The sequence below is a fragment of the Rhinolophus hipposideros genome (assembly GCF_964194185.1).
Source record: "Rhinolophus hipposideros genome assembly, chromosome: 8".
In the NCBI taxonomy this organism is placed as follows: Eukaryota; Metazoa; Chordata; class Mammalia; order Chiroptera; family Rhinolophidae; genus Rhinolophus; species Rhinolophus hipposideros.
In genome coordinates, this window is record NC_138054.1 from 30,846,654 (window position 1) to 30,918,742 (window position 72,089).

General features: G+C 39.3%; 1 protein-coding gene across 1 annotated transcript; it reads right to left on the minus strand.

The window, feature by feature from the left end:
- Window positions 1-11,162: 11,162 nt before the first annotated feature.
- On the minus strand, window positions 11,163-38,437 carry LOC308500810 (calcium-activated chloride channel regulator 4-like; the record flags this gene model as incomplete). The annotated part of the gene is made up of 14 exons (XM_081056172.1): window positions 11,163-11,584; window positions 12,135-12,365; window positions 13,281-13,451; window positions 15,326-15,593; window positions 16,205-16,420; window positions 18,822-18,928; window positions 20,259-20,436; window positions 23,956-24,183; window positions 26,207-26,425; window positions 26,749-26,926; window positions 28,480-28,588; window positions 32,470-32,617; window positions 32,803-32,943; window positions 38,279-38,437. The coding sequence occupies 14 exons, from the start codon at window positions 38,435-38,437 to the stop codon at window positions 11,163-11,165; spliced, it is 2,775 nt and encodes a 924-aa protein (XP_080912298.1).
- Between the last annotated feature and the right edge of the window lie 33,652 nt (window positions 38,438-72,089).

Here is a 72,089-nt window from a genome sequence, read left to right on the forward strand (position 1 = left end):
TGACTAAAAAGAAGTCAGTCACAAAAAATATGTACTGTATGATTCCACTTGTATAGAGTACGTGAACAGGTAAAAACAATCTATGCTCTTAGAAATCAAGATAATGTATACCTTTCAGGGATATAATGAGTGAAAGAGCAGAAAGGGAGCATCAGGGATGCTGGTAATGTTCTTTTCTTGATATTGGTCCTGACTACGTGGGTGTGTTTGTGAAAATTCATCGAGCAAATGACAAACCAAGCTTTGCATGTGTTAAACTTTAGAGGGCAGTAGGAAAAAATATACACAAGATTTTATATCACATACATATTGTAACCCTGCTTGGCCTGATTCTGTGTTTTCATATGAGAGAACATACATAAAATAACTATTCCATTCTTCCCTTATCTCTTCATTCTCTTCAGCTAAATTTTGAGAATTTACTATGTGCCAGGTCCAGTTCTTAAAGTGAGCAAAACCAACAGGTCACTGCCCTCCCAGAATTTATAATTCCAGTGGGGAAGATAAACAATAAACCTTCTAACATTCTATTAACAATTAAAATATATCAGGTAGTGTTAAAAGCTGTAAGAGAATTTTGCAAAGAAAGATATGATGGTTACTCGGTTGCTGTTTAAGACTGGCTTGACAAGATGAACTAGCTGCAGAGACATTTAAACAAAGATCTCAGAAGGAGTCAGCCACGAAAAGCCACGAAGAGGAAACAGAAATTTCAAAGAAAAGGTGACTCTGGCTTTGAATGTAGGCAGCTGGGTGGATCAGTATTGCTGTTTATGCAGGAGTACAGGAAGAGTGGTCAGCTGATACAGGAAGGGCTTCATTTCTCACGCGTGAAATAAGTTTTTAGCTGCTTTTGAGTGTGGCCCTGTTATTTTGAAACTGATATGAAGGATAAAAGTAAAGTCCTGGGCAAGTGTAAACAGGATCATAGAAAGAATTGGGATTCAAGAAATATACTAGACAGAAGTAAAGTCACATACAATTTGAATGAGCCTAAAAGATGGTGAAGGCTAGTTGGGAGCTTAACTAAGAGGAAATGTTAAACCAAAGTTTATTCTTGCAATAACAATGAGAATATAATTCAAGATACTTTTTTCCTCATCTGGTGGGGTGACTCAGCATTCCTGTCTAAAGGCGTAATATCTTCTCATGGCTTGAAACCCAGAGTAAGCTGTTACTGGTTTTTATTTGTGGTCCTTTTGTCAGCTCTGTTTTCATTTAACAAATGCCATGTTTTCAATTAATAAATGTTTATTGAACAATGTGGCAGGCATTGGGGATATAATGATAATAAGAGATTGTCTCCTGCCCTCTTGAAGCTCAGGCCATCTGGAGGGAGGAGATAAGTATAAGGAAATTGTCAATTAAAACACAGAGGGTTAAGAGTTAGCCCAGAGGTGAAACCCTGTGAGAGGGGACCTGGAAGAGTTCGGGAATGCCTCCTAGGGGAGTTACATCTATCCTGAGAACTGAAGGATGAGCATGACCCAACCATGTTACTGTAAGATGTGGAAGTGGAGAGGTGGTGGCAGGGTCTTTCCTAGAAAGACCCACAGGCTGGTGATGAGAGATCCTTGCCATAGTGTGCGAGGGTGGATAAAGCCCGGTATCTACAATGTGAGACCTGAGGTGGGTGTGGTTAGGTTGAGGTGGAACATGGAAAACATAAATCATATCATGGGGCTTGAACTTCACACTTAGTGCAAAGGAGAGTCATTAGAATAGAGTAGCAGGATGAGATTTGTAATTTAGAAAGACTGGCTGTGGGGAGAAGGCTGATTGGAAGCAGGTCTGCGTTGCTGGCACATGTCTTGTGTGAATTAGAGAAACAACCCGTGAATTTGAAAAATGTACCATCTGTGGGCAGACAAATGACCCAATGGTGCCCCTTCAATCTTTGTCTTGGGAGAGTTTGGATTCTATTTTGCCCCTATTCTCCTTACCCCTGACATGGTTAGGTACCTATGGGTAGGGCATGGCCTGCACAGTGGTTCACAATGGGGCATGAACTAAGGGTAGACACAAGTGGAGGGCTTTTTGAGATATTCAGAATTGACAGGACTTGGCAACTGGCTGGATGTAGAAGGTAAGAAGAGGGAATGGAAATTTTTCTGTGTTTATATGTGTGTTAGAACATTCAACACTTCATCCTTTCATCTCTCCTTTTTTATTTCCTCTCCACAGTACAGTCTTATTCTCTAAAGAGCTCACCATATGGTTGAGGGGGGATAGAGAGGGTTTATGTCAGATATATAAACAAATAAGTACATTTGATAGTTAGAATACTGTATGAAGAGTAGACAGTGGGACACAAAAGAAGGAGTGGCCGTTTGCCTGAGAGTGGGGGAGACAACCAGGAGAGGCAGTAGAAGTGGAATTTTAAAAGAGGGGCTTGTGGTCAGAAGGCAGACGAGGGAGACTGAAGATGGTGGAGCAAGAAGTGAGGGAAGATGAAGGGAGTATGTTGTTCCTGACAAAAGCCCATATATAAAACAGGTGTATGAGATATACAGCCGTGTAGACTCTGGGGGAATCTGAAAGTCTTTGTGAGATTGATTGAAGTTGTGGGACCCGTGCGTATTGTGCTATAAGAGATGGCAGAGTGGAGGCAAGAGCCAAAGGACAGCAAGTGTAGTGCTCATTCATTTGACAAATATTTGGATAACTAATGTGCTAGCTGCCTCGTAAACTGTGTTAAATAAGACAGGTAAAGTATCTGCCTTTGTGGCATTCTGAGGCATTTAGATTTTATCTCTAAAGCAGTTGGGGAGTTTTTGAGTGGTTTTCTTCCCATTACTTTGGGGCAATGTTGTGAAGGGTAGGCTGTCATGCAGAGTGTCATGCGGGGCGACCTGCGGGAGACCCTGCTCACTGTGGCATGTGTTGTGCGGGAGACCCTGCGGGATCTCTGCTCCCGCTCCCCACATAAGAACACAGGACATGGTGAGGCCAAAAAGGAACACCCACGGAGCCATAGGTAGGGGACTCATACACTATAGACTCTCTGGCAGCGGGGTTGGAGACACAGGGAGCAAACATCCGCCAGTACCCCAACAGGGGGTCTTCCTGCACCCCAGTCTCTCTGGCGGCCAGGTGAGACAGAGGAAGTAGGATCCACACGATCCACAATCCATCGTCCACTTTTCTGCCTGCCAACCAACCAACCAACCAATGCAGCCACGGCAGTTATATTAGTGGCTAATGGCTAACTGGTTACAGCTGATGGCCAACTCGTCACAGCTGATGGCCATCTAATAAACAAGCCAGCACCTTACCACATGAGGCCAAGGGCCTGGAAACTGCTCTCTGGGACTCTGTCCCCACAGGGCTTACTTATTGATTGGATATAAAAGGTGGGGAAAACAGCCTCCTGGACTTTGTTTTGAATGACTTAGTGATGAGATATTTTTCTTTCACTGAGATAGGAAATTCAGAAGGGAGTGTGAGTGAAAAGAATGAATTCAGTGTTTTCTTCCCCACCTAAATTGACAAACTGCTTCCCCACCTAAATCGACAAACTGACATCCAAACAGCTCTTGAAACCATATTTCTAAATCTATATTTGCAGGTTTGGTTAAAAAAAATTGTGTGTGTTGTTCATGAGAATGGAGCAGAGGATGGGGATGGAATGGGTACTCAATATCAAGCTTTCCTCAGCTGGCATTATCCTTTGACATTCGACTCTGGAATATGGAGAGCCCTGTTTTGCTTTTAGGAAGGAATTTGAATCAAGGGTCCAAATATATTTGATAAATTGTACATGGAAAATTGTACATTCTCCAAATACACATTTGGAGAAAGGCACAAGATTTTGTTAGTTGCTACTTCCAAGTCCAGTCAGAGCTTCAAATTATAGAGTAAGTGACGGCCCTATTTTCATAGTGCCAAACTCTTTTCAGTTTTCCCCATACACCTCTAAAACAATTTCATGTAAAAGCCACTCCTTATTTTCTGAAAACCTTGTGACAACAGATAACAGAACATACAATGCATAGCACTTTACTTGCATTCCTCCTGGGGTCAAACATACAAGGAACTAACATTCTGATCATCATATAGATTATTAAAGAAAACAGGGCATTGGGACCCTAAATCAGATCGTTAATTTGCAACAAATATTACTTGCATAGGTGTATAATAGGCTGCTAAGACTTTAGGGCAACTTTCATGAAACAATCTAAAACCATTTCCAAAGAATACTGTGGGGACAGAGTCCCAGAGAGCAGTCCCTCTCGGCGTCACATGGAAAGGTGCTGGCTCGGGTAGTGGATGGCCATCAGCTATATCCAGTTAGCCATTGGCCACTGATATAACTGCCGTGGCTACGCTAGGGAGTTAGTTGGTTGGTTGGTTGGCAGAGAAGCGGACGGCAGATTGCTGATCGTGTGGCTCCTGCTTCCTGTGTCTCCCACCCAGCCGCCAGTGAGAATATAGTGGTATGAACCCCTATCCAAGGCTCCATGGGTGTTCCTTTTTGGCCTCGCCATATCTTCCATTCTCGTGCGGGGAGGGGAGCTGAGAACCTGCAGGACAACATAGTTTTCCATATGTCCGTTCTATGTGGTGGGTTGGGCTGCCACATAAGGACACAGAGACTGCACTTTGTGGCACTCCAAGGGTGCCATTAATATGATATGATTTAATTGGATCCCTTTAGAGTAGTATATATGATGGTCCTAAAGAAGATTTACGATTTATGGGAACATAAGATAGAAATAGAGGGGCATGAAGCCAATCCAAGTGAAGATCCATGCTGGGCACCATTAGTGGAGCGTAGTGGTAGGAGGGGCTGAAGATGAAGCCGTGGTCTTGCCAAGAAGCTCAGCATGGAGAATGACTGGACCTTTGCTTGAAGAAGGAAGAACAATGGTGTGGGGACAGAGCCAGGAGTGCAGTTTCCAGGCTCTCGGCCTCACATGGAAAGGTGCTGGCTCAGGTAGTAAATGGCCATCAACTGTGATCGGATGGCCGTCAGCTGTGGCTAGTTGGCCGTCAGCTGTAACCAGTGAGCCATTGGCCACTAATGTAACTGCTGTGGCTACACTAGCAGAAAAATGGGGACTAGCAAGAAGATGGTGGCTGAGCTAGCAAGCGGCAGAGTGTGGATTGCGGATTGCAGAGAGGCGGATTGCAGTTAACAAGTGAGGTTGGTTGGCAGAGACAAGTGGATGGCAGGTTGCGGATCATGTGGCTCCTGCTTCCTGTGTCTCCAACCCAGCCGCCAGTGAGACTATAGTGGTCTGACTCCCCTATCTATGGCTCCGTGGGTGTTCCTTTTTGGCCTCACAGTGTCCTGCATTCTTATGTGGGGAGCGGGAGCTGAGACTCCGCTTAACACCCTGCATGATAAATGGATGTGGGGAGGGGAACACAAGTGTTCTCTAAGAGGGAAGGCAGTAGAAAGACAAGTAGGAGTTTGGTGCCTAAGGAGTGGATCTATCTATCAATGGGTCTGTCACCTTACATTTGTGCAGTGATGTTGATTGTGATTGCGGTGAGACCAGCTTATTAAGCATTCTAAACTTATTGTGATATAAGCATGAGAAAACAATGTTTTCCAGTAGCTGTAATGAGCTGTGTTCTGTTGAGTTCCCGTATCTTACTGGGTAATATTTTTTCTCAATAATATTCCAACCATTTCCTTTAGTATTGTCACTTTTGTGTATTCGAATTGTTTGATGGTTAAGACCCAAGTCCTGTTCATTTGAAAACTTGTATTTTTTACTTGAACTGAAGCTCTCTTCTTTCTCTTCCTCTTACTCAGGCCAGACCTATATCTCCAGTGGCTTGAAATAGTGGGGGAGGGAGTGAATAGCCTCAGTCTCAAATAATTGCCTTTGTCTTTTCCTAGGAGTTTCTGCTTGGAGTTGGCGATGAAGAAAATTGGAGGTCAGTGTCTCCTTATGAACCTGTTCTGTTGTGGTGTGGTTTCAGACCTCTCTCAGAGTGGAGGTGTCCAAAAGCTGGTTTTCTATTGGGGTTTTAGGTGGTCCTCTAAGACTGTTGTCTCTGCACAGTCTTTTGGCATGGGAGAACCTACATGGATTTATGCCCAGCCACCTTCTACAATTCCACTCAATCAATTAGAAACTGCACTTATTGTATCAAATATGTATGATATCTTTAATATGCAAAAGTAGTCTCACTGGTAAATCTTTCTTCCCACCTTCTTTCTTTTGCCCATCTCTTCAATTTCAGCAGCAGCAAGAACTGCTCATCCAGTGGTTTGGAAATGTTGGTGCAAGAGGATTATCATCTCATGACTTATGTGGCTTCCTGAGATTTAGGCTTTACTTGGGGAGCGGAGGTGTCCTTTCAGAACACTGGACTGCCCCCAAAGCCCTTCTCCTTTCCTTCAACTCTTCTTATATGGGGAGGTGGTCAGGGTAGTGAAATTAGTGCGTGGTGGTAGCATAGGTTTGGATGACCCAATAACTCTCATTTACTTTAAGGAGATGTGTCTGGCAATGTTCTAAGCTTAGAATCTGAGATATAGTTCTAAGCTGTGGGCTTGCACACTCGATTTTAGGAAAATGGGATTACTTCTTCCAGTTTCTAATCTTTCCTTGTGTTGTACTTTGCAGTGAAGATTCTTGAAAGAATTGTGTGTACACATGTTTTCTATTTACTCACATCCCGTTCTTTAGCAAAATGGCTCTTATTAAGGTCAGTGATAGATCTGTGTTGTTAAATTCAATGGCCACATTAAAGCATTAATCAAAATGGTTGACTGTTCCTTCCTTTTTGAATCATTCTTTCCTTTTCCTCCCTTGACCTCACACTCTTGAGGTTTCTTATTTCTCTTCAGTCTCCTTCTAAGCATTTTTATTTATTTATTTTTTTTGGCAGCTCCTCCTCCTTTATTCAATATGTGTATCATTCGGAAGATTGGTGAGAATGACAACGTACATTCAGCTTAAATTGTTTTCACTTGGGTTCATTACTGAACCAGCAAACAAGCCATGTAAAAGGCTTACAAGATGCAGATTTAAGTACTAGGTGGGCATAGGGACGTGTGCCTCCATAGTTCCTGATGAGGGTGGGTCAGAGGTTTCTTAGTCAATGTAGCTAATGTGGAGGGAGTCAGTGTCCAGGTAACAGAAGTTCATAGCTTCCCGCTTGCTGCGTTTTTTATTTTTAGGTTAGGGATGGGGTCTCCTTACTACCACATGAGGAAATTCCTCGTTATACCACAATAAATCATTATTGCGTACTTCCGTGGTTGTGGTGGATTTGCTGAGGCAATTTGGGAAAACTGGAATAACATGTCCCAGAAACTGTATGACTTTGGGTTAGAGTTGATCAAAAGAGACAATTGCTTGAAATTTGGAAGGCAGGAGCAAAACGGCCTCCATAACTGTCTGAAGGTGAGGCGAAAGGAGGCAGTAAGAAACAGAAGCTTATGGACTGACATCCTCACTCTTTCCTCCTCGTGTTCAACTCTCTCTCCTGAATGCTCACCTTGCTGACCTGTAACTATTCCAGACTCACCACAAGACGCTCGGAAACAAACCCACAGAGGTGGTAGCTACGCGGAGGTAACAGCCTTCCACAGGTTCCTACACCAGTCCACTTCACCATCCCACTCCAGTTCGTGGTCTTGCTTAGCTTCCAACATCCAACACAAAACACCAACGCCAGTGATTTAGGGAAGCTTGTTAGTATTTTCTGATCCTCCAGCTTTTTTCTTCAGCTCTTTACTTCCCAGATTAACTCCTATAGTAAATTCCCTACTCTCTAATATTCATAGCAGTTCTGTTTCCATGGTGAAACTGACTAATACTTTTATTGGTTATTTTGGTTATCTGTTACTATGGACAGAACTATCCCAAAACTTGTTGGCTTGAAGCAACCATTTTATTATTTTTATAATTCTGTGGATTGATTGGGCTATGGTAGGCAGCTCTTCACTGTTTTTATTTAAAGTTTGGTGACAATGAATGGAATCATCTAGAGGCTTAATAATCTACTGCTGTGGGTCAAACTATTTGAAAACTTCGTGGCTTTAAACAGCAACCATTTTATTTTCTCCATGAATCTGTTGGTTGACTGGGCTTAAATGGGAGTTTCCTTTGTTGTCATGCTTAGCATCTGGTGACTGCAAATGGGAATATCTTGAAGCTTGACTGGGAAGTAGAGGTAGTTTGGCCTCTATTCTCCATATAGTCTCAGAACCTCTCCGGTGGTCTCTATCTTCATAGCTGAGTTTTGTACATGGAAGCTCAGGGTCCCCAAGAACACAAAACGGAAGCTTTCTGCTACATTCCATTAATTCAAGTAAGTCATTGGGCCAGCCCAGATTCAGAGTGGAAGGTGACTACACAAAGCCATGTTGTGTGGTAGTAGTAGTAGTAGTCGTAGAAATAATAATAATAATCATCATCATAATAATAATCATAATAATAGGAGTTGTGGATCTTTAGAAATCATTGTGGAGACTGGCTACATACTTGTTTGCTTCGTCTGCGGAGAGGCCTGGTTCATTTCACTGTTACTTTGAGCTGTACTCTTACTAGTCCCATTTTATACTGATATCATAATGTGTGTATACCAGGCACTGTGATTTACACATCCTCCAGTAACTCACTCTGGCCTGCAACACCAGCCATGACAAGTAACATGAGTAGGAGCATAGGAAGGTAGTTTTCTTGGTCTTGGCTGAGCAGCTGGGATTGTGACTGTATACCACCTCTCAGTGCACAGCTTAAACAAACCCCTGGGGCAGGGGTTTGGCTGTGACACTGCCAACTCCCCACCTTCAGGGACAGCAGCCAGTTGGATGGCTGCTAATGTGGGCTTTTTTCCATTCAGGAATCTTGCAGTTATTTGAATCCCTGGGCTTGATAAGGGGCTGTCCTTCCTGAATAGGGCTGCCTCTCTTCGTTTACTGGGATAGCTTGGATTTGTTTTCTATAGCTAGATTCCCTGCCACAGATAGTAGCTCCAAGGTTCCATTTCCAAACCTGGTACTTTTTGTGACTAGATCAACTATTAGACCATGAATAGAGCTATATGGCTATAATGGAAAGCCCATACTGCACATACTATCGCTAGTTTATCCTGGACTATAGCCAGGGCTGGCTTAGTGGGCCTGAGACCTATGCATTTGCACAGAGCCCCGTGCTTAGGAGGTCCATGTTCTAGGTTTAATACTTGGCCATTGCCATCTTCAAATTATTATTAATTTTTGAACAGGACTCCTCATTTTCATTTTACACTGGGTCTCATAAATTTTGTAGCTTGTTCTGACTGCAACAGTGGTAATCATTCACTTATTTTTCTGATTTTTACTAATTCACAATTAGCTACTGGATGCAGTCCTGGAAATATATGTAAACTAAAGCCTAATCTGTGAGGGGAGAGCGTAGTACTGAGACCCCGCTGAGCATAGCTGTTGCCCTAGAGCATCTGGGAGGGTAATAACCAGGCTGGTAGTCTTTGCTTCTAGAGCTGAGGAGTCGGTGGGCGGGAAGGACACAGCAGAAGTCTGGCTCTTGTGTGTTATTCCTGTTGAGAACACAGAATTTCAGGCTTTTGTTCCCTTCTCAGTAAAAGGCCAGATGTCCTATTCTTACCCCTTCCCTACATTTTTTTCATGTTCACCTGTAAATCCATAGCTATTACCATTAGCTGAGAAGGTGCCAGCCTACTAGTGGAACTTAAGTGTTATAGACTTTCTGCTTCAACAGCATAGTATCCACAAGCTCCACTGCACAGCTCATTTTCCAATGAAAGCTATGAGAGTAAGTCAAACTTTCCCAGTAACTAGGGGTTTCTCCCTTATTTCCTCTTTCCTTGCTTCTTTACTACTTCTAAGTTAAACCACAAGGCCCTTTGTGTCAACCCTGTAATCATACCCAATTAACTACGTCGGGTCAAAAAGTCTGGTCTGTTTAAAGATTGTTGAAAGTGACTCAGTTTATATGGCTTTCATTTTGGTTTACTTCCAAACCAGCAAATACTTCCTGCCAAGGCTATATAATAGATAAGCATGCAAATGATGATACTGATCCTCGTGCCTCTCCAGTTCCTCAGGGAACTGAACTATGGTGGTAAAACTGTGCGAAGTGAGACAACCAACAAGGTAACCCTGTGCTTGTGAACTTGGACTTAGAAGTCCACCTACTCCATGAACAGAAATTCTGTTGGCACTATGGGAGGCCCATAGTTACATGCTCTGTGTTCCATTTTGTGTGCATCATTACTATCTCTGGTAGGCCTGGCCATGGCCTACCTACCATGTGAACCCGCTTTTCCCAACCTACATTCTCTCTTCAAGTGATCTCATTACTATGGTTGTAACTCTTAGGCTATGACTCTCAGTGATAATTAAAATATTATGTTTTTAAAATTTGTTTTCTTTATCTGAAATATATGATTATTTTGAATTGAAATAAGGGAGCCTATGGTTTGACAGGTGGTAACTGACTTTTTATCTCCCATTTCAATGAATTGCAGTAAACATGACCTTATGCATGTTGTAGATAGTAGTATGTAATTGGAGACTTTGGGTCCAATAACATCAACTGGTATGCTTAAAACTTCTAAAACCAAATTCGTTTTTTCTTGAACATGCTTTATTTTCTTACACTTATATTTGGCTACTCAACTAGATAATTTTTTTAAATTTTTGTTTATTTATTTATTTATTTATTTATTTTTATTTATTGGGGTGACAATTGTTAGTGAAATTGCATAGAATTCAGGTGTACAATTCTGTATTACATCATACATAAATCCCATTGTGTGTTCACCACCCAGAGTCAGTTCTCCTTCCATCACCATATATTTGATCCCCCTTGCCCTCATCTCCCTCCCCCCACCCTGCTTATCCTCTGGTAACCACTAAACTATTGTCTGTGTCTATGAGTTTTTTCAACTAGATAATTTTAACTTTTTGATAAAATTTGAAGTATCATTCTAGACAACTTTTGTATCAAATCATATACAACCTGGTATCAGTATAACAAAAGATCTTTTTCATCAGTTTTTCTGGTAAACAAAATAATGAATAAATAAAATTATAAAGCTTTTTCAAATGCCCCTGGAGGTTTATACTTAAAGTAACCCTTCTAGAACTCGTAAAATTTTTATGAGTTCATGATCACACAGGATGATTTTAAAAATTCAGAAATATTCTTCACTTTTGTTGTTGATGTTATTTAAAACCCTGTTGCAGGTCTGCTTGAATTTCTTTTCTTTTTTAAGATACAAATTGTGGTACTTAAAATAATGCTAACAATTACCACAGACCCAACCACTATCAACACCAGAGAAGAAATGCTAACTCCAGAATTAGGATTATTTTCATCCTCACTTTCATCAGAATCTGCTTGAGGAATAAACAAAGCTACTTGTGCAATGTTGGATACTTTTGATGTCAAATTGCTTTTATCCACACTTTGAATGGCAATGAATATGTGGGTTGCATTTTCTTCTGGGATCCTTCCTGGTTTAAACGCAAAGCTCTCCTTGGAGCTGGCCTCCTTTGGTAACAGATCAGTGGTGTTTATTTGCTGAGCATCATCAAAATTGTCTCTTAGATCCAAGATACTTCCACTTGTTCTGATGATATACTGTTTTACTAAGAAAAAAAGTTACAAGTAGTTTAGAAACTAGAGTATACCACATCATGTTCCTGTTTATTCATTCTCCTCAAAAATATTGTTTAGTTATGCCAAGCTTATACTCACATCCAAAGCCTTACTAATTCTTCAATGTAAACTGAATTTTTATTTTTATTTTTTAAAAACTTTTATTTATCTTAAGTGTGTTTTTCCAGGACCCATCAGCTCCAAGTCAAGTAGTTGTTTCAATCTGGTTGTGGAGGGCGCAGCTCACAGTGGCCCATGTGGGGACTGAACTGGCAACCTTGTTGTTAAGAGCCGCGTTCTCTAACCAACTGAGCTAACTGGCTGCGCCTGAATTTTTGTTTTTAAACTGCCAAATACTACCTTCTTTGTTTGAAAGTGGGACCAGTTAAAATGTGTCATAGTTGATTGATTCAAAAATATCAAACTATAAAATGAATACTGAGTTATCAATTAAAAATTATTCTCCTCCCACCCACCCTTAGGCCCTTTCGTTTTTACATGAGCATCTTTCACTTAATTAATACCCCATTGCATCCTTACCTTTTCCAACATCAAAGTCATCTCCCGGTGCTGTCCATGTTAGACTGATCATATCCTCATCAGGTGTGGCCTCGAGGTCTGTGATTTGACTTGGTGGGTACAGGTCAGGCAAGGGAAGTGAAATGTTTGAAACCACAAATGCACCTCCCGTTGCTGTTCTGGTGAAACTCTCCAGGTTTGTCTGAATATCCTCATCAATTTCAGGTCTTGGTGGATTTGCTTCAACTTTCCCTGCATTGAAAATTTCCTTGTTTATAATGAGCACAATGGCATTTTCAATTGAAATCCCCATCTCACTTGTCTTTGTTGTTGTTATGTACACACAGTCACATTTTACTAAGTTTGGTGACAAAGTCATAAGCATCTAATTGGTGGGAGCAGTTTTTTCTTTAGCATCCTGACCAGGATGTTGTAGGATATAATTGGATAATAAATTGCTTTGGAATTAAGGCTACCCTGAAAGGGAATAATGTTATGTAATTCTATATATGCTTTTTTTAAAAAAGGAATTTCTTTATTTCCCAAATTATCTTTAAGCTGGGAATAAACCTGGGGAAATTGCTACTGGTTCCCTTCCAGCCATTGTGCCAGATTCTTCCCATCCTCCCTGCTGCAAGTGCTATGGAATAATACTTCAGTTTATATTCCAATTGTCAACAGAAAACCCCTAAAAGTCATAAGAGATAAGACAAAGGAAAGTTAACAAGGAATGCATTCTTAATCCTTATCATCACCTTGTTCAATACACTTTTTCTTTTAACTTAATAAAAATAGTTGAAATAAATTTATGTATCTTTTATAGTATATGGATTCTAAAGGATAAAATCTGTCACTGGCTTATACTTAGGTACATAACATATTAGCCTGTTTCCTTCATCTTGAGCTGAAAATCTTCCATATCATTGTTGATATAGGTAAAGTGCTCCAAGTTAATATAATAATGGCTGACATTTATTGAAAGCTTACTAGATGCCAGACACTGCACCAAAGCTTACATTCTTTGGGGGCAAACCCCAGTATGACTGAGAACTTCATTATAGAAATGGGAAAAGCTGTACTTTGACTTCTAAATGTTTGAAACTTTAATCATATCAATTCACGATTATTTCAGTCAGCATTGGGTTTCAGATAACATGAATTACTCACCATCCACTACCCAGCCTGGTATATATGCAGCTCTATTCGGTGGATACCTCAAGTTTCGTGTGACAGTGTTTGCTCCTCCATGGGCCCGTACTTTTAAGCTGTATCTTCCATTTTCTGAATATGCTGTAAAATATCTGGAGTAGACCCCATCATCCTTGAAAGTATCAGCACCTTGTTATAGAAATTAAGGAATAAATTATCATTATAAAGAAAAAGATAAATGTATGCATTTTCTAAGCCAAACATGTGGCCTTTATAGGTATATCCCTTGGACTGGGCTCCCTATTTTGTGATTTACGCTTTGGGGAATATTTCCATTATGTTCTATCAACCAGTATCTTGTTAAATTGGTTTCCTTGATATATATATACATAAATATTATATATAACATGTATAATATATATTATATATAATATGTGTATTATATACTATTTTATAATATATATGATATTACATTTATACCTGTGTGTATAATAAATCCCTTCACCTTGTCAATTTATATACAGATTATTATAGTACTCTTCTTACCATTTCTCAGCCAAATGGTTTGGTTGAAGCTCTTAGTTTATCTAAACACATAATTGTGTCATCTCTCTCTTCAAATCAGAAGAATACCCACTAAAGAAAAAGTATCTTTGCATAGGATTTAATTCTCACTATAGTCACTTACTTATTTTGACTTATCTTCATGCACCCCTTTTTATTTAATCCTCACCTCTTGCTCTGTGATCCATTCACTCCTTAATCTGATAGTGGAAAGACCCATCTATTATTAGAATAAACAATTGGGGGAGTTCAGGAATACTGTATCATAAGTATATTTCTTGATATCACAGATACTGCAGTTATTTGTTAAATTGCAAACATATTTCTCAGGGCAGTTAATATTCTAAGACAGAGGTTCTTAAAATAAGGTCCTTGGACAAGCAGCATCTGCACGTGTCTCGATTGTATTAGGAATGTGTTATAACAAGCCCTCCGGGTGATTCTTTTGCGTGCTAATGTATAAGAACCTCTGCTCCAAGTCATTGATAATCACCAATGCAGTCTCAGGTAAAGGCATTCCAAATTAGCTAGGTAGGAACCTGGGTTACCAGGTATTTATCCTTGAGAAATGATGCAGGTAAGTTTTAATGGAGGATGGAAAGGGTTGGGAGGAAAGGAAGAGTGAGGAGATAGTTGAGAAAAATATTTTCACATCAGGTGAAGGCATTGAGGTACACCAAAGAATAATTTCACCTTCTAAATTTTTCACAGGGCCAACACTTGTTGATGAGAGGATTATAAATTGACTGAATTAATTACATTGCAAAAGATACTGATAGAAATCTGTGACAATTCAGATGTCTATCAAACTGGTTTTTTCCTTGCTCACTGAGCTCTCAAAAGAAGGTTTAGTTCCCAGAATAATCCAGAGTCGGGGAAAAAGCTCTTTAAGTACTACTCACTCGTACAGACCAGGGAGACAGCATGTTTAACACAGTGTCTGTTCCCTGCCAGAATGACCTGGTATCTGATGCCCTGGTGATATCCCCTCCTCTCTCGCCGCAGTTCTGCTTGCCTTTGGGCCTCAGTTCCCAGGACTATCTTTGCACTTTATTCCAGCTGTTGGGAATTACTCTTGCCTGTCTCTGTTTCCCTGTCGGGGGCCCCAATTTCTACTATTTAACCCCATATGGCTGCTGTGCTTCACTGTCTCTGTCCAGATTATCTTCATGATGTGCCCCTAAGAAACACTTGTTCAGAATTCTTAATGCTGTCCTCAGTCCCTGAAAGAGACCTTCCTATCTGGTGATAGACATTGCTTGTTCAGATGGCAAACAATAATAACAGTAAATAACATTTATTTAGTGCTGCCATGTGCAAGATACTTGCTAATCACTTTGAAGGTTTTACCTGGTTAGAATTGCCTGCTGATCCTGCTATCCATTTATACTGGGCATCAATTCTTCTGATGTCTTTCACTGCCCCACACTGCCACAGGGACCCATAACATGTTCCGAGTCATGAAACTATAGGCTTATTCATTAAAAACTGTGAATTACCTGCACCATTATCCAAAAGTTCCAGAACTTCTGTTTTTCCACTACTTGATTCAATGAATGCAGTCACGTTGGCTCCAAGAATGGGTATATACCCTTGTAGAATTTCTGCATAAACAATCATTGGGCTGGGGAAGCTGTTTGTGTCTTTATTCATTTTAGCATTCACTGTGATTGGAGGTACAGAAGAATTTGCTGCCCGAGAATTAACCGTTATAGTTAATGTTTCTGGGTTTCTTTGGGCTTGAAGACTGTAAGTCCAAACACCCACCTAAAAATTCAATGGAAATATAGTAAGTATCCAAGACCAAGGTATTTTCTGTGTTTCCATTACATAACTTTAAAACAAATCTTACAAATGTGTTACAGAATAAATAGGGTTTTGAGATTTTTGAGGTTTTTTTTAAGATAAAAGGATGAGAGTAAAGGCAGTTTGGACAGGGTATCCTGGCTATTGTCATGCATGGTGTCCACATTTTGTGCCATCTCAGCTGGGAAAAATAAGTTCTGGAAAGTTTGCCTTGGTCTTGGCCTTATTCTTTGACCTTGGAGTTCACAGATTCTAGAATATGATCTGTTAATGCTAATGATGAATGACTAGCTACACATCAAGTTGCAAAGAGTGTCTCTACATATTGCCTCCTTAAATCATTCTTAGCCTACCTATTTTTTTCCCTTTTCTTCCTTCCTCCACTGCATAAGTCCTTTTATCCTTTTTCCTGCCACCATAATTTCCAAGACCATATAGGCATAGAAAGTACATTGTATTTTATCTTAATTTTGAAGATGATACAAGTATTGACACTCACATTTATGAGGTTAAACAATGTATTTTCAGCTATGAAACATATTTGCTAGGAAATCAAAAAGCTGATTGCTTACCTTTGCAGTTCCTGGAATACTGAGATAGGCCATTTTGGAAACTGAGTCCACTGTGAAACTTCCCATTAGTGTTCCACTAGGATCCCAGAGAGAAATGATGGGAAGGTATGTGCTCCATGTGACGAGAAAGAATGTGTCCTTTCCCACGGTGCTGTCAATGATTACAGTGCCGTTCAGCCAGGGATTATTGGTGAGGATTGATCCCTTACTTTCAAGCTGTTTAAATATATTTTTGAAATTAATAATGGGAGGAAAGTGTAACTTTATTCTTAATTCTTTTTTTCTTTTTTTTTAACATGGTTCTTAATTTCTGGCCTGAGAACAAGCTTATATAGGGCATACCACCTTAGGTTTATGATCTCTCTGAAAGCTAATTGGGATGCGACAGTTAGTCATAAAGTGTGGAGATCCAGGGTCTGAGGAAAGGACAGAGTATAATAAAACACCAAAGCAGGTGAATGTGTTTTATAGTTGGAGACATGGCCCTATTATTTTACCCCCTGTTGTTTTGGTGAACACCCACCTGCTAATGCTTTAGCATTAAAAGGTACTACAACCTCAAAGAAGAAATAACTGTAGGGTGTGTGTGTGTGTCCCTCAGTTTACCCATCTTCATGGTGATCTAAAAGAAAATACCTATTGCTAGTGGCTAGGGTATTTGAGCAGAGACACAGTAAGGTGAGGCCTCGAGAGAAAATTAGGACTAGCAAATAATGAGACAAGCACTCATGGATATTTTCTGATGTGAAATCTTCAAATAATTTTTCACACATGATTGAGTTAGTAGCACTCACTCAATAAACATGTCCAACAAGAGTGTAAAGTGAACAAAACGATGTTTATGAAGGTTGGAATCCTGAGAAGACAAGTGAAAGTTAGGACCTTTCTCTAGAAAGTTTTTCAAGTTTTTGTGGATGTCTCTTAGTCAAGGAGAGCCAACTTTATCCACTGACCAGGAAGGTGCTTTCTACAGATATGTCATTTGAAGAAAGGATGGGAAATCCCTCTTCTACTCAACCCAGTCCTAAGCCAAAAATACCTTCATATCAGTGCTGAGAGAAGGGAGTGAATTCTATCATTGAAACATCATTGCCATGACAAAAATCTTAGTTATATGTTAAGTGGACATGTCTTTGAGTGGACAAAATATTATTATCAAGTTAAATGTGAATGTGAGTGACTTTTTTAGACTCCACATCAGGAAAGTGTAAGACAATTAGGAGGCTTTGGCTACGTAGTACTAGGAGGGGAAAATAACTGAGTGAAGAATGGGACGCAATTTTTCCTCTGCATTCTGTCTGCCATTTTAAGTGAGGGGAGCAAAACCTTCTTTCTCCCCCTTCCGTACCATTTAAAAAGTCCATTCTCAAAATTCTGAGCACTTCCTGCATGCAAATATCTCTTTTCTGGCTGATTCTCCACATTCTGCTCTTACATTTCAAAATTCCTTTGGAATATTCCATTTTAATGTCCCACCATCCACTAAAGATTACTAAGGTTAAAACAACACAAAATAATATTCTCAAAATCACTTCTCCCTCCTTACTTGTCAATTTTAGACAATAGTATCATCATTTTCTAAGTCAACCGGATTGAAACCCTCACAAATTAGCTTTATTCTCCTTTAGTTTATTCTTTAAATGCTGCCAAACTAGATCCCAGACCAATTTGTAATCTGTTTGTGGGGTGAAGCTACAAACCAGATCTTTAAATCAATCGACACATAGATTCCTAACCCTGCATCCTGTAACTTATATGCTCTTAATTGTTGGAGAGTTGAGGAAAATAGGTTTGTTTAAATGATCATGTCAGTTTTAATGTAGGCAGTGACTTGATGATCTGGAAGATGAAAGACACATATTCACATAAAGTGGCATGGTGAGAATGAATAAAGTCTTAGTGGGAATGGATGTGGATAGAATGTTGTAAAAAGTATTTTGAAGGAAACGGTGTTGACATTTTACATGGGCCATGAATGAAGAATCAAAGTTTAGTCAAAGTTTTAGAATCTAACAGAAAATGGGAGTGTTATTTAAACATGGATGAAAACAGGAGTTGAGTTGAAAAGACGTGAATAAAATAGACAACCAGTGAAAAGAGTGGTTGAAGAGGTAAAGGAAACCCTAAATTTTTGGATATGCATGATTATTCACTCTGTTCAGGAAATTTATTTCCAAGATATTTTCCTTCCATTTTCAAGCCAGGTTCTTGAGTTTGTTCATCTAATTTAAATTTATTTCACAGCAGATAAGGGTGGGGGAAATCTTGGAAGCATGAGGTTTTTTCATGCATTCATAGAAAAATGGATGCTACACCATTGAACAAAGTTTATTTTTTATGGAAAATTTAACATTATTAGGTTTTAATCTTATCCCTTAACCAAACTCTATGGGAAAAGAAAACGAAAAAACAAAGTCTCCTATTACTTACTTCACTATTTTATTACTTAATTTGGTCATAGCTAAGCAATAATTTCTATCTCACGCTGAAGTTTTGATTTTAATTAAAAATTTACTTTGAGAAAAACATAGAATTCAAAACTTATATAACGATCAAATTACTTTTCTTGATTATGATCAAATGCAAACACAAAAACCTGAGGAGTGGGAACTCTGACCTGAAGAGACTGCTGGGAAATGTCGGTGTTTCCTGATGCCAGGGCCCCAAAAGCATCAATGAGGCCATTGTTCTGGGCTGCATCTGAGGAAAAAAGATGGCTTCCTCCTAAAATGTAAAAACATAAACTAGGTTACTTTCTAGAAAATAAGTACTTATCACATTTTAGTGATTTTAAGGTAACAAATAATCAAAATAATAGTTTCAGTATATCTTATTTAAATAGACCCAAACCTAATAGGTGTAAAGATAAACTCTGAAATGTTAACTTAAAAATGTCAGAACCAGGAAGTGTAAGCTACCTTTGTACTTCTCTTGTAGAAATCTCAGCTGGCTGAAATGTATTAAATAATCACAGAATACAAAAACAAAACAAAATAAAAACCCAAGATGTTACAATTCCATGTATTAAAGCTCACAGATTTCACATAGCCCTTTCGGGGAATCATTCAGTTTTATTTAATATACTGTTCTAATAATATTGGCCTTCAGATTTTCCAGCCAGAGTAGATCAGAATCAGAAAATTAGAATGGTTAAAGTGCTGCTATATTGAGGTATCCTGACAATGGCGAGACAGAAAAACTGTAAGCAATGGAGACAAGTCCGAAAAAGCATTACTTTTGGGGGGCTACTTGGGATAGAAATGAATTTTACAATGGACATGAAAGCACTTTGAAACAATGGGAGTTTGCACAACTAATCACTGAAATAGCAAGTATATATTTGGTAACAGAAGCCAAGTTAATATAAGAACTGATATTAAAAATGTTATAAATTATATATTCTCTACTATGTTTAAGAAGGCATTGAAAACATGTGGTCCTTTTTAATCACATGTCTCGTATCTAAGATAACAACTACCAAAGTAAATGTTTATCTAGAAACTTCTTTAGATTTTCTATTATTTAGATTTATTTAGATTTATTCAGCCTCAGTTTCTGTTAATCCCATTCAGTCCCTATCCTTGCAGCCTAAGTAAACTGTCCTGGATTTCACACTATCCCTCTGGGTACCTTGCATTGTCATTTCAACCTGAATTTTTTTATTCAGGGTTTGACCATCTTTTCTTCCCTTTTCCCCTTCAAAGAAATTCAACATCTTATTCAAGGCCCAGCTTAGAATTCACCTTGTCTCTCATGCCTTCTTTCCCCGACTACACAACCCTGGGAGAATTACAGGCTTCCACTGCTCACACAGTGCTTGACTCCTATATATTCCTCTTGTCATGAAGGAATGTTATCTGATTATGCTGTCTGATTAGTAGTTTTGTCTCTCCAGCCAGCTGGACTCTGAGCACCTTGAGAAAAGAGATCAGCCTGGTTTACCTGGTCCCTAGCTCCTGGCACAACAACAGAGCTCGAAAGAAGTTGATGAGTTGTCACCCTCTAAACTTATGCATTGCTATTAAAGAATTCGAGTATATGGGTCATATGTTACCTGTTATAGTGGTCATTTGTATGACTGCTTTATCAGCAGCTGGTCCCAAAGCAATAAAATGAATGACAGCCCCACTCTTCTCCACTTCAGCAAGACAGTTCTTTGCAGTATTGTCTTCCCCATCACTCAGCAGCACTATTTCAGATCCATTCAGTTGGGCGTTTCGTTCTTTCATTACCTGCAAACATAATCAGAGCATAATTACCAGATAATCCTAGATCAAATGGATTTATAGAAGATTAGAAAAAAAATGTACAGGGAAAATAAAATTGTGCAGAAAGAAGTGATGGCTTCTGTTTAAAAAAGATAGAATCTGCAATCACCAATCCCCAGGGGAACTCAAACACATCTGTATTTTCTGTCAATCTGCTGTACAGAATGTTTGCTCCAGGGAAGTAGTGTGGGAGCAGGGTTTTGGAACATCCTACTTCAGTTAAATGACAATGACTTCTCAGTCAGGGGAAGACAATGACTTCCCGGACAGGGGAAGTCAGGTCAACCGGACACCAAAAATGTCATCACAGAATGTGGCATTAAATAGTTCTCTTGTTTCTTTGACCAGACTTCCCTCTGACAAGCCTTCAGTCTATAAACAGTTAACTGCATTGAAATCCACCTCAACATTAGACAAAAACAAACAACAACAACAACAACAACAACAACAAAACAACTTAATGGTTCCAAATTTGGGACCCCTCAGTATACTTGCAGAGAAAATATAGAGAAAGTTCTAAGCAGGTCAAGATTAGGGATCTTGTTATATAACTTTTATTTTATCTTTAAAAGTAACAAGCACAAAACTATGTTGGTGATGCTCAGAGAATACATGAATTATATTTATTGAGTTCCATTTGTGGCTTGAATCCTTTTCCTATAAAGTCAAATAGTTTACACTCAGAGATCTGAATCTAGACTCCTATAAAAAAAGATCAAGAGAATTTATCACAGGGTAGTAACTATATTTCATCTTCTCTGACAAGTTTAATTGGTGGTGGCTTCTTTACACCATTTTGAGAAATTGAGTCTAGGCCAAGAGGAAAAAAATGCCAGATTATCAGTGGCTTTCATGGACTTGGAGCGGAGTTGTGTGTACATTTGCAGAAAAAGGTTTGGAATGTAGAAATCCCTAATAAAACTGGGGTTAGGGAACATGACCAGCCTCATTTCAATTTTTTCATGTTTTGAGGCAAAGAGTGACTATTATGTATGTTGCAATATAAGAGAAATATTCTCTGACATGCATTAAAACAAAACTGAAAAATAGGGAATGCTTTTATACATTTACAGCATTTATACAGCATCCCCGTCACATTCCTCCTACACATTTGATCGCAAAATGAAGATCCAAAGATGAAGTAGAGTTCTCTCTCCTTCACCTCTCCCTTTCCTGTGTTAGTTATTCACTGAGCACTTACTATGTGTTAGTCACTGTCCTGGCTGCTGGAGATTCAACAGGAACTACATAGTTCCTGAATTTGGAAACAGAAAGGAATTAAATTTAAAATATTTACTGAGATGTAAGTGAGAGACTAAAGAGATGTAGAGATGAGTGACAAAGACACAATATATTCTGTAGTTCAAGAGAAACAGCTCAGTAGTGCAGTGCTACCTTTTGGGGAACATTTGCTAGGTGTTAAATGTATTTTATACAACATGTCTTTTAAGTCTGAGCTCCCAATGTGTCCCTGGATCACTACCCTACTACCTATAATTTATTGTATACAGGGCAACCATAATCATCTTCCTAAAGCATGAATTGATTATCAGTCCCTAATACTTAAAACCCTTCAGTAGCTTTCTGTTGTGCTTAAAATACAAACCTTTTATATATATATTTTAAGCTTTGAAATATTTAGCCGTTGTCTACCTGCCAACCACATTCCATACCCCCTCATTTGTCAAACTCCAGTGCCACTAGCTTCTACCAGTTCTTAGAATGGTCTTGTTCTTTTCCACCTCTTTCTTAAGGGACTTTATACTTTCCTTTCTGCCTGAAACCACTGGCTCTTTCTCATCCTTCACATCATAGCCTAAATGTTACGTTTCAGAGAGGGCCTCAGTGTTCTCTCTACCTAAATTAGGCAGTACCCCTCTTTTCCCAGCTACTCTTTCATATCACCCTGTTTGATTCCACAATCTACAATTATTGTTTTTATTCATTTAGTTATCTATGTGTTATCTGTTCCCCATTGAAACAGCATGCACAACAAGAACAGAGAAGCTCTGCTTGGCACATAAATATATGTTCAATAAATTATAGTATATGTTTGCTGCCTACTACCTACAATAAATATATATTGACTAAATTAAAACATGAACCACCCTATGTGCTAGTTTTCATTACCCAACTTTACCAATGAGGTAATTGATGACTACAGAGATGAGGACGCATGCTTAGGGTCACAAAGCTAGTAACTGATAACTGGAGTTTGAACCCACGACTTAACATTAGAAAGCTACACTAAAATGCCCTGCAATTCATAAATAAGAGAGATTTAATAGTGTTGGGAATATAGGCTCTTGTAAAAAAGGAGGAAATGCTACGTGAAAGAGCAAGGATTTTGAAGAATTGGTAGAATCTTAACACACAAAGATGGAAAGAAGGAAACATTGTAGGCAGAGGATTTACATGGGCAAAGGTAGTGAGGCTGTTAGTGGAGAGCTTGGAGAAGGCTGTGTGCTGTAAATTGGTTAGAGCACACAGCATCAGAAGGGGAAAACTGACAAAAATGGATGGACATAATGATGAGAGCTGTTTTATTGAGGGGTGAGAGACTTTTGAATAACATCAGACTGAGGAATTCAGACTTAATTTTATAGATTGTGAGAGGGAAGTGAAGATTTCTAAGCAGGAAAATGACATGTTTGATATTAAGTATAAGCTTAAGATGACGCTCTGGAAAAAAAACAAGATTTATAATAATAGTTGTGAGTTACATATTTACTATGTAATATATGAACATTGTTTAAGTATATAAATATATCATTTCATTTAACTCTCATAATAATCCTATGAGGTAGGCGTTCTTATTTTCCTATTTTTTAGTTAAGGCATTGAGTGTCCAAAGATACTGAAAGCGTTGCTTAAGATCATATATGAGTAGCTGGTAAATAGCAAAGCCAGTACTCTGATGTCAAAACTCGCATTCTAACCAGTATCCCTTATATAAGACCGGGTCTTATATTAACTTTTGTTCCAAAAGATGCATTAGAGTTGATTGTCTGGCTAGGTCTTATTTTCAGGGAAACACAGTAATTAATAGTCCCCTCTATATCTGCTTTAATAGATAAACATTAGCCCTAATTGAACCTCACAGAAACTGAAATGAGGATTGGCCCAATGTGGTATCATACCATACATGTAAGTTGATTCATTGCCTTAAAAGGTGACGAATTATGCCACCAAAACACACCTATTTAACTAACATTTATTGAGTACTGATTATTGCAATGTGAAAAGACAAAGTCCCTGACTTATACTCCAGTGGCATTTTTATAGGAATGTATTCACCCATCAGTTTATTCATTGATTCACTGATCCATTAAAAAAAATCATCAAGTGCATTTTTTTATGTTATTAATCCTATATTTCTTAGAATTAATTATGTTAATATTAGTGAGCAAGTATGTGTAGCAGCACTAATAGAAAAATGTCCTAACAATAAAAAACAAACTATACAAGCAGTATGACTTTCACCTGAAATCCTGATTGAATTCCAGCGCAGATGGATGTTCCTCCATTAGCTACTGTAGGCAAGCTCTTCAAGAGGTTGTTTCTTTCGTCATTGCCTGTTATTTGGATTAGCTTGCTTTGAACTTTGGCAGTACTATCAAAGTGCACCATCCCCACCCAGGATCCATTTTCAATGGTCTGCAGCAGGAAATGTTTTGCAGCTTGATTCATTCGATTTAGACGGTCAGAAGTCTGAATGAAACGGACAAGGGAAAAAAAAGCTAAGTGGTTTTCCATTGGAAAATATTAGCATATCACAAAGAATGAGTAAACAGAATTTGTTAAAGAAAGCATTTCGTGTTAAAGCAATTATTTGTTAGTTGACGAAATTTAAAAATACAGTGATGTGTATTATGAGACACATATAATCTAGTAAGGAACACAGGCTTTTAACTAGAGGTGATTCATGGCTGCTAAGCACCCAAATTACAGTTGGAATTTGTGGGGAGTATTGGGTTGGAATTGGAGGGTGATGACACATACCTTAGAGATGTCTCAAGGACTCCTGGGGTCCTCTGTTCCAGTTGTATCAAGATGAAACCACTCCCCAGGTTTCCCAGTATCAAACCAGACTAGTATGGACTCCCAACTAGAGGCTGAAATCTCCCCATCCACTGGAGATGAGACAACTCAAACGTTGAAACTCTCTTGAGCTGCAGCTAAATTCTGAGAGGCCCAGCTACTACCTCTTCTGCTCCTAAAATCTCCCCACCACTTCTCCACCAATGGATTAATTGGAGTTGGTTCTTTGGTAACCCATTCACACTCACATCCCTCTTTCCTAGGTGAATGCTCAGGATGTAAGTAAGCCTCTTCACACATTTGTCTTTTCTAGTCCCTCAACACCAACTGATTTGTAGTACCTCCCCTTAATACATGCCCAAATTTCCGTCTGATCTTCCTAGAACCAAGTCAGTGAGAAACATCTACATCCCCATCTTTCAGGGCTCTCTCTGCCACTTTATTTTGCCCTTACTCCTGGCTCTGCCTACACCCTGTCTAGGGGTGACTACTCATCTCCTCTTAATCGGGAATGTCATCTCTCCCTAGTGACACTTCCTAGAACACTTCTATGTCCTGGTGTCTAGCACTCTGGTGGTCTTTCAGAAACGCTGTGCTATTGTGATTTATTTCATTCAGCTGTATCGTTGTCTACCCTTTTCATTAACCACACAATCCACCATTTATTGGAAACATTATTCTTGATCTTTAGCTTGCTCAGTCCTGGCTCCAATGTGCTGTCCTTCTGGGTGCCTTATCACATTACGTCTGCTCATTGGTAGTCCATTTATTTCAACAGTTATTATTGAGCACCTATGTGTGATAAACCCTTTTGTAGGCAAAAGGGATACAAAGATGAATGAGACATGAATTAAAGTAGTAGAGGACATGGTTCCTAGAGGATCTGGTTCCAAGTACTAGAGGAGTGTCTAGTCTAATGGGAGGGAAATTGTAATTTTAATATAATATACAGTAAGAGAGGTTTGCACAGTTCATTGAAGGAGATCAACAGAAGGGCCTTCCGCCCAGCTTGGAAGACCAGTCCGCCTCCTGGAAGAAGTGGGTGCCCGTACCAAATTTTGAAGGATGAGAATGTGTTAACTAGGTGATGTGGAAGGGACAGAAAGTTTTCTCCATGCAACTGTAAACCTTTCAAGGATATGGGTCTCTATTTCTGAGCCTAGCATAATGTCTCCCATTTACTAAATGGTAGTAGAAGGAATGAATGGCTGAATATGACTATATCTTCTTCATGGTGATGCTTTGTGTCTTTGATTATAAAGAGGTCATTTATATAGATGATAAATAAAATTGATTTGGAATGAAGTTCAGCAATCCACTCTATCCTCATTTCTGTCAAGTATTTCCAGTAGATAAAGGGAGCAGGTAAGAAAACATTTCCATATTTCAGTCTTCTGCTCTGATCTTCTAACTAAATCTTTACTATTGGGCCTAAAAGTCCTCCTCAGTAAACTCTCCACTTTCTGGGAGGAAAAAACAGAGACTTTTAGGTTAGGTCTTTTAAACTCTATTGCTATCTTTCTTTCATTACAATATTCACTGCCTCTCCTGAGGTCCTGATTACAGGAAGTGATGGGACTTATGCCACCATGAAATTTCGAACAACCCAGGTAAAGATAGTGTTCAGAGGGTTCTTAGGCATTAAATCATCCACTAGTCACTACATCCAGGAAAAATGGGACCATGAACTTACACTCATGCTTCCAGACTTATCAAGAACTAAGCACACAATTCTTTCACTGATCTGCAGCAATGAGAAGACAGGTGAAGGGGGCGGTGCCACCATAGGTGTGGTGTTTTTTAAATCCTCAGAATTACTGATCACCTCCCATGTGCTTCTCAAATCGCACATTTTGTTTTGTAGGCTTGGAGCTTCTCGGTTATGGTTTTTTTCATTGCAGAATTCAACAACCTTAAAGGTTAATAAAATGAAAAAAAAGTTTTATATATGATGCATTTAAAAATTAAACTACAAATTTGAAAACAATTTCTGCTCTGCAAATATGTTGTTTATTTAATAAAGTCTGATTCATTAGGAATCATAATAGTAAGGTGGATTTTCAGGAATAGTAATAATAAGTAACACTAATTCAGTGCTTACTATGTGCCAATGTTCAAATAACTATATATTAATATATCTAATCCCTCAGGTCACCTGCATAGACATTTTATGAACATGATAACATGTCCTTTGATTATAAATATACAATATGTAGTAGAAATTGACATACTTACAGAATCAATGCCTTGCATAAACATTATGGATGTCTTTTCAGTTTGAATTTTATCAGGGAAGAACTGACAATCTTTTTCATACAGTTTTGTCTTAGAATCAATTCTGCATTTCTTAATTGAACAGCTGTCTCCTTGACACTTATAAACTTTGTTTGTACCAGTAATGCCTTTGGAACACCTGAAAACATGTGACAGTTAGTCTTTGAGGCAACCTAACCATTAACATTTTTTAAAAAATCTAAGTGTCCATTCATAATGATCCTTATATCAAGGATTTTATTCTTATGTGTGTATCACACACATCCTATTTTGACAGCAAAGTTGAAGGGTTTCTACCAAAGCAATTTTCCAAGAAATTTCAGAGGGAAATTTTAAGTGGGATCTCCAGTATATACAATGGCTGAGTTCTCTACTGAGACTAAAGTTGCTGCTGACCTGCTTACACTAATGGCTGTAAGCTCCCCTTTTCCAATCATCTCTCCTGGTAGCCTTGTGATGGTTAAATGCGTTGTAGACATCTGAACAAGGCAACTTCTGAAACCATTTACTCTTGGTACAACCTTAGCTTAAAGTTCTTTGTAGATTTCTTTTCAAAGAAGATATTCCCAAAAGAATGGGATGTGGTATAACTATAAGTGTTTTGATTATTCAAGGAGCATTTTTATCCAAAATGAAACGTGGCTTTAAGGAAAGACTGAGGTACTGCCTAGGACAGTAAAGGATGGTGGCAGCATTTTAGATATATGTTTTATTGCATGGAATTGGCCACAGGTTGCAGTGGTATAACAAACGTACTGGGATGTGACTATATCCCATCTTTTCAGTGTGTTTCCAGTTCAAATTTAAGAAACAATGACTAAATTTCATTCAGTCATTCAGGGAGTCTCCTACATATATGTATGCTTCTGTCCCCAAAAGTTAGTGAATATAATGATGTTATCTATATTAACAATCATGATGAATTTTCTGCAGCAGACAGTAAACATTTAGGGGGATATGATGAAAATAGATGTAATCAATATAACACTCTTTAAAATACATGTCCTGAAACTGGTGTTATGGGCTGATGAAGGGCCTTGTTTGAAATCATGTATCATTCAGTTTTTACATTTTTGATAAGTCCCCAGCCCCATCTAAGATGGGTGAAACTGATGGCACACAATTTTAGATGGATTTCCCCCAACCATTCTCCTCTCTTGACCGTACAACCAAGAGCATTATCTTTTATTACTGTGATGTTATATTGATATTTTAAAATGAATTTTATAAATCCCAAGAAATTCCTGTTTGGCTCCTTGAAGATTTCTTACCAGTAATGTTTGATTTCTTACTCAGCCCACAGTTACCACTATTTATTAAGATTTTTTTTCATTCTTGTGTAAAGTAAATGATTCTGATCTCCCAGCATATAGTATGGGTCTTTACACAGAACACAACTTTAACGTAAATCAGTTCTGGCAGCCATGGAGGAGAGGTATTAAAATATGTCAACTTGACTTCCAAATGTTCTTGGATGTTAAGTGTACTTTAAATTGGCAACCAGTTATTTTGAGATACATTTACTAAAACAAAACAAAACAAAACAAAAACCCCGGAAAAGTACTGTATTGAGATATAGCATCTATTATCTGCATTGGGATCAAATGAATGATTGGCAGTGCTAGGAAATCAAACTAAGGGAAATAGGAAGTGACAGACTGAAGTAATTTAAGAAAATTTAAATGGTCATGCCTTGTTGCTTCAATTTTTCTTGACTTAGCACTGTAGAAACGCTCATTATCGTTGTACTCATCAAACACTCCCCAGCGGAGATGGGCCCACTCGTGGACAAACAGTTTATCTGTGGGAAAATATGTCAAATACATGATCATAATTCAAGTGAGAAAATTAGTCCTTCAAATATTTTAAGAAATCTTTTTTTAAATAAAATATATTTAGGTTTGAAATAGCTGCCAACATTTATATTTTTTTTTTTATAAAAAAGCATAGAGCATTACATTGAATTATAGTATGTTATACAGTATGTTGTTTTTTTTATTCTACAACATGTTAAATCAATGAAACATTTATTATGTCTATGCTACGGACAGCATAGACTGGGCTTTGGGTTTTGGTTCATGGAGGGCAAAAAGTCTTAGATATTACAATGTTTTTTGGCTCTACAAAGCTCACTCCTACTAACAACATAAACAGATATGTAACATATTTGTGGTATTAAAATTTCATGAAGGTGCAATTAAATGTTTAAAAAAATGCCTATAAATGCTCCTTAGAGCATTGATAATGAAAAAAAAATAGATTGAAAAACACTGCTATAGAGAACCCTATGATTTCACTGATATGTGGTATATAAACCAAAAAGAACAAGACAAACAAAGGAGAAACAAAAACTCATAGACACAGACAATAATTTAGTGGTTACCAGAGGGTAAGGGGGTGGGGGGTGGATGATGAAGGTAAAGGGGGATCAAATATATGGTGATGGAAGGAGAACTGACTCTGGGTGGTGAACACACAATGGGATTTATAGACGATGTAATACAGAATTGTACACCTGAAATCTATGTAAATTTACTAACAATTGTCACCCCAATAAATTTAATTAAAAAAAAAAAAAGAAAGAAAAACACTGCTATAAACCATATGTAATGTTGGGGGTATCTAAATGATGTGATTAATTTATATTACTTAGCACAAATAAGCATTAATTACATGAAAATAATTATTAATTATATGTATTAAATACTGTACTGCGTACTAGGAAATATAAAGATGAGTAAGATACATACATATATATACATATATATACATACATATAGATATACACATATATATACATACATATATATACACATACATACACACACATATATACATAATACATGTATGTATACATATACATACACACATATATATACATATACATACATACATACATACATACATATATGTATATACATACATATATATGTGTGTATATATATACCTTTACTAGGATAAACTTATAGAGGGAGTCAGAATAAAAAAAAAATCCTAAGAATTTCAGGGTAAATAGATGAATAAATCCACAGCTTGAAATGCAGGAAGGAAAAACAAGTAGAGTTTTTGTTTTATCAATATTAGGAAAAACTTCAAAGGAATTAGAAACGGAGAAGGAGAAGTTGGAAAAATAGTCTAGGCCGCTACCATGTGTGTTTCTCTCACTCATATTAACTCATGAGATCTGAAGACGGGAAAATATCAGTATTGTGCTAAAGTTATGTTTCTTTAAGTCCTTGTTACTCAAAATGGGTTCCTTGACTCGGCAGCATGAGTGTCACGTAGGAGCAAACAAGAAATGCAGAATCTTGGGCCCACTCTAGACCTACTGAATCAGAATCTGCATCGCAACATGATCCCTAAGTTATTCCTCTACACATTAAATTTTAAAACACTGGTTATAGATTTCCTAGGCTCATGGAGCCCGATTAGTGATTGTGAAATTATATATAAACCAGTATATATATAAGTGTGAAAAAACCTTCACACCAGTTACTGCAATAGGAATTTGGTGAATTTTAAGAAAATCAAAAATGGCCTGGTCTGTGGCTCCCTTTTTACTAGGGCCCTCTCTCGGATTTGCTTCCTTCTCAACTCATGGCAGGTTGCCCTCCCTCCCATGCCCACCTTAATTTGCTAAGAAAATAGATTCCAGGTCTTAATACACACACACACAAAAGCTAGGTGTGAGGAGATTATATGTTAGTTAGCTTGACTATAGTATCATTTTGCTATTCACTATGTATATCAAATCACCATGTTGTACACCTTAAATATATACAATGTTTATTGTAAGAAATGTAGCCCCTGTGACTTAGAATTACATTTCCATCTATGTCACTGTCCCAGTTCTCATTTCTAGTAACATTTCACTCTTTGTGTATGTGCTTGTGTGTGTGTACTTTTAACATCTACTATGTTGGCAGCCTCTAGCCACACTGAGCTTCTGCCAGGATGGTTTAAATAATCTTTCCAGGTACCTATTGTTGTTGTTAGTCATTTTTATTACAAATTGCATATGTTTTGAGAACTCTCTTCTTAATCTTACTTGTCCAAAAGATTATTACGTTTAAATAATCTTTCCAGGTACCTATTGTTATTGTTAGTCATTTTTATTACAAATTGCATATGTTTTGAGAACTCTCTTCTTAATCTTACTTTTCCAAAAGGCTTGTTGGTTTTAGGACATTGTTTTTCAGAATGTGAGTTTTCACGTACACATGTATCACATTAAAGTGTCAGTTATCAGATAGGGCTGAGGTGGGAAGTATGGGAAAACAGTAAAAGCTCAGGTGGGGACATTGGCTTTAAAAATCGGAGAAGATCCTTGTCTTCTAAGACACATAGAGCTGGGCAAGAGTTCAGAAGTAGAGAGAAGGTAGGGGCTCTGTTTTCTCAATCAAGGCATCTATTGCTTGAAGGGATTGAAAAAAGTGGCTAGAGAACTTGAGAAAACTGGTAGAAATTTTGTAACAGCTGCTGTGAGGGATGAGAAGAAAGTTGAGGAGGCAAGTACGAACATTGTTGAGTAGCTTTGAGGACTTCACTAAGTTTGGAAAACATGTTTTTGTAATAATACCAATTAGTTTTGTAATTTTCTTTCACAATCTTGGAAACATTAAAGGAGCCAAAGGAAACTAGCTGGAGATTCAGTGCATAGGATTTGGCAAGTTGAATGAAATATAAAGATAAGAGTGGTGAATAAGTTGAGCTATTTATACTTGTAATTGAAATGACTGACTTTGCTGGACATGCCAGGTAGGAAAAAAAAAGGCATAGCAAGAAGGAAGCAAAAGATTAGGGGTGCCAAAGAGAGTGACATGTTCAGACTCAAGTATGGGGAAGAGTTAAGATTATGATGAAATTAGATGATGGAGATTTCAAGACTGGGGTGGGGAACAGGTCCAGGTAATGATGAGAACCAGGGCTAGCTGAGTGTTTGGCAGAAACAAGAGACTTAATTGAAGGGGCAGTGGAAGAAGGAGAAGTGATCTTAGATTATGCAGAATCAGAAAGGTTTTCCTTGCATAGTTATATGTGAGTTGGGCCCTCCTTTCAGAGAATTTGTATTTTTAAGTGAAAAATATGTGCTTTAGTTCATTTGAACCAATGATCTTAACTTTTAGATTGAAGTAAATGAAACTGCCATTTTTATACATAAAAATGATCACTTATAGACAAGTTCATCTAGTTCAACCAAATAGGTTGAATAATAATATCAGCAACTAACAGCCCATGAGTATTTTTTCTTGGCCAGGAACTGTCACCTTGGCTCTTTTCAGCTTTTCACACATCTGCCTTCCATCAAGGTGGCATGTGATTGATTAATATCCAGCTGTGGAGAACTGGAAAATTAAGATCTGCAAAGCATGCTTTAAGAAAAACATTTATTATTGCTGCCCAGTGTTTACATTTCTGTAGATACTGTACTGAGTACAGTTACATGGACTATCTGTTTTAATATTCACAACAATCCTATAAAGTAGGAACTCCTCTAGTCACCATTTTATAGGAAATAAGCACAGAGAGGCTAGCTCACTTGTCCAACGTCACACATAACTGATAAATAGGAGAGTCAGGGTTTGAACCTAGAGACTCTAGCTCCAGGGCTTGTATACTTAACCTGGATACATAGCTGATTGTTGGAAGCATTGCAAAATATATGTCAACCGAAATTCCTACCTCTTGGCCCATATTCATTTAGTTTTTTTCCAAGTACGAAGTCAGGGGTGAAATGAATACGTTCTCCTTTTTCTTCACAGGCTGTGAACTGCTTGGTATATGGTTCATCTCTACCAGGGAGGGTAGGTGGTGCAACTAAAACATCAGCCTGAGAATGTTTAAAAAGATTTTAAAATCATTAAAATCATTTTAGAAATAAAAAAAATCATTTAAATCATTTTAGAAATAAAAATGATAACATTTCATTTGAAAAACTCTGAAATAATCCATATTCAGCAAATTTGAAAAGCACCAGAAAATATAATATTTTCAGAGAAGGTTTTCAATGCTTACATGATCGTAGCTTTCATGTTTTGGCCTGCTGTATTGAAGCTTATGCGTCCAATTCTCAGGAATTAATATTGATACACTTTTGAAAAAAAATCTTTTCTCTGTGGCTTCAAATAGAAAAGTGGAAGCTGTAGTCACCATTTCCTGTTATTAAAGGGAAAAATATGTGAGGATAGCCAAGTGACAGTAGTCTAAATGAGCACAGGTTGGTCATTGTCATATCCCAGATTAAGAGTGGAGAGAAAAAGCAACTGACTAGTAAACAGAGTCTCCGCTTCAGAATTCCAACTCTGTCACCTGTCAATCAGAAATTATAGCTTAATCGTATACATTTAAAGGTTTTGAGTCTTCCATAATTCCTCATCAAAAGGCAAATGTTTCTATTTGCGGTTAGGAGAAATTGCATATATGCTAAAGAACACAGATTTTAGAGTCATCTACTTGTTTCCAATGCTGGTGTTAGCACTTTCTGGGTGATAGAGCTTGGCCGATTTATATAATCCTCTGAATCTCATTTTCCTCATCTCTCAAATGGACTATTACTACCTATCTTTAAGGATGGCATAAACATAATACGTTATAAAGTGCTCTACACATAGCCAGTTATAAAACTGGTTGATAACATTTCTATTTATAAGTTACAGCCTTAGCTGATGCAAGTTGAGGAGAACGGGCAGTAGGCCTGGATCACAGGAGAGGTGCTTCATGACACACCCATTCTCCCAGTAGAGGCAGCTGGGTCAGAGCCTACGGCTGGGTGATGGAAAATTTCATAGGCGAGGCAGAGCTTTTTGACCATAGTCAGAGCTTGTTGCTCTGCTAGCAAACTGGAAATAATATCATTTTATGTTGTTCATTATCCTGAATCCCAAAATACAATGATTAATAAGAAAAATTGTCCCACCCTCGCGCTTCCTATCTAGTGGGGGAAAAGGATGGTGAAAGTGCTTTATGGTAATTCAATCTACATGATCAAACACACTGAATAATTGAGGGATCTTGGGTGGTGGATGATGATATCAACCTCTTCATCTTGCTGGCAACATCTCAGTCTATAGTGCTGTTTTCTTCAAGGCAGGCTCTCACTCTCCATGGTGCTTCCTGACCTAGCATAAGCCCACACTAGAACCCTTTTTCCTCAGGAATTCCAGGGCTCTTTTCTCTGTTCTGTTGAAGACAGTCCAGTGTGCTGACTCATATGTACTGAAGAGAACAGCAAACTGATTCGGTTAAGACCCATGGGATCTGTCAGAAGGCTAGAGTTCACAGAACTGAATGCCCTGAGTATTAGCTGGGAGTAAGAACAAGAGCTTTGAGAATAATACATGATCACAAAATGATTGTAATGGAAAACAAAATGCACTCTTTCCAAATATGATGAGACCGATGATTAAGAAAGGACCACATCCTTTTCTTATTCCTATATATTACTACAGAATATGAAATGTAGAAAATTGCTTTCCAATTAGCTCTTAATACTAATTTCCATAATACCTTTATCAAGTTTCTTCACCTCACAGAGTAATTTCCAATATCTGACTGTTCAGTATGGTAATAGACTGTTCATGGGTAACTTTTATAAAAGCCAGTCAGGTGTGTGTTTGTGTGATATGCACATTCATCATTATTGTAGAAAAACTGGAAGATACAGATAAGCAAGAAGAAAAATGTCATTTAAAAATCCCAATATTTTTGTAAATATTCTTCAGGTGTCCCCTGCAAATATATTTATTTGCTATACAAAAAAAAAAAAAAAAAAAAAAAAAAAGATAAAGGAAGAAAAAGGAAAAAAGAACAAAGGCTTTGAAGAGCTTCCAAGGTGGGAGATTACTTCATCATTGGCCAAAAACAGATGAAATAATTCTCTACCTGTTCCCTAAGGATGCCTCCCCTCTCTTTTTGTTTTGCGATATTTAGTCCTCAATAGGTTGTGAACATGTGTTTGATGTGATGACTCTCTTTGTGTCTATAAGATAAAAATGTGTATGGTAGCTGAACTCATCAGAAGAAAAGAGAGAGGACTCGAATTAAATCAGAAATGAAAGAGGAAATGTTACAACTAATACCACAGAAACGCAAAGGATAGTAAGAGACTATTATGAACAATTATATGCCAACAAATTGGACAACCTAGAAAAAATGAATAAAATTCCTGGAAACTTACAACATACCAAGATTGAATCATGAAGAGACTGAAAATCTGAATAGGCTGATTACTAGTGAGGAGATTGAATTAATAATCCCACCTCCCTGCCCAACAAACAGAAGTCCTGGACCAGACATCTTTACTGGTGAATTATACTGAATATTCAAAGAATAATTAGTGCCAATTCTCCTCAAACTCTTCAAAAATGGAAGAGGAAGGAACATTTCCAAACTCATTTTATGACACCAGTTTTACCCTGATACTAAAACCAGACAAGGGTGCCACAAGAAAAGAAAATTACAGGCCAATATCCCTAATGAACATAGATGCAAAAATTCTGTCTAAAATATTAGCAAACTGAATTCAACAATACATTACAATGATCATACACCATGAACAAGTGGGATTTATTCCAGGGATACAAGGATGGTTCAGTGTCTTCAAATCAATCAACATGACACAACATTAACAAAATGAAGGATAAAAATCATATAATCATCTCGATAGATGCGGAAAAAGCATTTGACAAAACTTAACACCCATTTATAACAAAACTCTCAACAAAGTGCATATAGAAGGAACATACCTCAACATATGACAGGCCCACGGCTAACATACTCAATTGTGAAAAAAAGTGAAAGCTCTTTATCTAAGACCAGGAACAAGACAAGGATGTCCACTCTGGCCATTTTAATTCAACACAGTTCTGGAACCCTAGCTAGAGCAATTAGGCAAGAAAAAGAAATAAAAGACCTCCAAATCAGAAAGGCAGAAGTAAAACTGTCACTATTTAGAGGTGTCATGATATCGTATATAAAAGCCCTAAAGACTCCACAAAAAAAAACTGTTAGAACTAACAAACGAATTCAGTAAAGTTGCAGAATACAAATGAATATGAAAATATGTTGCATTTCTATACACTAATAACAAGCTATCAGAAAGAGAAATTAAGAAAACAATCCAATTTACAATTGCATCAAAAAAATAACATACTAGGAAGAAATTTAACCAAGGAGGTGAAAGTCCTGTACACTTAAAACTGTAAGACGTTGATGAAAGAAATCAAAGAAGATACAAATGAAAGATATTCCATACTCATGGATTAGAACAATCAATATTGTTAAAATGTTTATACTATCCAAGGCAATCTACAGATTCAATGCAATCTCTATCAAAATGCCAATGGTGTTTTTCAAAGAAATAGAAAAAAAACAGTTCTGAAATTTGTATGGGAGCACAGAAGACCTTGAATAGCCAAAGCAATCTTGAGAAAGAACAAAGTTGGAGGCATCATGCTTCCTGATTTCAAACTATACTACAAAACTACAGTAATCAAAACAGTATGGTATTGGCATAAAAATAGACACAGAGGTCCATGGAACAGAATTAAAAGTCCAAAAATAAACCCACACATATATAGTCAATTAATTTATGACAAAGGAGCCAAGAATATACAATTTGGAAATGACAGTCTCTTCAATAAATGGTGTTAGGAAAACTGAACAGACCCATGCAAAAGAATGAAACTGGACCACTATCTTACACTATATACAAAACGAACTCAAAATGCATTAAAGACTTGAATGCAAGACCTGAACCATAAAACTGCTAGAATAAAACATAAATGGTAAGTTCCCTGACATTGGTCTTGGTGATGACCAATCGACTTTCCCTGGACACTAAGAATCCATTACTCAGTATCAGCTATTATTAACTGCTATTCAAGCCCGTGTTCTTTAGGAAAGGGATCCTTACCTTACCCTGTAAAAAAGATATCACTAAGTGAACACCACTATGCTGCAAGAGTTCATACAGAATGGGAGATAAATGGCAGCCACAGAATCACCTGCTCACAACTCAGGTCATGCCTATCAGCTTCTGATTGTTAACAACTCCCCTGCAGAAGGCTAAAAAAATGAACATAGGGACACAGTAGTGGAGGAATTGAATATCAGGAGTTAGTAGATGTTGATGTCAGGGACAGGGGAAACAAATTTACATGGCTGTGACACCAATCTATTATAAGGAATGACAGAATTGAAAAAAAGCTTTCGGAATACAATTCTTGGTGCAGTCCTGCACTACCTAGTGAACTCATTTGTTCTCACAGCTGTAAAGCTCATTTACACACTAAAGACTTCCACATTTTTATCTTCACCCAGATTTTCCTCCTGAATTCTGATTCCTGTCTCCATCCACAAGGATATCTAATAAGCATCTCAAATTCAAAATATCCCAAGCTAACTCCTGATATCTCAACTGCCAAATAATCTCCACTGAATTCTTCCCCTTGGTTGATGATAATTCCATCTTTCCAAGTGTTCAGGTGCAAACCTTTCATGATCTCTACCCTACGAGTGTAATATCCCTGTACCTATGTAGTCACCATCTCTTTTCACCTGCAGTAGCTTCCGGCTCAGTGTCCCTCTCCACCTCTATGCTGCACACAGGTTATACAGTGTGAGTGACAAGAGGAAGCCCTCTACAGTTTTCTCAACACTACAGTCAGAGTGATCCTGGAATATTCATGAGAGAACACAGGTCTCCTCTGCTCAGAATCCTTCCATGGATTACCATAGCACTCGGATTACCACAGTAAAAGCCCAAGTCTTCCCAGTGGCCTGGGCCCTGCTACCTCTCCAACTTTAGCAATCCCACCCTTCCTCCTCCCATTTACAGTTGTTTCCTTGGTTGCATCAAGCATACACCCACTGCCATGCTGCTGAGGCTTCTATTCCCTCCCCCAGATTTTCAATGGGCTCTTCTCTCACTCATCTCAGGTCTCTGCTTAGATGTCACAGCAACAGTGAGGCTTTCCCTGACTACCCTACATGAAGGAGTAACCCACTTTCTCCCCTTACCTCAGCCTCACAAACACTGCCTATCCTATCCCCCTCTGCTGATTTATTTTACTCTATAGCAACTTATTGCCAACTGACATGCTATTATAGATTTACATGTTTTTATTACATATATCTGAAAAGAATCATGTACACTGCATGAGGGCAGGGCATCTTCCATTCATTGGTGTCTTGCCACAAGCATTCAGTAGATAGTTGTTTAAAGAACAGACAAATCCAGCTGCCCATTTGCAGGTGAAGAAACTGAGGCTCAGAGAGGCCCCTGTGCCTTATCTTTGGTCATATGCTGAGAAAGGGTAGACCCCTTCTAGGGCCTCTAGTTTACACTGTCCATTCCAGCACTGTCCTCACCGTACTGTGTGGCTTTTTAACTTTCTGGATCATTCAGAAATTTCCCTAATACTTATTAACTACTAATGTTTTTCCCTTCTCTGTAATTCAAACAGAAAAAAGAATCCCATTTCTTCCTTACCTTTATTTGTTCAATTAGTGTTTCATCTTCGGGCACATGAGGGTCTATAGCAATGATAATGTCCTCGTAACCATTGTTATTCAGTCGAACAAGGGAAGTCTTGGACCCTGGCAGCAGGTATAGGATTAAGAGGAAGACAATGCTTCTGAATAACCCCATTGTTCCTGGAGTTGTTTCTGGCCTCGGTGCAAGAGGCTTCCTATGATCTTTTCTCTCTCCACATATATATACGGTATACTCTTGAATGTGGTAGGTGTGGCTGACTATGGGCCATTGACGGTATCAAGTTCAGTTTTACATATGTGGGAAAAGATTTGATTTGTTTACGCAATCGTTTTACTGTACGTCATTATAAAAGTGATCAGAAAAACAGAAGTAATCAGATCTTTTTATAAAATACATTGCACGTTTTAGCTTGGGAAGCTTTTTCTGTACTTTCTAATTTTGGTTAATTTTCTAACTATAGACCTATACTTTGTATTTTCTGTAGAGTGCAATGTGAAAATTAATAAGATTTTATAGTGAAATGAATAAAGTAAAACATGTTAACGTTGTTTTTCAGTTTTACAGAGCAATTTAATTATTTAGATTATTTACCAAGGGTATAAATAATAGAAGAGAATGTAAGATTATGAACTGTAAATAACACCAAGTTAGGTAAGATGGCTTTGAAATCTAAATTAAAAATTTTAAAGACTTTGATAAATTAAAGAAGATTTGATAAAGTTATTAGAATATATTTTTTAAAAATCCTGCCTAGTAAAGAATGAATAGAATTTGCTTTTATACAAGCATATCAGAAAAGTCTGGTAGAATGTCAACTATAATTTTTTTAAAACGTCTGGTAGTGTGCTGGTTTCTCTTAAAGCAGAGTGAGTGATATTAATAGTTAACATTTATTTGGTGCTTACCAGGGAAGAGATTCTCTCACCTAATCCTCACCATAACTCTCTAAGGTAAGCATGAATATTATCTACATTTAGTATGGGAGCCTGAGGCACACAGAGATTCAGTAGCTTACCAAGATCACATAACCTAGTAAATGGCAGAGTCCAGGTCTGAACCCAGCATTCCTACCGCAGAGCCCATGTGGACCTAAATACTCCACAATACAGCAATGTTATTTATAAGGTAAATAATATAATAAGATTTTTTTTTAAAAGGAGCAAGAGGGCCAGGTTAGGAATTTTGATGGTGAATCGAGAAAGTCTACTTCTCCACCTCTTCAATAAATGGTGCTGGGAGAATTGGAAAGCCACGTGCAAAAGAATGAAACTGGGCTGCTATCTGTCACCATGTACCAAAATTAATTCAAAATGGATCAAAGACTTAAGCATAAGACTTGACACAATAAACTGCATAGGAAAACATAGGTACTAAACTTATGGACCTTGGGTTCAAAGAGCATTTTATGAATTTGACTTCAAAGGCAATGGAAGTAAAAGCTAAAATAAACGAATGGGACTATATGAAACTTAAAAGCTTCCGCACAGCAAAAGAAACCATCGACAAAATAAAGAGGCAACTGACTGAATAGGAGATTTTTGCGAACAGTACCTCCGAAAAGGGTCTAATATCCAAAATATACAAGGAACTCATGAAACTCAACAACAACAAAACAAACAACCCAATTGAAAAATGGGCAGAGGACCTGAAGAGACATTTCTCCAAAGAGGACATACAAATGGCAAATAGACATATGAAAAAATGCTCAACATCACTAATCATCAGAGAAATACAAATAAAAACCACAATGAGATATCACCTCACCCCAGTCAGAATGGCTTTCATCAACAAGACAAATAGTAACAAGTGTTGGAGAGGCTGTGGAGAAAAAGGAACCCTCATACTCTGTTGGTGGGAATGCAGACTGGTGCAGCCGCTATGGAAGGCAGTGTGGAGGTTCCTCAAAAAATTACGAATAGAATTGCCATATGACCCAGCAAATCCCTCTCCTGGGTATCTAGCCAAAAAATCTGAAAACATTTATACATAAAGACACGTGTGCTCCAATGTTCATTGCAGCTTTGTTTACGGTGGCCAAGACATGGAAACAACCAAAATGTCCTTCGATAGATGAATGGATAAAGAAGTTGTGGTTTATATACACAATGGAATATTTGGTGGTAAGAAAAGATGATATAGGAACATTTGTGACAACATGGATGGATCTTGAGAGTATAATGCTAAGTGAAATAAGTCAGACAGAAAAAGCAGAGAACCCTGTGATTTCACTGATATGTAGTATATAAACCAAAAACAACAAAAGAACAAGACAAACGAATGAGAAACAAAAACTCATAGACACAGACAATAGTTTAGTGGTTACCAGAGGGTTAGGGGGGGTGGGGGGAGGGAGATGAGGGTAAGGGGGATCAAATATATGGTGATGGAAGGAGAACCGACTCTGGATGGTGAACACACAATGGGATTTATAGATGATGTAACACAGAATTGCACACCTGAAATCTATGTAATTTTACTAACAATTGTCATCCTAATAAATTTAAAAAAAAGTCTACTCCTAAAGCAAAAGCAGCCATGACTCATCAGCAACCCAAAAGAGAACTGAAAATAGAATAGCAGAAAATGTCTTTAATTTCTGAACAAGCAACGTCCCCAAGATACAGGCTTTATCGTTTGTGCCCAGACTCTGCCCTTTCAGGCAGCATCCCACACCTTCCTCTCATTCCTTCAGGAATATTATGGGATAATTGTGCATTCATAGAAATTATATGTTGTACAAGATACCGGATGAAGCTGTTATGCTGACAACCCCAGGGAAACTGATTTCCTGGGCGGGGTAAGAGGCTGTGTATTAACATATATATCCTAGGCGCTCTTGTCCTGGCCTCAGGGACCTCTCTTCCAACTGCCCACTACCTCTCCCAGATTTCCAGATTGGGGGCTTCAAGCAAACTATGAAGCCTGCTCCTATCCCATAGAGTCGGTGCTTGGGAAATTTATTGACTGATGGGCAAACTGAACTAGTGAATGATTATCATTTTAACCCAAAATAACAACAGATCATAGGCCCTAAACAGAAGCTTGTCCAAAGCCTTTGAAATGTTGGAGAAACTTGGGAGCCTCAGATCCCCTCTAATGTTTTGGGGAGTATCTAGATTACAAGTGTGAAACTCTTGGTTTTAAGGTTGGAAGGGAGATTCTTCCACTTAGCCAGAGGAGTTAGGAAAAGTTACCTTCAAGCACTGGCCATGTCCAGCTCTGTGAAAATAGAAAAAAAATATTTATAACAGTTCTCCTGTACTTGTTCCTGGTGGCACAGAAAGGAGTGAAGCTTCCTAGACTGTGAGAAAGGACCTCCTTGGAATTGGAGACAAATGTCTGCTCTTGCCTTATTTCCCATGGTTTCCTCTTGCTGTGTTTCTAGCCCATATTGTATTAATAATACAATAGGGAAGCGGGCACTTCTCTGGTGCCCTCAGAGCCATCCCCATCTGTAACTAGCCTGCCTTTTGCTGATTCCATCGGTTGCCCGGTTACAAGGGTCACTATTTCCATCAACCCAGACTCAGCTAGACATTTTGGGCAGAGGCTGGCTGGCCACAAATCAGAAAGGACTGTACTAAGTGTGTCTAAGTTGAATTCTGCTCAAATAGGCTCATTCTTGATACTTAAAAAGGTTGGGTTTCCTTGTCTATAACTGGGACAAGAAGGAGCTTTGAAAAAATTTAGTCATTATTCAACATATCAAACCTATGATTTCACAGAAATTGCTGTTAAAATGATAACCAAGTTTTTTTTCAAGTGAGTTGATTTAAAGATATATTAAGAAAATACCATGTTTGTAATATAAATTAATGTTGTTAACTACAGTTTTATTCTTCATTCCCATTGCTGTATAATATCTCATCATGTGAATATACAATTTGTTTATCCATCCCTCTGTGGACAAGTATATAGATTATTCCAGTTTGGGACTACAAAAAATAGTGTTGCTGTCAAAAAAAAAAAAAAAAAAAAGAAAAGAAAATAGTAGAATAAGTACATAAACATAGCAACAGCCCTTAAGTTTGTATGTGCATACATGAGTTTAGGAAATAGTATACAGAATTATTTCATTTATTTAAATTTTGAACACGATTTTATAATATAGAATAATTATAGCCTAAAAATTTCCTTATTGTTGAACATTTATAGGAGATTATATAATGCAAGAGAAAGTATTCTCCATATACCTCCACTAGTTCCAGAAATTATACATTTAAAAATTATTTTTGCTGCTTTTAGTTATCACTGTTGGTGGTGCTCATGATTTTATTAATATCTTTATTAGTCATTGCTTCCATTTCTTTTACGTTTATAATGTAGTTCTTTTTCTAACTTCTCAAGTTGATTGCTAGCGATTTCATTTTTATTTATTCTTGTTTATGAACAAATGCTAAAACAAGTACACTGAGTAGTGTACTTGCCATGTCTCACAAGTTTTAATATATTGTGTTCTAGTCTAGACAGTCTTTGTTCCACTGATGTATTTGACATTTATTGCCATATAGTTTGTAATTTTAATTGTAGTTTTGATTTCCTCTTTAATTATACATCAGTTTGTAGAAATTTGGAACATTTAATACTAAGGCTCTTTAGTTAAAATACTCCCAGTGTCCTTAAATATCCTACAGTAATTTCATATTTGGTTGTATTAATTTTTATTTCACTTTTTAATAAAATCTCTAGGTTGATATATGCAATAGTAGCAAATTGATTAATATGTTTTTTGAAAATATAGTTACTATTCATTGTTTCTGTATAAAACCTTTATTATGTACAAAAATCTTTATACAACCTTAAAATGCAGTTTTTGCTGTTTAGTTACCAGATCATAACCATAAAAGAAAAGTAGTTGATAACATTTGATTAATAATTGATTCTAGTGGGGAACAGCTTCTATTACATATTAGTTTGGGTGAGCATTTAGGACCTTTACCATGTTAATAATTCCCTTATCCTACTCTCTTTCCACTTCAAATGGACATTTTATTGCTGCAATAAGGAACAGTAGACTCATTGAATGAGTAGCAGTGATTTCCAACAGCCATAAAAGAACTATATTTGTGCTTTCCCATGTTAAATTTATCAATCTGAGAAGTTCCTTGTGTCTCTCAGAAGGGGAATGAATAGAAAAGTCAAGAAAATGGGATATTATTTTTTTTCTTTTTAACATCCCCTCCCAATTTTTTCTCTTCTCTGGGAATTTGGCTAAACAACACTGCATTCTCCAGGGAGAGTCAGACTTCTGATTACCATGGCAACACAGAAGTCTCCTGTCATGGGACTTTTAAATCATGGGACAGTAACATGCTAAGAGAGTAGTAACACCCAGTTTCTTTCCTTATGAGTAGAGGATTTGGATTATTATTATTGAGGCATGAATATGATCTATGATTTCATTTTTATTCCCTGGGAAGAATGATATCTGTAATATTTTCATTTTAAAAAAATGAAAAGAGCTTCTTTTTAAATTGCAAAGCTGAGTTACTCATCCTTATACAATTTTCTGAAGGCAGCACTGAATTTCTATTATTACGAGGTATTCACTATTAACACAGAACCTGGGGTATACATAGATTGAGATTTAATTTCTTTCTCCTCTTTTGGATCTCTCTGTCTTCTGTGTGTTTATTCTGTTCTAGATTCCTTGTGCCAAGCACACATCGGTACGGGTGCTTCTGTCTTGCCTTCTAGAGGCAGATCTGGAAACAAGTTTCTCTTTCCCTCCTGCTAGTGTCCAAGTTATGTGAGGTTGTGGTTCCCTCTGTATCTACTCAGAATGTGTGTTGGGGAATGCTGGAAGGAATATCTTTCTGAGTTCTAGACATGGAAAGAAGGATTAGGAATCCCAGTTGTGCTTCAGGTCAAGTCATATTTTGTTAATCCAAATTCATTATTGACAGAGCCAATATTTTGATGATCTGTCTGACACCTGTTTCCAAATCTGTTCCAAACTCTGAAAGGGAAATGGTTGTTTTGTTTTTACTTGTTGTCAATTTAAAACTGAATACATTAAATAGAGTACACTGTGAAATCACATATTTTTATATGTTCTTGGGACATCCCACCATTAAGGGGTTCTTATTGGCACTTCTTCCTACTTAGTGTCCATCCAGCTTTCCCCTTCCTTCCCTCATTCTCTCCTTCTTACCGTTTCCTCCCAATTGTTAAATTCCTAGAACTCTAAACACTTTCTATTCTACAAAGTAGTACTTTAGCTGTCTCCTGCTCCTACCATGTTTCCCTGAAAATAAGACCTAACCAGAAAATAAACACTAGCATGCTTTTTGAGGATGCTCATAATATAAAATAAGCCCTAATGTGTCTTTTGGAGCAAAAATTAATATAAGACCTGGTCTTATTTTCCGGGAAATACGGTAGGGCTTATTTTATATTAGGAGCATCCTGAAAAATCTTGCTAGAGCTTACTTTCCAGTTAGGTCTTATTTTCAGGGAAACACAATAATCCAAAACTTGCACATTAAAACCCATTAAAGAGATAAATTTATGGTTATGAAGAGCTGGATAGTCTTATATAAACAAAAGGAAGTCTACCTTTTTACCGATTCTCCACATGGGGATGGGCAATTAGAGATGATTCTATTTCCTCTTGCTGTGAGAGAAACTGCGCTCTATTCAACTAATCTCTTTGCAGTATTTACCAATGGTATACAACTCTCAATTTTCAAGGATTTTTCATCCCATAACCAGGAAATTTGGCAGCCTTCTTACAGACTTCTTAGCCAACAGTGTCTTCTGGATGCAATTCATCTTGCACATCACCTTATTATCTTATGTACAATACTACCTTTTCCATCTCTAATTCTTTAAGAGCTCATAGTTACCATTAGATTGGCACAATCCTTTACTTGCTATTCAGAATACATCCCAATCTCATCAACTTTTGTTTCCGGTTTTATCTCCCAGTACTGCCTATAATAAATCTTCCTTTTTTATCAACAAGGTCTACCCATATTTTGTGAAAAATTATTTTTTCCACTGTTATGCCCTTGACCATATTCATTTTTCAAATTCCTGCTTATTCTTTAATACCAGCTTAATTTTTTCCTTTTGAAGTTTTCCCTGACCAATCCAGCCTGTTATTGCCCTTCTCTGAAATTTTGTACTCTTTGTACCACAACAGGATTTTCTACACAGGAAATCTCCAGATTTCAGAATTTAGGAGTTGAGGTTCCAAGTATCCACATAGTAGAATTTTAGTGCTGGAAGATACCCACTGATGTTTTAGATGAGAACACATGTCCTAGGAAGGTAAATGACTTAGTGGCAAAACTTGAACCAGAGACATCTGACTCTTAGTCCAGTTTGACCTCTTCTTGTGGCTTCCCGCTTATTGACACTGGGCCAGCCCCTCCTCACTCCCCTTGGCTGGTACTTCTGTTGCTATTTGTTACACTGGCCGTACTCTGATCCCAAGGTACCCATTTTTTTTTAGAAGTTGTAAAGTTAGCAGATGCTACAGAAATACTGAACATATGACTCCTAAATTAAAGCATTTCTCTTCATGTAATGAGGTCTCAAAGAGTCATAAGGAGAAAAATCCTTTGAACAGAATTGCTTGAAACAGAAAGCTTGTCTAAAGAATTTTATGCCAGGAGCAAATACTTAGATTAATTTATTCACAGTGATCTCTATAATGTGTTCTTTGTATACATAGGAAATCCTATAATGATTAGGGAAAAAAAATATATATATATAGTATATAGTATATATATATGTATATATATAGTATATATATATATATATATAAGTAATACTTATATATATAAGTATATATATAAGTAGTACTTATATATAAGTATATATATAAGTAGTACTACATATATATATATATATAAGTAGTATATATATATATATAAGTAGTATATATATATATATATATATATATATATATATATATATATAAGTTTTCAGGTATATTATAATTCAACGTATGTGTACACTACAAATTGAGCACCTGCAAAAGTCTGGTTACTATCCATCACCATACAACTGACCATTCCTCGCTTTAGCCTATCTCCCAATTCTTTTCCCTCTGGTAATCACTGATCTAGTCTCTGTATCTATGAGTTTGTTTTGTTTTTGTTTTGTTTTGTTTTGTTTTGTTAGATTCCACATATGAGTGAAATCATATGGTATTTGTCTTTCTCTTTCTGACTTACTTCACTTAGGATTATTTTCTCAACATCCATCCATGTTTTCACTAGTAGCTTGCAAGAATTCAATGGGGAAAAGACAGTCTCTTCTGTTTTATGGCTGTGTAGTATTCTATTATATGTATGTATGTGTGTGTGTGTGTATATATATACATTCACCCATTGATGCACACTTAGGTTATTGTTCCCATATCTTGGCTAGTGTAAATAATGCTGCAGTAAACATAGGAGTGCCTATATCTTTTCAAATTAGTGTTTTTTTTTTCTTCAAATAAATACCCAGAAGTGGAATAGCTGGTTCATGTGGTAGTCCTATTCTTTTTTTTTTTTTTTTGGTAGTTCTATTCTTAACTTTTTGAGGAATCTCCAGTGTTTTCCACAGTGGCCGAAGCAATTTATAGTTCCACCAGCAGGGTACGAGGATTCCCTTTTCTCCACATCCTCTCCATTACTACTTTTTATTTCTTGTCTTTTTGATAATTGCCACTCTAACAGATGTGAGGTGATATCTCATTGTGGTTTTGACTTGCATTTCCCTAATAACTTGTGATATTGAACATCTTTTCATGTGCCTGTTGACCATCTTTACGTCTTCTGTGGAAAAAAATGTCTATGCAGATCCTCTGCCCATTTTTTGACTGGGTTATTTGTTTTGTTGTTGTGGAGTTTTATGAATTTTTAAATATAATTTGGATATTAACCCCCCATAGAATATATGATTTATGAATATCTCCTTCCATTCAGTAAGTTTGATGATGGTTTTTCTCACTGTGCAGAAGATTTTTAGTTTGATGTAGTCCCATTTGTTTTTTGCTTTTGTTTTCCTTGTGTTTGGAATCAGATCCACAAACACTGTTAGACCAAAAAACTGTTAGAACTAATAAATATATTAGTAAATCGCATGATATACAATCAATGAACAGAAACCTGTGGTTCTTCTATTCCCTAATAATAAACTATCAAAAAGAAAAATTAAGAAAACAATACCACTTACAATTGCATAAAAGAATAAAATATCCCAGAATAAATTTAACCAAGGAGGTGAAAAAACCTGTACACTGAAAACTATAGGACACTCATGAAAGAAATTGAAGAAGACACAAAAAACATGGAAATATATACCATACTCATGGACTGGAAGAATTAATATTGTTAAAATGTCAGTACTCCCCAAAAAAGTCTACAGATTCAGTACAATCCCTATTGAAATCAAAATTCCAATGGCATATTTCACAGAATTAGAACAAATAATTCTAAAATATGTGCGGGACTGCAAAAGATCTCAAATAGCCAAAACAATCTTGAGGAAGAAGAACAAAGCTGGAGGTTTCACACTCCCTGATTTCAAGCTATACTACAAAGCTATGGTAATCAAAACAGTATGGTGTTGGCACAAAAACAGACATATAGACAAATGGAACAGAATTGAGAGCCCAGAAATAAACCCACACATATGTGACAAAGGAGCCAAGAATATACAATGGAGAAAAGACAATCTCTTCAATTAATTGTGTTGGAAAAACTGGAGAGTCACAGGCAAAAGAATGAAACTGGACTGTGTGTTCTTTATCCTTCGCATTCCTCCAGCACCTCAATGATGCATCATTTGCCCCCCGTTTTCTGTATCTCCCTCTCTGCTGTCTTCCTACTCCTCTCTACTCCTTCTCAACAGCATTTAAAAGTGACCCAAACCTTTTTCATCTTAAAAAAGAAAATACAGTAACTTGGATATAGTGTTTAATGCAGTAAATGACTTGGGAGTGCTTACTTACTTGACTTCCCTGTAATGTTTGATGTTGTCGATCATTCATTCCCTCTTTTTTTGAAACCGACTCCTTTATTGTTTTAACTGACACACTCCTGTTTATCTTTGGAAATCTCTGGCTGTTCCTTCTTAATGTAGTTTACAAGGCCTCTTTCTTTATCCCCCACTTAAATGTTGACTTTTCTCAAGAGTTCATTTTTGGGCTTCTTCTCTTCTCCTTCCCTGTGTTCCAGTTGGTGATCTCACTCCCATGCATGGCTTCAGTTCTCCTCTTTACTCTGATGATGACCAACTACACATTCAGCCCAGACTTCTGAACAGAAACCCTAAGTGCAAGAATTAATGGAATATTATTTTCCAAGTGTTGAAAGAAAACAAATTAAGCTTAATATTTCAAATTACAGTGGTACCTTGGTTTTCAAATATCTCCGTTGGTGAACATTTTGGTTTATGAACACAGTAAACCCAGAAGTAAATGCTTCAGTTTTTGAACACGACTCAGAAGTCGAACATGACTCACTTGGCTTCCACTGAGTGCAGATCCTGAGGCCTAGCTGTCGGCTGTTTTTGAATGTTTCAGAACTCGTGGATTACGTTCGAAAACTGTATCACTTAAATGCTAGAGTGAATTAAAAATAATGTCAGAGATTCTAGGCCTCAGGCCACCTAATACACACTCTAACAACACTTTTAGAAGAGATTCTCCAGGAAGAAGCAAAATAAATAAAAAAAGAATCGATAAGATAGGCGAAATAAATGTTAATAAATAATTTAATATAATTTATTGCCTAAATAAGTAATGAATAATAATAAAAATTTATTAATTCACAATTTAAACTCTAGAAAATACCAACATGAGGGAGGATGGTGTTAGAGTCCAGAGAGAGACAAGAGCCTGCTAAGGCATTTCTGTTAGACGTGAAGAGCATAAGGGGAATATAGGTATTGATGTGTTTGAATTCTATTACTATAGAAAATAAATAAATGAATAATAAATATAAGGATGGGTCTTAATGAGTTGAGATAACTACCAGAAGATGAAAATCATAAGGTGTGATTTTCAAAACAGCAAAGTAAAACTCAGTCTATCCAATGGAAGTTAGAAATGGAGAGGAATAGAAGAAACAAAAGGAAATATTTGAAATAGAAAGTATGGGAAAAGATGGCAGAAATAATTTCTAACAAATCACTAAACCTATGTGAATTATTTAAACACTTTTGGTGAGACAGACTCTCAACTTAGATTTTGAAAAGATACAATCATATGTATGCTGTCAAAAAAGACACATTTAAAATGATAATACTATAACACTTCCTAAATTATCTATGTGTAAAAGAAAATATAAGAGAGGTGGGATACCTGTAACAGGTAATGAAAAAGAAAAAAAAATCAGTTGACCCTGAAAGACTTTATTTTACCTCATTATAACTTGGCACAATGGCTCACTAGCTCAAAGATTGTAATCCCTGTCCTTACAGAACTCAGGGTCTTTATCCTGATTCCTCCCAATACATTTTGCAGCACAGTCTTTGTAATTTTTTTTTTTTATGGTGCCAATTTTAAATAGTTTTATTTAAGACATCGCATTTTCCACTTCACAATACAGTGCATATAAAGTGCATCGTTATTTCCTTTCCCTGTGCATATATTCCATATTCAAGTATTAAGAATGCCCAGTTTGCATCACACTGCCTGACTTTAGCTTGTACTACAGGGCTACAATAATAAAAACAGCATGGTATTGGCAGAAAAACAGACACATAGACCAATAGAATAGAATTGAGAACCCAGAAATAAAACCACATAAATATGGACAGATAATTTTTGACAAAGAAGCTAAAAACATACAATGGAGGAAAGACAGCCTCTTCAATAAATGGTGCTGGAAGTAAAAGCTAAAATAAACAAATGGGACTATATGAAACTTAAAAGTTTCTGCACAGCAAAAGAAACCATCGACAAAATAAAGAGGCAACCGACTGAATGGGAGAAGATTTTTGCAAACAGTTCCTCCGAAAAGGGTCTAATATCCAAAATATACAAGGAACTCATGAAACTCAACAACAAAAAAACAAACAACCCAATTGAAAAATGGGCAGAGGACCTGAAGAGACATTTCTCCAAAGAGGACTTACAAATGGCAAATAGACATATGAAAAAATGCTCAACATCACTAATCATCAGAGAAATACAAATAAAAACCACAATGAGATATCACCTCACCCCAGTCAGAATGGCTATCATCAACAAGACAAATAGTAACAAGTGTTGGAGAGGCTGTGGAGAAAAAGGAACCCTCATACACTGTTGGTGGGAATGCAGACTGGTGCAGCCGTTACAGAAGGCAGTGTGGAGGTTCCTCAAGAAATTACAAATAGAATTACCATATGACCCAGTAATCCCTCTCCTGGCTATCTACCCAAAGAATTTGAAATCATTTATACATAAAGACACGTGTGCTCCAATGTTCATTGCAGCTTTGTTTACGGTGGCCAAGACATGGAAACAACCAAAATGTCCTTCGATAGACGAATGGATAAAGAAGTTGTGGTATATATACACAATGGAATACTATTCGGTGTTAAGGAAAGATGATATAGGAGCATTTGTGACAACATGGATAGATCTTGAGAGTATAATGCTAAGCAAAATAAGTCAGACAGAAAAAGCAGAGAACCCTATGATTTCACTGATATGTGGTATATAAACCAAAAACAAGACAAACAAATGAGAAACAAAAACTCATAGACACAGACAATAGTTTAGTGGTTACCAGAGGGTAAGGGGGGTGGGGGGAGGGAGGGAGATGAGGGTAAGGGGGATCAAATATATGGTGATGGAAGGAGAACCGACTATGGGTGGTGAACACACAATGGGATTTATAGATGATGTAATACAGAATTGTACACCTGAAATTATGTAATTTCATTAACAATTGTCACCCCAATAAATAAATTTATATATAAAAAAAAGAATGCCCAGTTTTTCTTACTATATAACAGCTCAACTTTAAAACTGTTGTGAATTTGCTACAAATTTGGGTCCTTCCATATTTTGTGTGGAACGATGCTAAATTTATGCTCAAGGTTGGCTTAATCAACCTCTTCAATGGTGGGTTCAGAAGAGGCACCACCAGAAGGAGGGGCTCCACCACCAGGGAAGCCTCCAGGTATCCCCCCTGGCATGCCTCCTGCACTCTGGTAAAGGTTGGTAATGATGGGATTCAGACTTTTTCCAGCTCTTTCTGCTGATGTTCAAATTCTTCCTTCTCTGCAGTGTGATTCTTATCAAGCTAGTTGATTTCATTGCACTTGTCAAGAATCTTCTGTTTGTCCTCATCATTGATCTTACCTTGGAGTTTTTCCTCTTCAACAGTTGCTTTCATGTTAAATGCATAGGATTCAAGTGAATTCTTGGAAGAATTATTTCCACTTTTCCATGTTGGAAGACACCCACACAGAGTAGGTGGTGCCCAGATCAATGCCAACTGCAGGACCCTTAGACATGGTTGCTTCAGTGTAAATGTGTCTTGCGAAGAAGACAGATCCCGACAACTATCCCCTCATTCAATGAGACCCAGTCTTTGTAAATTTTAACATGATCTTGTCTGGCTGCAGCTTTTTAGCTATCGTTACACCATCGTCTACAACATTAAGTCTAAAGTCTTTGGCATTTTATTCAAGGCCTTCCTCAATTTGTAGCTTAGCTACTTCCCCTTTGCCTCCTACTCTGCTTCCTGTCCTCTCCACTTCCTGCTTTAGACCTACAGAAACGTTCACACTTTTCCAAGTGGAACAGTCTATCTCTCATTTTTATGCCTTTGTCTATTTGGTCTTTCTGACTGGAATTACCTTCTTCCTTTTCTATTTGTTATTCAAGACTTAGATGAGGTGTCACCTCTTCCATGATGCTTTCTGCCTGTTCTCCTGTAGTTATATGATATCATATCACATGACATTAAATACCTTTGTCTATCTCTCTGACTAAACTACAAGTCACTGGAAGAGGAGGGACCATGTGGTCCCGGCCTCCAGCATGGAACCTGTCATACAGTACAAATTATGCTCAATGACGAAGTGAATCCAAATCAACAAATATTATATTCCAGGTACTAGATGATATTAAATGATACAGACCCATAGGTGAGAAACAGAAATTTAGAAAAACAGATTTTGTGTATAAAGTTTGCAGTGAATGGTCTCTCAGATCAAAAAAGAGAATTAAATAAAACAAGTTGTTTTCTGAAATATTAATATTATATTGTATGAGTGTTTTAGGCAGCATTCCGGTTGCTTGTGACAGAAAATCAACTCAAATAAGTTAGTTAAATATTTATTTGTTTGTTTGTTTATTTATTTTTGGAAGGATATTGGGCATATGCCACATAGCATTGCCAAAGTGAGGTTGCCCCTAGAGCTCAGGTTTATTGGGAACTGAGAAAACTGGAGATATAAATATAGTTAGGTTTTTACCCATTTGTTGGCCTGTTGTCCTCCTCATTTCATACCAGCTTTCCCCTTTTCAGTAGAAAAAAATTGACAGAGATTAGTCCTGAGCCTTAAAACATAGGTTTGCTGCCAGAGAGACATTAATCATCTTCCCCATTTCTGGTTCCAAAGTCTAGAAAAGAGTTCTGATAAGCTTGTTCTGAGCCAGGTGACCAACCTGAAGGAGTCATCTGTAGCCAGGAGAAGACTGATCACCTGAGTCAGTTACCTACCCTGAGTGAGTCAATGATAGCAAGGAGGGCAGGGTCAGAGAGCAAAGACACGAGGAGGGTGGGCACTCTCAGTTCTTGCCACTCTAAGTGAGGTCTTCCAGTATCATCTGAAGGTTGTTAGAAATCAACAATCTTGGGCCCCTGAACCTGCAGAAGCAAAATCTGCGTTGGAACTGGCCCCACAAGTAATTTAGGTGCACACTCAAGTTTGAGAAGCACATTAACCAGAACAACTGTTCTCTCCTTCTTCTGAGGGTGGGAACATTAGTACTGGTTTTAAGTTTAGCAGAAAATATTTCAAGGAAATGTTTGCAAGATCATCCTAAGTGTTTAAAACATAAAATGAAATATTTTGAAAAGTTTTGGAATTTTCTTTTTGAGCAAATTTTACAGAGAAATGCCACTCACTATTTTTCTCTGGGATAGTTTATCACATATACCAAGAAACAGACATTTCAACTTTCTTTACTGCCCCATCATTTTTATAACAAATTCATCTACTCTTATTTCACAACCTAAAGACTAATTACTGGTGTGGGGACAGAGCCCCAGAGAGCAGTTTCCAGGCTCTCGGCCTCATGTGGAAAGGTGCTGGCTCAGGTAGTAGATGGCCATCAGCAGTGACTAGTTGGCCATCAGCTGTAACCATTGAGCCATTGGCCACTAATATAACTGCCGCAGCTACGTTGGGGAGTTGAGAGGGGAGTGGAGGAGGGTCGAGGAGAGTCGGTCAGTTGGCAGCAAAGTGGACAGCAGGTCACACGTCGTGTGAACCCAGCCTCCAGTGAGACCATAATGGTCTGACTCCCCTACCTATGGCTCCGTGGGTGTTCCTTTTTGGCCTCACCACATCCTGCATTCTTATGTGGGGAGCGGGAGCAGAGACCCCGCAGGCCACCCCGCATGACAAATGGCGCAGCGAGCAGGGTACGGTGCTGGCCAAAGCTCTCCAAGGGATTGTGGAGCAGTTTATACATATAAAAGCTCAGTCTCATAAGCAGGGAATGGTGCGGGCCAAAACCTACCGAAGCATGGTGAAGCAGTTTTTGCGTGTGAGAGCCCAGCTTCGGGAGGCCCATGAGGAGTGACACCGGGAACGGGAGACACCGGGAAAGGGTCTACCTGAGAGACTCAAGCCTCCAACTGGCACACCACCTTCTTGGTCATGGACGGCGTTGCCTTCATTTTGGTGATCTGCTGCGGCCTTAGGCTCCGAGGGTTGCGGACATCTTACACCGAGACCACCACCTACTCAGACCCCTGGCATGGTGAGCAAGATTCCGATCAGTTAGGAATGGCGTCTGACTCCGGGCAGGAGGACGTGTGGCCCCCGCACAGTGTGTGGTGTCCGGTGGCCACTGTTCTCAGGAGTTGGACCCCCAAGGAGGGGTGGGAGGACATGGACGGCTCTCCGTACAGCATGGAGAGGGCCCTGCAGGCTCTGGCTGAGTGGTTGCCAGAGGAGGAGAAGGCTACAGGCGGCCGTGTGGACTAGATGTTCCTCAGGGCCTTGAATCTCAACACGGAAAGTGCGCTTAATGAAATGGCCCAGGTGCCGGACCAGGTGTCCCGGTTGGAGGCGCTGGAAGCCCGGGTCCGCCTGTTAGAAGAGGGGCCCCACAGTGGAGACAATGTAGCTTCCAACCCCCAAGCCCGGCCAATCTTGAAGCAAAGGGTAAAACGTGAGCAACCTTTGGGCCCCGGGGGCGTTGCTGCCGGCAACCCAGCTGTGACTGAGTTCACAACCTATACCCCTTACACTCCCACTGAGTTGCAGGAGTTGGGGAGGCGGTACAGACAGAGCCCCGGAGAGCCAGTCTCGGCTTGGCTACTATGTTTATGGGATGAGGGAGCAGACAACATTCTCTGCTCCCCAGGCGAGATGGAAAAGCTAGCCTTTGTGACAGTTCATCCATCCCTGCGACAGAGGTTACAGAACTGCCATAGGTTGGCCCCAAACCAGGGCAACCATTGTCTAATGGAGTGGCTCACTGCTGCGCTACGCACAGTATGGGGACAGGCTGGCGAGCTGCCAGACATTGTGAGTCAATGGCAGTCACATATGGAACTTACGCAAATCATCCGTGAAATGGGTATAAGACATGCTATTTTTAACCTTAACATGCAGGGGACAGATGACGAGATTTTTACAGCCAGCATGAGAGATCTGGTTTTGGATACTGCACCTGCGAGAGCTTTTGGATCCTTGGTTGCTATTCTTACACCTTAAGTAAGGCGATGGATCCATGAAGTTACAATTGTCATGGCCACCCTAGGGGTTGTTGAAAGCTGGAGGCAAAGGAAGTTAAGACAGGAGGTCTGTGCAGTTGAGACCTGGAAGCCCAAACCAAAGGTAAAAGGGCGAGTTCGCGGGCCTCAGAGAGTAACACGTGCACAGATGTGGCATGATCTCATGGCAGCAGGGGTCGATAGGGAGAAAATAGACCAACAACCCAATGCACTCCTGCTGGAAATTTGGAAACAGTTGCGTGCGGAACAACAATTCCGGAGAAGCCTAAAGGAGAAGTCTGGGAAAGCGCGACTTGTGTCCCTCCAGGACTTCATGCAGCCGCTTGAGGCCGACTCCTTCCAGCTTGATTAGGGGTGGGGCCAAGGTACTTAGTCAGAGGGGACGAACAGGGACCGGAGGACCCACGTGGAACTGTCCATACATTGGTCCCCTTCTAGTGTGCAGAGGGCTTTGGCCCTAGTTGACACTGGCGCAGATTGCAGTCTTGTTTATGGGAACCCAGAACTGTTCCCCAGACCAACAATCTGCATTGATGGCTATGGGGGAAAGACTGTGACTGTGAAAGCCGTTTCCTTGCCACTGGGTATAGGAAGGCTTCCCCCTCGTACCTACAAGGTTTATGTCTCCCCTGTTCCGGAGTATATTCTAGGGGTGGACGTGCTACATGGCCTCAGCTTACACACGTCGGTAGGAGAGTTCCGTCTCTGGATCTGGGTGGTGAAAGCGGTGACACGCAGGAATGCTCACCACCTTCCTCAACTGTTGCCACAGCCATGGTGCGTGGTTACAGTATGACAGTACCGCCTGCCAGGAGGGCAGGAGGAGATTGGTCGAACAATATTGGAATTGGAGAAGGCACATATTGTGAGGCCAACGCACAGTCCCTTTAACTCCCCAGTATGGCCTGTCAAGAAGCCAGATGGGACCTGGCGAATGACTGTGGACTATAGGGATTTAAATAAGGTGACACCACCTTGCACGCTGCACTGACTTCGATACATGATTTAATAGATCGTCTGACTGTCCGCCTGGGGACATGTCACTATGTAATAGATTTGGCCAATGCTTTTTTCTCCATTGACATTGCACCCGAGTGGCAAGAGCAGTTTGCTTTTACTTGGGAAGGGCGGCAGTGGACTTTTCAAGTCCTTCCGCAAGGATACTTGCTCAGCCCCACTATCTGCCACGGGCTCGTGGCCCAGGATTTGGCACAGTGGGACCGCCCATCCTCTGTGGCCTTGTTTCATTGTGTCAATGATATTCTATTAACATCAGATTCTCTTTCTGATTTAGAGCAAGCAGCTCCCTCTCTTCTACGCCACCTGAAGTCATGCGGCTGGGTGGTGAATGAGGAAAAGGTCCAAGGCCCTGGCTTATCTGTCAAGTTTTTGAGTGTTGTGTGGTCAGGTAAGACAAAGGTTATACCTGAAGCAATTATTGATAAGATATAAGCCTTTCCCTGGCGGACCAAGGTCTCCCAACTGCAGACGTATTTGGGACTGGTAGGATATTGGTGGGCATTTGTACCCCATTTAGCACAAATGGCAAGGCCCTTGTACAATATGATAAAAAAAGGGGGGCCTCATGGGATTGGACAGAGGCTATAGAGCAAGCCTTCGTTGCCACGAAATGGGCAGTGCAGCAGGCACAGGCTCTGCAAGTAGTGGACCCTGGCCACCCATTTGAACTTGATGTTCATGTAACCCAAGAGGGGTACGGATGGGGCCTCTGGCAATTGCAGGAGCGTCTCTGGCTACAGTGGGATTTTGGTCCCAATTATGGAAAGGAGCGGAGGTCCACTACTCTCTAATAGAGAAACAGCTGGCCGCTGTGTATGCAGCCCTAGTGGCCACAGAAGCCATCGCAGGAATGCTATGGGTGTTGGTTCGAACAACATATCCTGTCCATGGGTGGGTCCGTACGTGGACCCAGGGACGCAAAACAGGGGTGGCACAGACCACCACCATCACCAAATGGGGTGCCTACTTGGAGCAACGTAGCACCCTTAGTTCAAGCCCCTTGAGCACAGAGCTACAACAGGTCCTGGGGCCTGTGGAGCTTGTAGCCCAGGATGAGCCAAGTGCTCTGCCTAGAGGGGAGGACTTGGAGCCCTTGCCCTACAAAGAAGGACAGTCCCCAGTACTTGAGGATGCCTGGTTTACTGATGGTTCTAGCCGAGGGGTTGCAGCTGTTTGGACGGCTATTGGTGTATAGCCCAAAACAGACACCATTTGGTTTGATATTGGGACGGGCCAGAGTAGCCAGTGGGCTGAATTACGGGCTGTGTGGATGGTAATCAGCCACGAGCCTAGGCACCTAGTTATTTGTACTGACAGCTGGGTGGTGTTCCGGAGCCTAACGTTGTGGCTCCCTACATGGAAACACCAAAACTGGTTGGTAAGACACCATCCACTGTGGGGTCAAGCCATGTGGCAGGACCTCTGGGACCTAGGGCAGAGAAAGGAGGTCACCCTAATGCGTGTCACAGGTCACTCCCCCTTAGTGTCCCCAGGTAATGATGAAGCAGATGCCTTAGCACAGGTCCGATAGTTAGAACGGGCTCCTGCCACTGATGTGGCCCATTGGCTGCACAGGAAATGGCAGCACGCTGGAAGCCGAACCATGTGGCAGGTGAGCAGACGCTGGGGTCTGCCTTTGAAATGGCAGGAGATAGCAGATGCCTGCTATGACTGTGCCGTCTGTGCCCAGGACAGCCCCCAAAGGCGGAGGCTCCCCTGGGAAACACAGCAGATAATGCGAGGGAGGGTGCCCCTCACTTGCTGGCAAGTGGATTACATTGGACCCCTGCCTAAGGCCCGCAATGCGATATACGCATTCACAGCAGTGGACACTGCTACGGGGTTGATGTTTGCTTGGCCGTGTCCGGCTGCAGATCAGAGGCATACAGTGGTCGCTCTTACACGGCTGTGTGCCCTCTATGGGCGCCCCCAAGTCATTGAAAGTGACGGGTACACATTTTACGGGGCAAGAGGTGCAGCGCTGGGCTGCCAGGATGGACGTGCAATGGTTGTTTCATACCCCGTATAACCCACAAGCAGCTGGCATAATTGAACGCTATAATGGCCTTTTGAAGCAAGGTCTTTGGGTGTCAAAACACTCTCCCACGATGCATGACTGGGCCTCCCGTCTATGGGACGTCCTGAGAGTCCTGAATGAGAGACCACAGAAGGGAGGACCGGCACCAGTAGAAGCTCTGCTGCATCGAACGGCTGCTCCCATTCAATTACAAGTTACCACCAGTGAGACGGTGTTAAAGCCAGGCTACGGCAGGAATGGAAACATTTTGCTGCCAGCACCCACATGCTTGAAAGCAGGGGAACGACAGCAATGGACTTGACCCTGGCAGGTCAAAAGCCCCCACTGTCGATGGTTGGGCCTGATAGCCCCATTGGGGCCAGTTTGACTCATGATTTGCAAGTGATGCCAGGGTTGGTGGCTGAGTGGCCACCGCAAGTGACTGTAGTATATGGAGGTCCCAATACCGGGATGATTTTGCGGGGAACCTATGTCCTCTCACTATGGCCTATTATGGGGTCCCCTGTTCTGTTACATGTTGAAACTATGCAAGGGACCCCAAGCACTGCCATGAAGGTCTGGTACCACAAACCTGGAAAGGTGCCAGTGGCAGCGACCCTCCTTTCCCAGGACGAAAACCTAGTGTGTATCCTCCCAGATGGAAGGGATTTGCCATTGTTGGTTCCTAAGACTACCGTTTCTTTTCTTCTGTGGTGTCAATAGGCTAATATGGCACAGGGACCCTCGCGGAAGACGCTTGTCGCGTAGATTATGAGGCGAGATCCTGTAGGGGTGGAGTGTGGGGACAGAGCCCCAGAGAGCAGTATCCAGGCTCTCGGCCTCACGTGGAAAGGTGCTGGCTCGGGTAGTAGATGGCCATCAGCTGTGACTAGTTGGCCATCAGCTGTAACCATTGAGCCATTGGCCACTAATATAACTGCCACGGCTACGTTGGGGAGTTGAGAGGGGAGTGGAGGAGAGTCGAGGAGAGTCGGTTGGTTGGCAGCAAAGCGGACAGCAGGTCACACGTCGTGTGAACCCAGCCTCCAGTGAGACCATAGTGGTATGACTCCCCTACCTATGGCTCCGTGGGTGTTCCTTTTTTGGCCTCACCATGTCCTGCGTTCTTATGTGGGGAGCGGGAGCAGAGACCCTGCAGGCTGCCCCGCACGACAACTGGCTCCTAGAAATCCCCATTTCTGAACCACTGACATGTTTCCTCCTTGGGGACCACTCTCATGTGTTCCCCATATGGTCTCGATTAAACAATTAGACATAGACCATGATAACTCCTAAGATATGTTCCTGTGGTGCTATCAATACACTTTCTGGGATTGTTATTATATGACCTGCAATTTCATTGACCTGGATTATTCTGATGGCACAGTGATTTTAAGGAATATGGTTGTCATGTCTATGTTGAAGCATTTCCCTTTCATTTTCAAAACACAAGGTTGTGCTGTTTCCAAAGCAGCAACTATCCATTTGAACTGTAATCAAACTAAAGTAGCCAAGGGTGCTTTCCATTTGGTCCACAGATTTCCTGGAGGCAGCTGGATTGCTTCCCCTTCAGGAAGTAGGTCCCTGGGAAAACTAGGAAGCAGTCTGTTCAGACTAAGTCCAAGTTGTTCCAAGATCTGTGCCTGAAAAGTTGCAAGCCCAAAGAACACAGCAGGTGGGGAGTGCGGGGCATGGGTTCATTGAGACCTCCTGAGCCGGGAGAATCTCCCATGGCAGCTGGCGGGAGGGGTAGGGATCCACACACAGGCAGAGAAAACACAGGGTTCTACAGGTACAGCAAAACAAAGAGCATTTTGTGGGAGAAATCACCTGGCAGGCCCTGCTCACATGTGCACAGCGTCCCAAGAAGCAGGGAGACCTTGACTGCCAGCCAGCAAACAGAACTGGCTGTCTGACAAGCAGCGTCCCCAGGGAGTCGGGAGACCTTGACTGCCAGATCATCTGACTGTGGGCCAGGTCCCTCCCCAGTCCTACTACGAATCATCCAGGACCAATACAGAACAATTTTGTTGGCAACTTTTCCCACCTAGATCAGATTCTGAAACTATGTGGGGGATGATTCCTGACGTCTGAGATGGTCCCAGGTGAAAACACCTTGGTTGGCAGATGCATCCAGGCTGCTATTGCTCTGGGAGAACCAGTCTTAGCCAGTCTGGTCCTTGTTGTTATTTGTATTGGGTGTGTGGTAGCCTTGATGGTCCGGCATCGATCAGGAATAAATAATGTCATTAAACTTTCCAGATAACTTAAACCCAACTCATTGAGTTTGAAAACTTAATTTTAACTATTTTCCTGTGTATCTTTCTGAAAGAGAATATTGAGTAGGATCTATTGAAGATAACTTGGGTAATGTAATGGAACCCGAGGGAGTGAAGGTGGCAAGAGTCTTCACGAATACCATCCAGGAGGCATCGGAGTCATATATGTCAAATCTTTCTCCAAAGGGATGAACTTTTATTGATGCACACAAATATTTTCACAAAAGGGAAGTGCCACATTTAAAACTTTTTTAGTAATCAGTTCCAGCTAAATTCATATGGTGATCAGTTATGGGGAGAGGGAGTGGAGAAAGCTCAGTTACTTTCTATCTTCTCTGAGTGTTTCTTAAGCTTGCCGCTCCAGGGCCTCTTCTATTTAATGTTACAATTAGTGTAGCTGAAAACTCAGGATTATCGTTCTGTAAGTCAACTTTTGGGGTCTCTTCTGGCTCTGTAGAGGTGTGTGGCATCCCATGTGTCTTTAGTGTAGCACACTGGCCACTGAATGCACTGCTGGGATGTTGTCCTTATGCTGCAGAGGATATGTTCTCCATTTTCCTCATTTTTTGCTCTTTTCTGTTTCCCAGTGCTCATTTTTTTTGTTGCTATTTTGAATTTCTGGCAAAACGTTTCTGTTTTTGTTTCTCAACATGTTTTGACTTTTGTACTATGTAGAGTGTTTCCTTCTTATATAATATGTAAAAAAATTTGTTCTGATTATAAATAATACATGTTTACTATAAAGTTTTTATATATATATTTATATATATGTATTTATATATATATATATATATATATATTCTTGAATCATTAGACCATACTGTGTATTTATTTTTGTAAACGTTTAAAAACTGGATATATTATAAGCATTCTATCAAAAGACTGTAGAGGAACGAGGATAAAGATGACGAAGGCGGTCAGATGACTAATATTGACTTAGTGATTCCTCTGTTTCAGGTACTGAGCTAACCACCCTGTTTATACTTATTTAACCTTCATATCAATCCTATGATGCTTTTATCCTCTACTACAGATAAGGAAGCTGTAGTACAGCAAGATAAGTAACTTGTCCAATGTTCCATAACTAGTGAGTAGCTATATGTTTTTAAAGCATTTCCTTATTAAATAAATATTTCATAAATCCCATTTTAAATGACTGCATAGAATTTTATCACGTGAATACATCATTATTTGTTATTATTGTTGGGCATTGAGATTGTTTCCAACTTGGGTATCTGTCAGGTAATGCTGCTATGAACACCTTTGTTGGCAACTTTAGTTATTTCCTCATGATGGATATCTGGACATAAACTGATATGCCAAGGGGTGAAGATGGTTATGGCCCCTGACATTGCCAATTGCTTTCTAGAAAGACAGTGCCCATTTATAATCCATGGGATACTATATACTTTACAAGTATTAACATTTAATCATATCTTTGTTAATTTGAAAAGTAAAAATATTGTTCCATATATACATATTTTTCAGTTTAGTAACAAGGATTTTGTTGTTCTCATTGTTGTTACCAGGCAGTGGGATTGCTCACAGCACACAGAGAATTAGGAGTGGAATACACCCCATTCTCAGATGTAGAAGTTGAATGAGTCAGTCAATCCTAGTGCTTAAGATCTTCTGTTTGTATTCTCGGTACCTCCGTCACTGCTTAGTATTCAGGACCACTAATTCACTACCAGGTATGCATATTTGATCCATGCATTTCCACTAGACAACTAGGTTGTATTATATTAATAAATTTGATTCACTCGTTGTCCAGCATAAAAACTAGAAAACAAAACAAGCAAGCTACGTAATGAATGAACTCTGTTGCTAACTCCATTATTAGCAAATTTGACTGACATGCAATTCTAAAGTTAATAGCTTTGCTTAGAACCATTTTTTACTGTAACAGTTCGGTGAATTAGCAGGGTTTTCCCCTTATTTCCTGGTTCCTGGTGTACTAAAGGGAGGTACACAGGAAATTGAATTAAATATAAAATGTTTCCTGCATGTGGAACCTTGGCTACATGATAAAGAAAAAATTCGGTCTCTAATGGGAGTATTTGAAAATTCTTTTCTGAAAAGTAAAATGCAAGAAAAACTGGTGAATGTGAGATTTTAGTTATGTCAGATAAACTAAAATGCTATTGAAGTTCCCTGTACTATTATTTTAGAAATGTTTGCTGATCATCCTGTCTGATTCAGTTGGTTTAATTCCTTCCACCTATCTTCAAGTGGATGTCATTTATATAGGGAGGGATCTATGTTTAGACAGAGATGGTTCAAAGCAGCTGAACTGCCTGGGTTAAAAATGCTGACTTTGTCACTAATTAGCTGTGTGACCTTACTCAATTTGTTGGACTGCTCTTTGCCTCAGTTTCCTCATTTGTGAAATGTGGATAATATTACCAAACTCATGGAGTTTCTGTGAGGAAAAAATGAGATAATATAGCAGAAACCCAGAGCAGTACCTGGCACATAGTAAGTGCTAAGGAAAATTACCTATTCTTACTATTACTACTAAATAATAATAACTATTTTTGATATTATTATTCTATATATTCAAATTATTACTAGTAAGGAAAGCTCTTGTCTCTCTTTTCATCAAGCTAATGTTTTATGAATAGTATTAGTGTAACTGCAACTATGTATCTGGAATCAGCCTGCCAACAAATCAGCCTGGAAGTGCTTCTCGGTTGTGGTAAAAAGAACATCTGGAAATCTGAGGCTTGTATATTGTTGGTTGGCCCAGTCCATGCAACTGGGCTTTTGTTTCAAGAGGGAGTAAAGAGGTTGGTCTCCAGATCGCGAATAACTCTGGTTTAAATACTACTTAAATCACTTACCAGTTGAGATTGTAGGCACATTATTTCATTCTGAGCCTTAGTTGCCCATCTTTACAAACTTTTGACAGGGCAGCTCTTCCCTTTAGAGGGCTCTGATTTGGCTCATGGCTGGCTCTGCCTCTCCTGGACCTGGCTTCATGGGCGTGAGACACAAATGGCCCTTCACTCAGAAAGGTCCTATACTTGATTTAATGCTCTGCTGTAGTTGTCTTGAAATTCTTTTTTTTTTTTTTAAAGATTTTCATTTTGTTTATTCTGTTTGTAAGGTGTTATTAAAATTAACATATACTGTTTGTGTAATTAAAATTGAGAAAAAAGGAGATGAGCAAGGAAACAATGGAAATAAAGCTCCGTCTGAGGTTCATTCACTCAGCTGTGTGATCCCTAGATGGGGACATCTGGCCTCTTAGCAGTTTAAGTGAAGAATCCTTGAGGGCTCTAGATAGGACCACAAGTGCACTGTATGTTGCCATCAAAAGGCTGCTGCCTTCCTAGGCTGTGTTCGTGGGAATGTAGTATCTGCATCAAAGGAGATGGTTCGTGCTTCCTCCAGGCCCCATGTTCGACCAGATCAGGGCATTGGATGCTGGTGTCCACAAGCGATTGAAGGGTCTGAAGGTGCCTCTTCCTTTTGGGCCCCTTGCCTCACTGCTCCTTCCTGAGGTGTGCACCGCAGCAAGACTGGGCCTCGTCAGCGCCCCAGATACTCCACACGCTCTGTCACAGTCTGGATACTCTTCCTGTTCCCAAAACACGCCATCCCACCATGCTGCGTTTCCCAGTGAGCTAAATAAGCTCAGTGCACCAGGAAGACTCTCCCAGTTTTTCTTTCAAAACGTTGATATTTGAATATCATTGAAGTTTTTCACCCTTTGCCTGACCAGAGGGAGATCTCCCCAGGAAGTCTTCTCAGACCCCACTCTGGAAGAGGGCCTTGCCGCCTGCTCTGTGTCAGCCTGAATCTCTCCTATCTGGCCTTGTGCATGATTTATTGTTACTGCTGGTTTGGTTATGTTTATTTTTTGTTTTTAATTTTTTAAATAATTTTTAATTAACATTTAGCTATCATACAATATTATATTAGCTTCAGGTGTATACTGTAGTTATTCAACATTGATATGCCTAAAGAAGTGATCACTGGAAGTCCAGCAACCATCTGACACCGAACCACACTATCACAATATTACTGACTATATTCTATGCAATGCTGTACATTGCATCCCCATGACTTATATATTTGATGCCTAGATATTTGAACCTCTTACTCCCCTTCACCTTTTTCTCCCTTTAAAAAATTTTCAATTACAGTTGACAGTCAATATTATTTGATATTAATTTTAGGTGTACAGCATAGTGGTCAGACATTTATATAATTTAAGTGACCCCCCCGACTAGTCCAGTACCCACCCGGCACTATACATCGTTATTACCATATTATTGACTATATTCCCTGTGCTTTATATTCTCTTGACTATTTCATAACTATGAATTTGTATTTCTTAACCCCTTCACTTTTTTCACCCTCTCCTCCAACCCCTCTTCCCATCTATCACCCTGATAAATCTAATACCCATCTGACACCATACGTAGTTATTACAATGTTTTTGACTATAACCCTTATGCTGTACTCTGCATTCCCATAATTACTGTGTAACAACCAAATTGTACTTCTTAATCCTTTCCCCTTTTTCACTCACCTCCAACCCCCTCACATCTGGTAACCATCAATATGTTCTCTGTATCTATGAGTTTGTTTCTGTTTTGTTTATTTTGTTCTTTAGATTCCACTTACAAATGAAATCATATGACATTTGTCTTTCTGTCTTACTATACTCATCAAAATTTGCTCTAGGGTCCATCCATGTTGTGGCAGATAGCAAGATTTCATTTTTTTGTATGGCTGAGTAATATTGTATATATGTACCATCTCTTCTTTATCCATTCATTTACTCAGAGACACCCATGTTACCTTCATATCTTGGCTACTGTAAACAATGCTGCAATGAACATATGGATGCGCATGTCCCCTCGAAGCAGCGTTTTGGGTTTCTTTGGATAAATACCCAGAAGAGGGATTACTGGGTTCTTCTTTGTCTCTTTTTATAACCTTTGTTTTAAAGTCTGTTTTGTCTGATATAAGTATTACTACCCCAGCTTTTTGTTTTGCTTTCATTTTCATGAAATATCTTTTTCCATCCCTTTACTTTCAGTCTCTGTGTGTCTTTCGATCTGAAGTGAGTCTCTTGTAGGCAACATATGTAAGGGTTTTGTTTTCTTTTAATTCAACTACCCTATGTCTTTTAATTGGAGCATTTAATCCATTTATATTTAAAGTAGTTGTTGATCGATATGTAGTTATTGCCATTTTATTATTCATATTTTTTATCTTTTTTTCCATCTTGAAGAAGTCCCTCTAACATTCCTTGTAATACTGGTTTGGTGGTGTTGAACTCCTTTAGCTTTTTCTTTTCCTGGAAGCTCCTTATCTAGCCTTTGATTTTAAATGATACCTTTGCTGGGTGGAGTAATCTTGTTTGCAGGTTCTTGCTTTTCATGTCTTTCAATATTTTGTGCCAATCCCTTCTGGCCTGCAAATCTTCTGTTAAGAAATCTGCTGACAATCTTATGGGAACTCACTTCAGTGACATAAGTAACTAACTGATTTTCTCTTATTCCTTTAAAATTCTCTCTTTGTCTTTCATCTTTGCCATTTTAATTATGATGTGTCTGGGTGTGGGCCTCTTTGGGTTCATCTTGTTTGGGACTCTCTGTGCCTGGGCTTGAATATCCATTTCCTTCGCAAGGTTAGGGAAGTTTTATGTCATTATTTCTTCAAATAGGTTTTCAATTCCTTGCTCTCTTCTTCTGCTACACCTGTGGTGCAAATGTTGGTACACTGGATGTTGTTCTAGAGGGCCCTTAAACTGTCCTCATTTTTTAAAAGTCTTTTTGCTGTTCTGATTGGGTGTTTTCTGGTACTTCATCTTCTAAATTGCTGATTTGATCCTCTGCTCCTTCTAATCTGTTGATTCCCTCTCATGTATTATTCATTTCAATTATTGTATTCTTTATTTCTGAGTAGTTCTTTTTTATGTTTCCTATCTCCATTTTTATTTTTTTCTCTCTCTTTGAAGTTCTCCCTGAGATCACTCAGCATCCTTAGAACCAGTGTTTCGAACTCTGCCTCTGGTACATTGCTTGTGTCCATTTTGCTTAGTTCTTTTATTGGAGTTTTGTTCTATTCTTTTTTGGGGGGACTTTTTTCTTTGTCTCGCCATTTGACTGCCTTCCTGCATTTCTTTTTATGTGTTATTTAGGGCTGCTCTGCCTCCTGGTCTTAGTAGAGTGGCCTTATGTAGTAGGTGTCCTCTTGGGCCCAGTGGCTCAGTCTCCCTGATCACCTGAGCTGAGGGCTCCAGGTGTGTCCCTTGTGTGGGTTGTGTGTGCCCCTCTGTTGTAGTTGAGCCATAGTTTCTACATCAGTGGAAGGAATTGACCCTCAGGCTGATTGTTTGTGAGGATTGGCCGTGACTACAGTGGAGGAGCTGTCGTGCAGAGGCTGAGCCTACAAAGCAGGATTTGCTTTAGAAGGGCTCTGGTGCTTTCCCAGTCTTCTTTGTGTCATCCTTGGAGGCTGGATGATGCTCTGACTTGGTCCAAAGCTGGCCATCAGGCATGCCAGCCCTGGGGCTCTTGGGAGGGGCCCCGCTGCAGGCCAAGTTCAGCCACAGTCTGTGTCCTGCCTGGGGTCACCTGGCACGAGCCACAAAGCAATATGCCAATGGCCACCTCCCATGCTGGCCTTGGAGGTGCCTCCAGAGTCCAAGCTGCAAACCAAGGCCAGGGCTTAGGGCTGCTCAGCCAGTCGTACAGGACATGCCGAAGCCAGATGCTGCTTGTCTGGGTTTCACGTACCTTGGAGGGATTTTAGGAAAGTCTGCACAATACGCCAAGACAGGCCATTTATACAGAAAAGCCACTGGAAGTGGCTTGGGTATGCCCAAAAGTTGGTTGGGGCAGGGTCTCAGAATCACTAGAGTGGGGTGAACAAATGGGATTAGCCAAGTTGATGGAGACTCGGATTAGTGGCCACCTGTGTCTGCACGCTGGGAGCAGGGAGGGCTCAACAGAGAAACAGTGGCTTCCAGCAGCTCCTCCCCCTTGGAGAAAGCTGCCTTTCCAGCCCTCACTGTGAAGCCAGACAACTCAGTTCCTCCCTGTGCTTCCCTGGACCTTTCAAGCTGCTGCCCCAGTACTAGATCTCAGAGCAAGTGAGTCTGTGAGCGAGGAAGTCCGTGTCTGGGTCCTTGAAGAGGAGCACCTGGGACTACAGCTGCCCTCCGTCTCACTCAGCCACAATCTCTGCTTATTTTCACAACCAGAAGTTATGGGGACTTCTCTTCCCGAGACTGAAAGCCTAGACTCGGAAGCCTGGCGTGGGGCTGGGACCCCTCGCTCCTCCAAGGAGGACCCCTGCAGCCAAGATACCCCTCCCGGTTTTTAATGATCACGCATAGGTGTGGGACCAGCCTGTTCCACACCTCTGTGCCTTTTAACAGTCTCCAGGTGACTTCTTTTGTATGTCTTTAGTTATACAGCTTTGGTTCAGCTAGACTTCAGCTAGATGGTTGTTCTGTAGTTTAGTTGTAATTTTGATGTGGTTGTGAGAGAACGTAAGCACAGCCTTTACCTACTCTGCCATCTTGACCGGATCTTTTTTGTCTTGAAATTCTTAATAATGTTGTCTTTGGACATAGGGTTTGTAAGTGAAGCCTGATGGGATAATGCATCATGCATATAAATAGAGGGATTACATACAATATGTGTGTCTACCATTGTTTGCTACCCCATTTGCATATAATATTTACAATGTCCCATGACTACAGAATTCAGGTGGACTCACAATGTATTAGAGTTCAGCAAGACCCAAAGTGAGTACAAGGTAAACACGTTCTGTCTGTGACTGAATAGGTGGTGCCTTGACAGCTGGAGAGGCTGTGATTTCAGTTTGATCAAGAACTGTGGATACAGAAAGAAGGCGATGACATTCTAAGAAACACAAATGACCTAGAAACTGTATTATTCATGTCATTTCCCTTTGTATCCAACTACTTATGTTGAAAATGATAACCTAGAAGGAAAGAGAAAAGTAGGGTAACCCAGTTTCTTTTCATTTCAGTCCATCCTTACCTATAGATGAGACTAAGGTAGATAGCATATAGCAAGATATGAAACAAAAAAAAAACCCACCACGAATCAGTTTTATGCAGTGTTTTCATTGTTTTGGCAAGAATGAAATACATATACCTGCACAAACTACAAAAATACAAATTGTGTTTTCCACATACAAATTCAATGCTCTTATATTGGCATTTAGAGTATAAAGATGAATGGTAAAAGTCATACGAATACTTTAAAATTGTAATTTTTCTTTATTTAGAACACCTTTAAATAACAAAGAAAAAACATCGTGACAAACCAGGAAAGATGAAAGAAAGGAAAACGCTTTATATTTTAATATCTTTAGTAACATTATTTTTTACTGCTGCTTGAACAAGGGGTCCTGCATTTTTATTTTGTACTGGGTCTCCGAGTTAATGAGCTGGTCTTTTCCTCTTTCTATGTGGTGAGGAATACACAGTTGCCAGGGGATGTGCTCATCCAGTGAGTAACCTCTCACCTCTTCTAAAACACACTACACAGGCCTGAAACCTGAAAAGACCTGATAAGTAACTGCTTCTCCTTTTGTGGCCTGCATGGCCCAGAACTGACGTGGGTGCCAGGACGGTTCTGCCTAGGGCAGATTGCATCAATTGCGTATGAAATTTCAGGCCAGAGAGACGGACAAAGGGCAACTGCTGATATGTTATGTCGGCTGAACGGGCCACACCTGTGTACATGAATTTCCTGAGGGTGGGGACTGGAATTGGGGAGGATAGAAAGAAAAGAGGGTGTTCCATGGTCCATCTGTTTCTCGGCTGCCATATTCCAGCATGTGAGGGGTTCAAGAATTTTAGGTTTGAACCTAGCCTTCTAAGTTATTATGAAGGTATTTTGGTCAAGATAGGAAATAACACATTTTAACAGCTTATTAGTCTGTTTTATAATATTTGCAAATTATATACATGGTGTGTGAATCTCCATTTGTTCTTTTGCCTCCGGGCCTCTCAAATATTAGGGGACGGTATGAATGTGAGTATATAGAGCACTTAGTGCCCAGCAGAACTTAGTAAAAACCCAGTAAATATTGGCTCTTATCAATATCAGATAATAGAACAAATAATGATGGTAATAATGTAACACCTGTCTCTTCTTGGCCAAAGCCCTGAAACCCTGCTCACCTTTCTTTCCCGGTACAGTTCTTCCTCACTCCCAGCTGGTGGGGTGATAGTGGTAGTGTTGGTATTCTGCTTTCCAACCCTCAGAAACCTTGCTCTAGGCTGGTTGCCTGGATCCTTAAGGTGCTTCCCTGGGTCCTACAGCTGACCCCTGTGGGTAGGATTAGCTGCTGTCTGTCCTGTGCCTGCCTGAATCATGCATGAGCCTGGAATGCCCTCTGCTGTTTGAATCATGCCGTCTGTTCTGCAGCCCCTCACATGCTTTCTGTGTTTTTCCTAATGGATTTGGAATTACTTTTGAAATTTAAGAAAAGGTTTATCTCTATGACAGGTAAAATAGGCTCAGAAGAACAATTTATCATGTTTCACTTTCCGCATTGGGTGCCAGACTTTTCTCAATTACAATAACAATGCATTGCTTAGGCTTTCTAGTGAATTTCCTGTCCTCATTGTGTAGTTCTTACCTCGATTGTCATATTTGACTCTTTCTGTGAAATTTTACTAGAAGCCTCCTTGAACATTTTTGTTGATTTAGCCTCTCTTTTTTTATTTTAATGAATCCCTCTAACAGCATGTTCTTTGAAAACATTTCAGCATTTCTTCAAAAGTCTGAAACCATGTAGAATTATTTGGGGGTAGGTAGAATCCATTGAGGCTATATGTCAGGTAGGTTTTTTTAAAGTATAATTTTAAAAAAAGAAAACATAGTGCTTAAAGTGTCTCTCTCTCTCTCTCTCTCTCTCTCTCTCTCTCTCTCTCTCTCTCTCTCTCTCACTCTCTCACTCTCACTCTCATTCTTTTGCTGGTGTTGACATCACCAGATTATTGTTGAGTGAATAAAATGAAATAATTAGATCCCTAGGATTACTCCAGTATGAATCTGGCAGTAGATTTTGCCCAACATGTAAGATACAGTAATATTTGGAGAAGTGAAGTTTTGATTAGGGTCATTTTGTTTCTTTTCTTTCACTTGGTTTTTCCCTCCTTATTTTATACTTAGAGCCAGACATCACGAAAGTGGAAGTATCACTTCCTCTGGCAGACAGCAGGTGTGAATTAGCTACAAAACCATGGATTCTTAAAATAGATACTTCCCCTAAAATAGTGCCTACCTACTGTGTGTTAACTGCTGGCTTGCCTGTTTATCGGTGGACTGGTTATAAAGTTCTTGAGAGCAGAAACCATACCTGGCTTGTTTACCCATTGTATCCTTGCATCTAACACACTATTTGGGACACAATGTGTACTTAAAAATATTTGCTAAATGGATAAATGAATGCCTCAAGTACACAGACGATATGCTTAATGCAAAGCTAGGGACTTTGGGGGCAGGTGTAATAAAAAGAAAAGTTGATGAGGGAGTTGAAGGGATTTGAAGGGACGCACCAAGATATGTAAGGGCTGTATAGGGAAGGAGATAATGGATAAGGTTAAAAAAAAGACAATCAAATGATAATTGGTCGTCGTGAAATAAGAAAGCCAGTTTAGTGGGGTAGTAACCGAACAACTCGGAGGAGGCTGTGGTCAGAGGAAGACACTGTATTTTAAGATTTTATTGGTAGAACTGCTGCAGGTCATTACAATGTCTAGATAGTGGCCTTGAAAGCATTAGGTCAAACCATGTGGAATTGCCAATATCATCCCATTTTCTACTTATGAAAAGGCACCTTTTCATGATCCAGTCCAGTAGTTTGCTAAAGCTGAGTGTAGATGGGTGAGGATCAGGAATTTTGAGGCTAAAATTTTGATAGACTTTTTCATGTAGTTTCTGACACCAGGCAGAGTGACTTCAGGAGGTAAGTGTGGACAGTGTTGTGACTCAGGTGCCTGTCTTGGGTGAGATTATAGATGACAGTAAGAGGGGATGAAGGATAGCATAGCTCAAGGGCATAGGATGGAAGCTTAAAAAGAACGATAACAAATAACGTGAGATCATAGGAGTAATGGCCTAATTTGAAAGTGGAGCTTAGAAAATACTTCTCCCCATCCCCAGTGCTTGGGTATTGGGAGAAGGAGCAGACTCTTCAAGAACAAAGGGCATTTTCCAATAAAAGTTCAGGCTCAGTTAAGTAAAGGAGGCAGAGAAGACATTCGCAGGCGCGGGATAAAGCTGTGGATTCAGAAGGGAAAGCCTAGGTAGGACAGAGGCTTTTACTTGAGAATCCTGTTACCAATGCCGAGGATATAGTCACTAGATTTACATACTTATTTAATCAATCTATCAGAAACTTAAAAAACTAAGGTCATTGTGGGATAATGACGGCAGAAAGCGAAATTTTGGTTTATTTTATCACATGTGACACTCAGGATCCATTTTGCAACAAGCTGTTCTATAACCCAGAGTACATAAGACTGTTTCCTTTGCTGTTCTCTACTTTCTGTCTTATTTGTA